The following is a 69,980-nucleotide window of genomic DNA, read 5'->3' on the forward strand; positions in this document are numbered from 1 at the left end:
GTCCATGGACTACAATTCCCATGGGAATTGTAGTCCATGGACATCTGGAGGGCCACAGTTTGACTACCCCTGCTTTAGTGTTCACATATGAGCTTTAGTGCACATGCATATTTCATTGTACATGCACAGGAAAGCTGATACTCAAAATTAAACTTTGCTGGTCTTAAAGATGCCCCTGGACTTAAACTTTGTTCTATCTGCTTAGCTGTCGGTGAACTACAGTTCCAGTTCAGACACCTAACGCTGGAAATGATTAAATCCCAAATAAATGAATGAACAAATCCTAAGTGAATGCAACCAGACAAGTTACCCACAATGCTCTTGTTCCACTGCTTTCAGCAGGTCTCAGCATGCACAGCAAACAGGGGACCTACCTACCAAAACAGGACCTATTTATTTATTATTTACAAGGTGCCCTCTCCACTAGAGCAGACTCAGAGTAGTGAAAGACATATAACGCACAACAAAATTTCAATTGAAAACACTTCTAAAATCATTCTAAAAATTATGCCCATGAACATAAAAACAGAACCCGGGGTAGGGGTGCTGGGGAGGTTGGGGACCGGCAGGGCAATTGCCCACCCGCGCATGCCACGCAAGCGTGGCTGGGCCGCACATGCGCCATGCGCAGCCGAAATTGCACGTGTGTGGCACTTCCGCGCATGCACGCATGCGCGATTTCGGCCGCGCATGAGTGGTGCGCGGCCCTGATTTCCTCTTCCCCCCTCCCGCAGTAAGAAGCTTCCCAAGCCACAAGCTTGCGGCCTGGGAAGTTTTTTACTGCGGGGGGGGGGAGGGAGCCGCGGCCCGGAGCCAAGGCTTTTGCAGCCCGGCACCGGGCCGCGGGTTGGGGACCACTGCAATACAGGAAGGAGGCAAACCAGAAGCGGATATCTTACTGGCCTCAATCACCTACTGGTGGAAGAGCTCTTTTTTGCAAGCTCTGCAGAACTCCTTGAGCTCTGTGTCAAGGGCCTGATGTTTTCTGGGAGCTCAATTCAGCCAGGCAGAAGCCAAGGCCCTGACTATGGTCAAGACCAGCTGAATTTCTCTGGGGCTTGTTTGTATTGGCTGAGCAAAAAGCTCTTCTAGCTCATCTCTTTCCAGTCAAAAGACTGAATGATGCTGTCATATCTTGAACAAACTGCCACTGTCCTGAAAGCAAGCTTGATGTAGTGGTTAGGAGTGCGAACTCCAGACTGGATGTCTGCAACTCGCTCTGCGCAGGTCTACCCTTATCTTTGATCCGGAAACTACAACTGGCGCAGAACGCCGCGGCCAGGATTCTCACTAAGAAATCATGGAGATCTCATATCCGGCTGATACTCCAAGAACTCGGCTGGCTCCCAGTTCAATTCCAGATTAAGCTTAAGTTTTTGGTAATCACCTTTAAGGCCGTATGCAGTCTGGGCCCAGTGTATCTGAGAGACCGTCTCCCTGCCCCCAGAAGAGCGCTAGGCTCTGCCACCTCCAACTGGCTACGGATCCCTGGCTCTAAAGAGGCACGTCAGACCTCAACAAAAGCCAGGGCCTTTTCAGCCCTGGCCCCCACCTAGTGGAATGAGCTTCCCAAAGAGATCAGGGCCCTGTCGGAACTTCCACAATTCCGCAGGGCCTGCAAAAAGGAGCTCTTCCACCAGGCATTTGGTGGGGCCCACTGACCCGTAACATCTACAGGTCCCCCCCGCCCCAGACTGAGAGATCGAACCTGCTGAGGGAGTGTCAAAGTTATTGTTGAAGTGATGTGCCAATTGTTCCTGTTGGTGTGTTGTTATTGTTATACTGTTATATTGATTTTGATAGTATTCTATGTAAATGTTCCAAAATGTTTTATTTAAACCACCCAGATCCGTAGGGAAGGGCGGTATAAAAATCTAAATAAATAAAATAAATAACTTCTAATCTGGTGAGCTGAGCTTGATACTGCACTCCCCTACATGCAGCAAGCTGGATGACCTTGGACTAGTCACAGCACTGATAAAGCTGTTCTGGCCGAGCAGTAATATCAGGGCTCTCTCAGCCTTACCTACCTCACAGGGTGTCTGTTGTGGGGAGAGGAAAGGGAAGGCGAATGTCAACCGCTTTGAGACTCCTTCGGGTAGAAAAAAGCAGCATATAAGAACCAACTCTTCTACTACTACTACATGAAACCCTGGCTAAAATGCAGGCTAAGTCCACTTCCTTCCAGAAGTCGGTTCTGTCATAGGCACATTCATTATTCTTGGAATAACCTCAGCTTCCTTAACTGATTCCCTGAAATCCCTACCAAGTAAGCATAACAAATACTGAATGAAGACTGCATAGGAAGGCTATGACAATCCACCTGTTTCTCACTTGCCTTGGAAACCGCTTGCTGGGGTCTGATTTGACGGCACTTTACACACACACAGAGCATGTGTAAGAAAGACCTTAAATATGGTACTGGAGAACCAACTAAAAATAATCAAACCTTTGATCCTCATTACAATGTTAGTGCTGTGATTCTCTGACGTTGTTGTTTCCCTCATATCTTTTCATTATGTCAACAGATCTATCAGAAGAATGTTACTAGTCTCCATGTACTTCAGAGACAGGACTCCTTCCAGAAAAGTTAAGTTTGCCCCTCGTACACGGAGAATGAATTCATTTTGGCTTTAAAACAAGTCTGTGCACCAGCTTCCATACCATTTTTGTAGATAATCCAGCGCTTCCAAACGAGCACCAATCTCAAATGTGATCCCAGGACGATTAGGAGGCTTCCTGCTCATTTTGAACGTTTCTACTCCTTCCTTCCGTTCGCTTTGAAAAAGAAAACAAAACACGGAAAACTTTTGAGGTGCAGCTCCATTGATCTTTTGTATTATGGAAAAGGCAGGCATGCAAGTGAGTTTTAACAGAAAAACCGAAGACCAAGAAATAGGGGGTCATGAAAGTTCCAATTTTTCCCCCAAATTCTTTTCATTTTTAAGGTGTTCCTGGACTCTTTCGTTCCTACTGCCACAGACGAACAAGTCTACCCCTCTTGATCTATCTGCAGAAGTAACTAGTGAGTCACCAAAGCTCCTCTCCTGCCACTAATTGTGTTAGTCTTCCAGGTATTCCTAGGCTCTTGCTCTTTTCTACTTGAAGAAGTTAGCGGTGACTCACAAAAGTTCATCCCCTGCCACAAATTTTCTCAGTCCTCAAGATATTCCAGGATTCTGGCACTCCCTGAAGAAGTTAGCGGCTCTCCCCACCGCCACAAATTCTGCTAGTCTTTCAGGTGCTCTTTCTGGACTCAGGCTCTTTCCTACTGTGACAGACTCAGACTGCCACCCGTGCATCTCCACCCACTGCCAAGGCCCTTGCTTTCCACTGAATTTATTCCCCCCATACCTCAATGCAGGGGTGGCCAAACTGGCTCTGCAGACGCCCATGGACTACGATTCCCATGAGGCCCTGACAGGATGGTGCTAGCAGGGGCTCATGGGAATTGTAGTCCTTGGGCGTCTGGAGAGCCACAGTTTGGCCAGCCCTGCTTGGAGTCCCTTGGCCCCCAAAGATGGCCTGCCCATTGCTAAGGCGCCCAAAGAGCCGAGGGGGGGGGGGGGGGGAAGAGGGATTGCCCAGCCCCCTCCCAAGCCTTTAAAGCCGCCCCCCCCCCCAGCACAGCGGCCCAGAGGCCTGGAGGGGCGAGGCCTGCCCGCCTCGGCCGGGGTCGCCGGGCTCCGACCTCTCCTTACCCGCGGCCACGACCGGCCCCGCCGCCCAGGGCGGCCTGCCCACCGGCTCGCTCCTCCGGGGCCCGTCAGCACCGCCCGCCCCGCTGGTCCTCCTCTGCCGCCGCCGCCGCCTCTTCCTCAGAGCGCCCCATCGCCGTCTCCTCCCGGCCCCGCCCCTCGCGCCCCAGCGCCCACCCGCGACGTCACTGCCCTGCGACGCACAGCCCGGCGGAAAGGAAGCCGAAGTGGGCGCCGCCATGTTGGTTACCCCGTCACGTGACAGGGGATCACGGGAATGGAAACGACCTTCTCCTGCTCGAATCTCTGGTTCGAAAGGGAGAGGAAGACCATAGAGACTGGCGGCTTACGGTGCGCAGGAACTTCCGGTTCTCTGTGGAGCGTGAGGGGTCAATGCACGGGGGGAAAAAGGCTTGGGCCCGTGGTTTTTTTTCTCTTTTGCACCGTAAAGATCCTGCACGGTGATTCGTAGGTACTTTTGTGCGTGCGAACTCCTGCGTGTAGGTATTACGGCTTTGCCCCGCACATGGCGGCGCTCAAATGTGAACCGGAAGTGCCTTCTCGTATATCTCCAATCTGGATCTGAAGCAGCAGAACAAAAGTTGGCTGCAGGGGCACCTTCAGGACCAAGGAAGTTTTGTTCCAGGGGTGAACTTCGGTGTGCATGCACACTTCCTCGGACTATGACACGGGAGTAGTCAGAGGACAGATCTAAGGAGAGAGTAAATTAGTAAACAGCATCCTGCATATTTGTTAGCTGCCTTCATGATGCTGTTTGCTAAAATCCTGCTAATTTACTCTCTCTTTAGGTCTCTGCTCTGATGATTCCTATTTCATTCTCTGAGGAAGTGTGCATGCACAGGGAAGCTCACACGGTGCCTGGGCCCAGTGTATCTGAGAGACCGCCTCCCTGCCTATACCCCCCAAAGAGCCTTACGTTCCACCATCTCCAACTGGCTGCGGATCCCTGGCCCCAGAGAAGCATGTCGGACCTCAACAAGGACCAGGGCCTTTTCAGGTCTGGCCCCCATTTGGTGGAACAAGCTCCCTGTGGAGATCAGGACCTTGTCTGAACTCACAATTTCGCAGGGCCTGAAATAGGGAGATCCTCCACCAGGGATTTGCTTGAGGACGACAAGCCCCAAAACATCCACTGCCCCTCCCAAAAACCCCTCCCATGACCAAAGAATCCGACCTGCCCAAAACTCTGTCAATGTTCCTGTTTAAATATCCTAGCTGACATGTTATGATTGTTATGTTTGTTGCAATGGTCTATGTAATTACCCCATGATGTTATATGTAAAGCACCCAAAGCCGTATAGAAAGGTGGTATAAAAATCTAAATAAATAAATGACTTGGTTGTTCTTAAAGGTGCTGCTGGACTCGATCTTTGTTCTCTTTCTAGGATAGTTCTGCTGCCAAGGCAGCTAAGGAATAGAAGCAAACCTCTCATTGCAATCCTGAACATGTTGCATCTCAAATTAGGGTTGCCAACTTCAGGCTTGGAAATGCCTGGAGATTTGGAAGTGGAGAAAAATCTTAACCCAAACAAGAGTTCAGGAGCCCAAAAAAGTCAGAGCAATTACTATAGGCCTAATAGGGGTTCACCATAAAGTTTCTAAAACATAATGTTATAAAAAATACTAGTATATATAATAATACAATTTAAATTCAAGACACCCAAAGGCTTTATACTAATATATTACAAAATTCATTGTACATTTCTAGTATGCTGTATTTCTATGTAGGCCAGACCAGGGGTAGTCAACCTGTGGTCCTCCAGATGTTCACGGACTACAATTCCCATGAGCCCCTGCCAGCAGTCGCTGGCAGGGGCTCATGGGAATTGTAGTCCATGAACATCTGGAGGACCACAGGTTGACTACCCCTGGGCCAGAGCATTGATAAAGAAGCAGAAGACCCATCTGCCAAGAGGCAGAGAATCAAGCTGGCAATGACATAAAAAAAAAATTATTTATTTCAGAGCGTCAAAACAAGCACCTGAGTGGATCACTCGCTTTTGGTCCCTTTGTCAGGGACACTAGATGTATAATAAGTGATACACAAGTGAAACTTACCGATATTCCAAATCATTAGATAATTATACTCTTACAACATAAAACCTATGCTGTTATTCCAGTCTATTGCAAATGAAACATGCCCACCTGAACCTTACAGCTAGACATTTACAATTACATATCCACATTCATTTTAAGTATGTAAAGATATTTCCATCCCATTACCTGTATTTGTATCATATCCCTTTACATTCACAAACCAGTAACCTGATGATGTCAACAAAATGTCATATAAATAAAAGTAGTATAGTTTCCAATTTTCAAAAGAATAACAAACTGCCATACCCATATGAAATTAGAAAAACCTCTCAAAAACCTTTCACTTATATACAAATATCCAAATCAGAATAGTGTAAAAGTTTTTTTCTGTGACTCCGGGAGCCTGTGGTCATACCCTACCAAGTGGTCCCCTTGCTGTTCAAGCCTCACTGTGTTAAATGTGGTTCATCAAAGTCCCTGGAAATTCCATCTCCTAGCAGCAGATATCCATTCCCCGGAAAAAATGGCTGCTTTGGTGGGTGGATGCTCCACTGAAGTCCCTCCTTGCCTCAAATCCTGTCCAGTCCCGACTCTACCCCCAAACTCTCCAGGTATTTCCCAGCCCACAGCTGGCAACCCTAAGACTAAAGAGATCAGTTCCCCCGGCGAAAATGAATGCTAGGGAAAGTTATCATAGCATTGTACTCCATTGAGATCCTTCCCTGCCCACTCCCAGCTCCACCCCCCAAAGTCTCCAGGTATTTCACAAACCAGAGCTGGCAACTCTCTCTCTGGAGTCTCAGGCCAAGGTCTTTCAAGTCAGCTACTATCCGGTCCTTTCAATGGGAGATGCCAGAGATTGTGACTTTCGGCATACATCTGCCATGGAGCCACAATCTCTTCCTATACTTTCCGGGACAGGACAGGCACCCATGCGTCCCTTCCTTCCTGGGCTTCCTCGACAGTCAAGCTTCATTCCACCTCCCAAGGAATCCACAGTAATATAAACGGTTGTCCCTTCCTCAAGTTGAGATCTTCCCGACAACTTGAATCTAATTCCTTCCATGACCAGAGAAGGACATCTTTCTGGCTGTGGACTATTTTTCAGGTTGTTCTTTAATGCTGATATCGGATTTTGTTTTTTTAGGTTGTTATATTGTAATTTTTAAATGGTTGCCAGCTGGGAGGGGTGGGTTAGAAATTAGGAGAAATAAATAAATAAAATAATAAATAAGTTGTTAGAGTTCAGAAATGCAAAGGAGGTACAAAGCACTAGCTGCTTAAAGAATACAATATTTTTATTCAGAAAAACAACGGTGTAAGAAAGAGAGGAGAAAGAGAAAGAGTCTTAGCAGTCTAACTGGCTAACTGCTTTACTTTATCAGAAGGCAAATGGGGTGGAAATGTACTCAAAGGAGCCGGAAGTCTCCAACGGAGCCTATCGGGAGTATATATTTTTTTAAAAATCAGGAAATTCCTAAATTAACCATGCTAACTACACATATCCTGCGATGCCCCCTGCAGGATATTCTTCATTCATGCTGTTGAATCATACACACTAAAGATCTTGCATATTCCAACAACTCATTTTATCTTCACAGCAACCCTGCGAGGTAGGTCAAGCACAGAGCATCCATCCCAAGGTCATTCCCAACCCAGTCCTTTAAAACTCACTGAAGTCAATATGCCTCACTGCAGAAGGAGGATTTGAACCCTTGTTTCACCCTAACCACTCCACTGCCTCCCCTAATCTCTTGCCAGGCTGTGGACAGCCCAGTCCGATCGAGGAGAATGCCTCTTTTATGAACATCTTTAATACATCTTAATAAGTTCCAGCTGGTCTCTTCCCTTGTCTAATCTAGCGAGTGCTGGTGATGTGAAGCAACCGGGCAGGAAATACATGACCTCATTCCACGCTTCCGATTGCACTGTCTAGTTTCAAACGAAAACAAGCCAACATTCTCCTTCCCCCGTCCTTTCAAAGACCCCCTCCCACCCGTGTCATTTTGGCAGCGGGAAGCGACGCTAACGGACACCAAACCGCTACAGTCCAGGGTGCTGACTTTTCAATGGATGAAAGGACCGGGTCCTTTGCTAACTGGACAAATGGCTTTTCCAGGTCAGGATGGTTTTCTAATTTTGCCTCGTGTTTTCTTGATTTTGCTATCGGTTGGACGGAGCCAAGGATTCTCCGCTGACGGTTAAGGCTGCAGTTGCTGAGGGGTTGGGACATCAGTCGAGGAAAGTTTCAAACGGCAGCCAGCCGTGTTGGCCTGCAATAGATTTGAATCCAGTAGCACATTAGAGAGCTACAAGGTGTTAGAGGCTGGCTGTATAAGCTTTTGAGAGTCAAGAGCCAGCAGGGTGTCGTGGTTAAGAGCTGCCCATCTTCTCCAGCGCTTAAAGCAGCCCTGACAGCTACATTAGGGGAAGCCATGCCCTCCCTAAGGGGAAATAAAACCAGTGTCAGTGCATCTATTTCTCCATTCTGTGCTTCAAGAGTTTCTCAATTGCTTGGAAAAGATGCCAGGGGAAGCATGGCCTCAGAACAGCCAGGTATTCTGTTCATTCATGCAGTCATTCATGCCGCTGGCCAACAAGTGTGCGAATTGCAGTATACTATATGTTGGTCTTCTCACAAGCAGGGTTACAAGGATCCAGTTATCCAGTGCAGTATTTCAGGGTTCCGATTTAATTTGGGACTAAGGATGGGCACGAAGCTAAAAATTCTGGTTCGTTTCTGGGTTTGGGGTGGTCCCGAAGCAAACAAAGCTGTCCCGAACCAAACCAGCCATGTCAAATTCACCTTTCTCCCCGGCTATGAGAAGGGGGGGATGCCTGTGAAGGGTTAAATGGCAGGCAGCCATTTAACTCATTCATTTGGCTTCTTGAGCAAAACTGAGAAGTGTAATAGCTCACGAACCAATCCGTGCTCATCTGTATTCCGGACCACAGAGATAAGGTTCCACTTCCGTTGAGAAAATGAAATGGGTGGGGATGGAGAAGGGTGAAGTCTTTCCTCTCCTGGCAGTGTGGTCCCCATCCAAATCAGGGCCTCCATTTCTGGGGTGGTTTCCCCACCAATGCTCTGTAGCTTTAGTTCTCCTTATCCAGCACATGGTCAATTGTATCATACAGTTTAATAACGTGTCTGTGAATGGCATCACTGTTCTTTTGTGACCCATGATTCCAGTTGCACGGACACGTTTCTGGATCATGAAGCCTCCTACACATGTTGTTCCACCAACCCCGGTACGAGTTGTGTCTTCGTGAGCCGCCACAGCCCCCGTCTTCTTATGAATGGCTACTACGTTCTCACAGAGGACAGCGTCCTGTCCGATGAAATGGGCAACGTGACACTGAGCCTGTCACAGACAAGTGTCACCTACAAAGAGAAATTAATACGGTGAGTTAAGGTCTGCAGGACAGCCCTTTTCTACAGACCCTCTCTTCGGGAATATAGTGTATAGAATCATAGAACCATAGAGTTGGAAGGGGCCATACAGGCCATCCAGTCCAACCCCCTGCTCAACGCAGGATTACCCCTAAGCATCCTAAAGCATCCAAGAAAAGTGTGTATCCAACCTTTGCTTGAAGACTGCCAGTGAGGGGGAGCTCACCACCTCCTTAGGCAGCCTATTCCACTGCTTAACTAGAATAATAGAATCCTAGAGTTGGAAGGGACCATACAGGCCATCTAGTCCAACCCCCTGCTCAACGCAGGATCAGCCCTACGCATCCTAAGGCATCCAAGAAAAGTGTGTATCCAACTTTTGCTTGAAGACTGCCAGTGAGGGGGAGCTCACCACCTCCTTAGGCAGCCTATTCCACTGCTGAACTAATGTCCCCAAGGGAACATATGTCCCCAAGGGGGAGGCCCTTTTTTTGTGGCGGGGTTCCACTTACAGAGCTTCCTCCTGAGGAAGGTTCCCCTGGAGTCCAGCTTTGTGAGGCAAGCTGAGATGTTCCTTCTTAGTTAAGGTTTTTGTCAAGGGCGGTAGATAGGTAGACCTGCAGTAATGGGTTTAAACCATGTGCAGAATGATACTGGCTACATGTCAGGAAAAAAACTTTTTCACAGAGGAGTTGAGCAGTGGAATCGACTTCCCAAGGAGGTGGGGAGCTCCCCCTCACTGGTGGTCTTCAAGCAGCAGCTGGACAGATCCTGCTCCTGGATGCTTGAGGCTGATCCCACATTGAGCAGGGGGGTGGATTAGATGGCCTGTGTGGCCCCTTCCCACTCTATGGTTCTATTATTCTGCAACAGTTGTCTTACCCAGCAAGACTTCTGAGTGGCCACTGATGATCTAATTAGCTCTGCAAATTTTGTGAAAACATTTCTTTGGTAGCAGCTGCCATCACAGCCAAAGGGATCTTCACTGAGTGACTAAAGGCAAGCTAGGGCAGACGATTTGTGGTTGGCTCCATCTCCCGCAATGGTCGTTCTCCGGCAGTCATTTTGGGGTTGCACCTATGACACACTCGTCAGAATTCCAAAGGTTCACAAAGGTTGGGGACGTCTGTCCTAAAAGTTGAGACATAGACATACAACATCATCTGTGTCTATGGAGAGTCCTTCACAGAATCATTTCCTCAGACATATCCCTGTTACTGTCAAAATCATGTTAGAGGTTTTCCATGCCTTTCCTTCATAGCCCTTCTTATGACACTCTGGTTAGTATCACTGTCTCGCTAGATTGTTATATCTCTGGAATGCAACAGTTGTCTTACTGTGCCAGCCTCTAGATGTGAATGTCCATGCTCTAGCCCCGTTGCCAGGTTTACTATCTCCTTTTGGGTCCTTGAACAGAGTCAATCCATCACCATGTGTTTTCGTGCCTAAAACCATTTTGTGTTGGGAGGGGCTGAGCACCCCAGGTTGATAAGGGGGTCCTTGTTCAATCTTTGCAAGTCTTACCAAAGGACCTAATCATATTTCTTCAGTAAATCTCTTTCTTTCTCAAATGAAGTGTGGTTATTGAGAGGGTTTGGAGTTTCTCACGTTACAAGGTACTGACAATCTAAATTGTGACAGGGGTAAAGAGACTTCATGGGTATAGAAAGGAAAAGAAAATGGATTCTGTGTTATCAATGGAAGACTGTGTTCCCTGAGCAACATTAGCCTTGTTTCTGCTGAGGCCTGAGATCTAAAGAGTATGTGTCCCGAAACATTTGTTCAATATTATTTTATTATTGTCCCTTTTATTTATTTTTTCTTTGAGGAAGAATATTCCGGAAAAGAAAGCGAATCCGCCGATCCCTTGATAGCCTGTTCAGTCTTAGTGCCTCTGATTCATGGATGAACCGCACCGCTTGTAGTGATAGAAATGCACATTTTGTGGATGATTCTTGGCTGGAAAGAGGCAGTGAGATGGGTGCCAGTCATCACGACAACGGTGAGCAATGTTGTTGTCCATGTTCGAATTCATGCCCTTGTCCCATTTCAGTCTAGCATCAGGGTTGGGTTCTGAGAACGGATGGATGATCTTTGTTCAAAGTTGAACCAGGTTGTCATCCATCTTGATATTGTTCGATCTGTCACTGGCCTTTGATACAGTGTTCTGTACCATTTGTATTCACTGCTTAGAATATGCTGCTGTTAGAAGAGAAGCTCTTTCTTGCCCAATTAGACATGAGTTTCCACCAGAGAGACAGAATAAACAGATGGGAATATGCCCACTGGAGTGCTGTAGGGTTCCATTCTGTCATCCATGCTGTTCAATATTTTCAAGAAGCTGTGGAATGAGATAATCGGGACTCTGGAACTTTGGGTGCTGTCAATTTGTAGATGACACCCAATTCGACATTTCACAATTTAAGCCTGCACCTTACTAGCCCCAGTTTCTACCCCTTCCCCCAGGAATTGATAAATGAGAGAAAAATGGCCTCCATATTGTCAACACTCTAGGAATTTGCCCCAGTCTCTATGGTAAAGACCATAGAGATTAGGAGAGGCCACATCACCCAGAAATGATATCACCTAACTCTACCCTCCCTTGACATTGCCTCCCAAATCTCCCAGCACTTTCTGAGGCAGTGTGGAGAACCCTATATAAGCCTCCAGTGAATCCATCTTGATTATTGATCAGTGCTTTGAGACCTCAGTCAAGGGGCTGAGGCAGCTGAAACTGAATCCAAACAGGACAGAGGTTGGGAAAATCTGATGAGTTGGAGGGACTGGATCTATTTGCAACAGATGGAGTAAAGCTGGTATAGACCCACTGGGTTGAAAAGATTATGGTTGCCCTGGTCCCAGCTTTGCTGTTTGAAAAGCTGGTTGGTACAAAGAATGGGGGGAACACTTCAAAATGAAATAGAATTGAATGTGCTGTAGGTGATACAGAATGTTGGGAACCGCTGAGAGTCAGTTAAAGGAGAGCCAGTGTGGTGTAATTGTGAGAGAGTTGGACTAGTTTCTAGGAGACCCAGGTTAAAATTTCCACTCTGCTATGAAAGCTTGCTGGGTGACCTTGGCCCAGTCACAGTACTTTGCAGCATTGCTGTGATGACAGAACATGGCAGAAGAGAATGTAGCAAGCCACTTTGAGTCCCTATGAAAGTCAGGGGTATAAGTGAAATAAATATGCTTCAACTCCCCAAGAGCTTATAAAATTCCAGAGGACGAGGTTTTTTAACATGGTGAGTGATTTCAGATCGTTCCACTCTTCCTGCGACTCCCTTGCAGACCTTGCTATTTCATCTCTTTCACATCCTCACAATGAATTCTAGTTGTCTCTCATGTTTCACAGGCACTACTGGTGTTGCTTTTGGACCGAAGGCCCAACCAGAAGAAAAGCACAGTCCAGCCCCAAATGCAGCCTCTTCCTCAAAAGATACTTCCAAAGAATCCAAAGCACGTGAAGAGTCATCTCCATACACCTGTCTCCTGACGGAAGAGGACTTCCATGAACAATCTTTGGGCTGTTCAAGTGAGTTAAATCTCCTTTATGAGTACAGCACTCTTCCTTTACATGGAGCTTTCCAAAAGGGGGGTGGTGAGCAGGCAGTGTCCCATTCTGTTCAAGGCAACCATGTTTCTCTGGATCCCTGTCATTTCCCCCCACCCCTTTCTCATTTCCCTAACCTTCCTGATTCTTCTTTCCTTTATTTTCCCTTCCTGCCTGCCTTCCTCTTCCTATATTCATTCCAATTTCCCTCTTTCTTTGTTCTCTTTCTTTGTTCTCTTTTCCATTCAAAAAGTTGGGGAGGGGGGAGGAAAGGCGGGCAGCGTGCCAGCTGCTTGTGTGAGGGGGCAGGATGCAACTTAGAAATCCAACTGATTAAAACTCATTCCTCTTCAAAGTATCATTAGACTCCTGCTTATTTCTGTTGCGACATGCTAATACTGCTACCACTCTGGAAACAAATGGATTGGTTGATGACCCAGTTCCCTCCTTGGTTATTAGGTCAATGGTAACACTTCAAGAGTCCTGGATGGTTTGACCTCATTTATATGAATGTCATCCTAATTCCCCATCAGTTCTCACTCCTTAGGTCTTTGACTGTCTTGGGATTTCCCACAGTTCAAACGCAAGGATTCGCACCGCATGACTGCTCTTGCCTCAGATAATCAGCACTGCAATTTTGCAGAGGTGTCATGATGGTGCTGTTGGGAGCGACCAGGAAGAGGATCAATGCGAAATTATTTTGCGGTTCACTTCTTTGGGACAGGTTGTCAATAGGGTTGTCATTCCCCAGGAGGGAACTGAGGAATCCCCTGGAATTATAGCTCATCTCCAGGAGACATTGGGAAGAGGAGGGACTTCAATGGGGCATAACCCCATATAGCCTGCCTTCCCAAGTGGCCATTTTCTCCAGGGGAACTGATCTCTGTTGCCTGGAGATGAGCTGTAATTCCAGGGGATCCCCAGGTCCCACCTGGAGGCTGCCATCCTTAACTATCAGACAATGACAGAACCAGTAAGACCACATCCTGTTAGATCCTTGTAGAAAATTGCCTCACCACTCTCATTCTTTCCCTCCCATCCTGTGGCATTTGGTTCTCTGGTAGAGCCAATTATCCCATTCCTTGCCTTGTCCTTGAAGTTGATATGAGCCCTGTGGGCTGAGAGGGCCCATTTAGTAACATCTGTGAGATGGAAGCAGTTAGACATTCTGCATGTTAACCCAACTTGTCCACTGCTGCTTTCAAGAGAAGGACGAGGAGCAGTGGGTTCAAATGATGGGAAAGGAGGTTCCACTTAAATATTAGAAAGCATTTTCTAATGGTGAGGGCCGTTCATGGATAGAATATGCTGCTGTGGTGGAGTGTCCTTCGTTGGAAGATTTTAGGAGACTGAATAAATGAATACCTGTCAGGAGTGGTTGGTTTTTAAGTTCTTGAGAAGGGGGGGGGCTATACTGGGTGGCCTTTTGTGGTTTCTTCCAGCTCTGTCTGATTCTGATATATTTTTGTTGCTGAGAAACTTGGAGGTTTTACTATTATTTCTTTTATTCTTTTTATTTGTTGTCTTTTTCTGGACTCTTATCTTTCAAAACAAAAAGATCCTTCAGAAAAAGGCACGAGGTATCTTGGATTTGTTCTACACATTTCATTATATCAGGTTACGGCCCACCTTTTCACCCAATCTCTTAATTGGCCTCAATCATTCACCCCCCAGCCCTCATGGCTTTTGTCCCTGAAAGTCACAAGATCTCTTTTGGGTCACCAGGACACCCTCCTCTCTTTTTTTCAACAGCAGGAAATGTAGCTGGCTCTACCACATCATATTACCCTGGGGGGAAATTCTGGGCAGTTTCTGGAAGCTGGCAGCTCAACATTCCTGTGCAAAATTATCAAAAAGATGTGGTACAGGCAGAAGCTGCGCCCATTCCACACAGAAAAACAATAACGTGTGTCTTTTCTCTCTCATTCTGTTTAGAATCATGCACAGTGAGGAAAGGCATCTGCCAGACCCTCATGCTGTCTATGGGATTCATCCTTTCTCTGAGTGCAAGGTAAAGGGAATGTCCCTATAATCAGCCATACTGTGATGCGTAAAGTCCACATAGGGCTTTTCTAAGCAGGTACAGGCCGCTGTTCGAAGAAACTTGTTACGGATTAGGCGCCTTCTAGATTGCATGACCACCTGCATCCCCAGCTCAGCCTGGGCCAAACAAAACACTATAGTTGTTGTTGTTGTTAGGTGCGAAGTCGTGTCCGACCCCATTGTGACCCCATGGACAATGATCCTCCAGGCCTTCCTGTCCTCTACCATTCCCCGGAATTTAAATTTGCACCGACTGCTTCAGTGACTCCATCCAGCCACCTCATTCTCTGTCGTCCCCTTCTTCTTTTGCCCTCGATTGCTCCCAGCATTAGGCTCTTCTCCAGGGAGTCCTTCCTTCTCATGAGGTGGCCAAAGTATTTGAGTTTCATCTTCAGGATCTGGCCTTCTAAGGAGCAGTCAGGGCTGATCTCCTCTAGGACTGACCGGTTTGTTCGCCTTGCAGTCCAAGGGACTCGCAAGAGTCTTCTCCAGCACCAGAGTTCAAAAGCCTCAATTCTTTGACGCTCGGCCTTCCTTATGGTCCAACTTTCGCAGCCATACATTGCAACTGGGAAGACCATAGCCTTGACTAAACGCACTTTTGTTGGCAGGGTGATGTCTCTGCTTTTAGGGATGCTGTCTACATTTGCCATAGCTTTCCTCCCCAGGAGCAAGCGTCTTTTAATTTCTTTGCTGCAGTCCCCATTAGTACTATATAACACTATAGTACAGCAAAACAAAATCAGAGTCCAGTAGCACCTTTAAGACCAACAAAGATTTATTCAAAGTGTGAGCTTTCAAGTGCAAGCACTCTTCCTCAGACTATGAACTGACCAACTGAGGAAGAGTGCTTGCATTTGAATGTTCACACCTTGAATAAATCTTTGTTGGCCTTAAAGGTGCCAGTGGACTCTAATTTTGTTTTGTTGTGCTGCTTCAGACCAACACGGCTTCCCGCTTGAAAACATTATAGTGTTTGTGGTTCTAGCCTGTGGACATCGATGCTGCTTTTGAGCTGACCTCTGCATAATGCCCTGATTTCCTGCTCCCATTTGGGCCTGCAGCTCAGAAGGACCCGGCAATCTTGTCCTGCCCTTTTCCAGTGCTGAAAATTCCCCCGCAGCCATTTCGGGATTTCAAAATGTCCAGGTGGTGGTTATTTTTTAATCCGATTTCTATGCCACACCCGCATGGCCAGGCCGTCTCAGGGCGGTTTACAGCATAACAATAACAATAATAAAGCTGTTAATAGCAGTTTAAAACCCTTAAAATCAGTGGTCCCCAACCTTTTTGAGGCTGGGGACCGGCAGGGCAACTGCCCGGCTGCGCATGCCGCGCATGCATGGCCGCACCCACGCATTGTGCATGCGCGGTCGGGCTGTGCATGCACACATGTGCGGGCCAAAATCGTGCGTGTGCGGCACTTTTGTGCATGTGTGCATGCGCAAAAGTGCCGCGCATGCGCGATTTCGGTTGTGCATGGCGCATGTGCGCATGCGTGGCCCGACCGTGCATGCACAATGCAGGTGCGGCCCTGATTCCCTCTCCCCCCCCCCCCGCAGTAAGAAGCTTCCCGGGCCTCAAGCTTGCAGCCTGGGAAGTTTTTTACTGCAGGGGGGCGGGGAGAGGGAGCCGCGGCCCGGCCCGCGGGTTGGGGACCACTGCTTAAAATGATCCACGACAGTTCCTGTAGGCTCTGCAGCTCTTCTGGGAGCTCATTCCACCAGGTCAGAGCCAGGACCAAGAAGGTCCTGGCCCTGGTTGAGGCCGAATGTACATCTTTTGGGCCAGGGATCACCAGCCTGCTTGCTCTGACGGAGTGGAGTGATCTTTGGGGGATGCCAGGCCCCCCCATGATGGGGATGGGGGCTCACACTCCCAGATCCCCCTTCTCTGCTACAGGTTGGCTGGCTGCAGGGATGCCGGTCTCCTGGGGAGACCTGGGGATCCCCTGGAATTATAGCTCATCTGCAGGCAATCAGTTACAGATCTATAACTGAGGTAACAGTCCGCATTCCATCTTCTTGAGGAATTTTATTTTCAGCTTAAAAAATACAAACGGGGATTGTCGTTGTGGTTTCAGGTTCTTCCTGGGAGGACTGCTTACGACACTGCTGAGCTGCTTGCTGCTCTTCCTTTTAATCCGTAAGCTAAAAGATTCTTCCTACTTGCTCCTGCTCACATGGTTAAGGGGGGACGGTGGCTTACATCCACAAATACAGAGTTGATAGCAGCATCGGCCAAACTGTGGCTGTGCCGATACCCCTGGGCTACAGTGCTGCTGCATGCTGGCAGGGGCTCATGGGAATTGTAGTCCATGGACATTGGGAGAGCCGCCAATTGGCCACCCCTGGCTTATAGGATCAGCTTCAGTCACTGAACTCTTCATACGAGGGAGGAATGTTGTTCTCAGTAAACTGTGTTAGGCAAAGTTGTCAATGGTTAGGTGGAGTTTGTGATATTTGAAGAGTCCTGACAAAACCATAAGTACTATTTGAGAGGGAGAACTGAGTACAGAATACTTGGAGTTCCACCTTTCATTTAAAGTATAGTTCCGTTTAATGTGGACGTTTTTCTTAAAAGAAATCGGAGAGTAGAAATTGACCATTCAAAATAGGCTTTTTCTTTACAGGTAAACTGAGTGCTTAACATGTTCAAGTGCCTAACCTGCCACCTCAATGCAGGTGATACTTTACATATATTTTCAATAAGGTCAGTATGTTTCATTGCCAAAGGACCCTTGACAGGTGTGGTTGGGGGAAAAACCCACCAATAGCTTTTTGGGAATCAAATGATTGGATGACAAACTGATGCTGCAGAATGGCTTGCTGAAGGTCCATGTTGTTTTGTTTTTATTTAATATATATTATGGTCCCCCCCCCCATGGGAACTCAAAGCAGTTCGCAATACAGACAGGAAAATACAACAGAACAAACAGGAAAGGGATTGGAGGCTTCCAATTGTCAAGCAGGTCTTCTCTGTCTGCTAGCTGAGGGGTCACGGCTCAATGGCAGAGCATTTGTAGGTGATGAGAAAGGCCTCTGTGGCTCAGTGGCAGAACATCTGCCTTGCATACAGAAGGTCTCAGGTTCAATCCCTGGCATCTCCAGTTAAAAGAACCAGGCAGCAGGTGGTGTGAAAGACCTCAGTAGCTCAATAATCTTGCATGTAGGAGATCCCTGATTCGATCTCCGGCATAAACATCCAGGCCATAGTGATGAGAAAGACTTCAGTGGTGGAACATCTGTTTTCATGCAGAAGACCTTTGATTTGATCCCCGACATGTCCAATTAAAACGACCAGGCAGGAGGTGATGAGAAAGTCCTCTGTGGGTCAGTGGTGGAACATCTGCCTTGCTAGCAGAAAGTCCCTGGCATCTCCAGTTATAAGGCAGTGGGTAATATGAAAGACCTCAGCTGGACACCCTGGAGGGTCGCTGCCAGCCTGAGTAAGTAACACTGCCTTTGAGGGACTGAGGATCTGATTCAGTATAAGCCAGCTTCATATGTGTGCGAGCCAGTCATCCTGTCACCTGGTGTGTCTCGCCCCACTACAGACAGAGCAGGGAGATTCCATCCAAACAATGAAACTTTTTCATTACAATAAAATGGTGGTTCCAATTCAATAGCTGGAGGACCCAGCCAAGGCACAATGTCATTCGCTTTTACAATACATGGCAAGTAGCTTCACAGACATGCGCACATTACCTTTGGTTATACAGCCTCTACTTGGGGGTTCTTTGCATCAAATGCATCGCCCATCACGATAAAGCTATAACGAAAATCATTCTCGCTGTGCAAAATTGGCCTGCCTGGTACACCTTACCCTGCACATCTGCAAAATCCAGTCTGCAAACTGTGCATTGTTCTTTACAATAGCTACAGTCTTGCCATTAATATAGCTGATGTGGCCTGGAGCATGTCCTGTCTAATACAGAACAATGGTTTTTACTCTTCAGCATGACTGATACCATTCTGCTCTGTGCGCGTGCTTGCTTAAACTGTTTGCAGCCGTCTAAAATGGCTGTAAACGAAAGTAGATCCAAAATGGTCTCACTCTGGTATGTTATGTGTTCATGGGTATGTGTTCTTCCTATCTCTGGGTTGCGACCCTTGGGCTGTAAAGCCAAAGAATGGAACTTATCCGCTCATGCCTTATTGCTTATTTTATCACTTTGTTTTGAAATGTTTCCAACTTGTAATCTATTTTGTAATGGCCTATAGCTACATGCAAATAAACTGTGACTATTAAATCCATTCAGTAAGACACAAGCAGCCAGCTCCAACAACCAAACAACTTTACTAGAACGAGAAACAATGATCACAGATCACCAGAACTGTGGAACTTATTTACACACCTGTGACTCCCACCAAGACGTGTGATTGGTTGTTAATGGAGGCCCATGATTGGACCTTAAGTCTGTTCTAAAGGGAGAAACTGCAACATGCAATCCAACCCTTTGCCTGCTGGTGGCTGTCAGATTTTCTGTGCACAACAAACTGAACTGTTTCCTTCCTGAGCAGTTAGCCTGAGAGCCTCTCTGCAGAGGGTTGTGGTGCATCCTTTGGGAGCTTCTGGAGTTCACCATCATCAGAGGTTGCCAAAATCCAGGGGGGGAGGGGCTGGAAATGCCCTGGAATGACTATGTTCCCTCCCTTCTTCAAACCCAGCCATCCTTGGGCATCACCTCCAGATCTCCAGGGATTCCCAATTTCCAAACTGGCAGTCTTCAAGCAGCAGCTGGACAGATATTTCTCCTGGATGCTTTAGGCTGATGGTACACTGAACAGGGGGTTGGACTAGATGGCCCCTTCCCACTCCATGAGTCTATGAATTGGGAGCCCCACCACCATTCCATGTGAATACGCACCTCAACATCTTTCTCCATGTGGATGTTTTTACAGGAGGACCGATGTTTGGTGTTAAGTCTGCGGATTCAGTGAACACAGACTCCCAGTTCTTCAAAATAGCTCTTTTTATTTAGCAGCTCCAACATCAAACTCCAAACACCGAACAAGGAAAAACAGGCATGCTCAGCCACTTTTATACATTTCAAGCAGCCTGCCAAAGCCCCTGATTGGCTCCAAGCAAGACAATCTGATTGGACCTTAACAGGTCCCCCGGACTGGTTAGTTCACAGGCTGGCAGAAGCCTTCATTTGCATCTCTGCTGTCAAATGTCCACAGACATAACATTTGGCATGCAAGCTCTTTTTCAAGGAATTCCAGTATGCCTTATGTATGTTTCCAGTGCATCAATGGATTCCCCAGTAGCCTGAAAACCAGTGCCCTACTTCGTCAAACAGCAGCACGGCCACCAGGAACCCCTGCAAAATAAACTGCCCGTGGTAGATGAAGATCTCTATAGTTGTATAAGCTAATAAACGAACACACAACACAGTTGTGCTGCTCTGGATTGGAAATTTGCCTCATCCTGAAGGCCTGTCATAGATAAGTTTGCAGCACCCTCCTTTGCACTAAAGATATAAACATTAGCTACGAGGCAATAAAAATATCAAATTCTTAAGTGACTAGAGTGCTGTGTTTTCTCTTGTATGGGTGTCAATGGTTTCTGGAAGATCGGTTGCATATAAAACTGCTCGGTTTTATGGCACGGGGGGGAGAGCTGTGGGGTGGGCGATGGGAGACGCAGGTTCAAGCCCCTTGGACAGTGTGCTGGGCAACCTTCGGCCAGTCAATCTCATCCTCGCCAACCTCACAGGGTTGTTGTTCTGGGAATAAAATGGAGATTGGGAAAAAAAACGGGAACGGCTGCAGAGAAATAATTTTTCTGAGAAATTTTGTCCTAACTAGACGGAGCTGCAGTCCAGTGAATACGCCTCAAGCCTCTAGATGGTAGTAGATTGCAACAGTCATATGAGCCCACTAAAATCAGAGTCCAGTAGCATCTTTAAGACCAACAAAGATTTAATCAAAGTGTGAGCTTTCGACGCCTTGATTAAATCTTTGTTGGTCTTAAAGGTGCCACCGGACTCTGATTTTATTGTGCTACTTCAGATCAACACGGCTACTCATTTGAATCTATCCATATGAGCCCACTGTTATCCTCATTGTGCCCATTGCATTTAAATTAAGCATTCCTGTTATCTCCTTTACCCCACCCCGTTCCCATTCATCCCATGGCCTGGCTTCTTAAAGTTTAGTTTCCTGGTATAAGGTGACTTAAAACATTCTGTGATATTCATTGATTTCCCTCTCACCTTTCATAAGAACATAAGAGGAGCCTTGTTGGATCAGGCCAATGGCCCATCCAATCCAGCTCTCTGTGTCACACAGTGGCCCAAACCCAGGTGCCACATTTTGGGATGGACTCTGATTTTTGGGTGCAGCCTGAGACTTTGGGGGTCCACCTTGGAGATTTTTTGGCTGCAGCCTGAGAGTTGGGTGTTAAACCTTGGAGATTTTTTGGGTGGAGCCTGAGATTTTGGGGGTCCACCTTGGAGATTTTGGGGCGGAAACGAGATTTTGGGGGTGGCGCCGGAAGAGGAAGGGGCTCTGCGGGGCAGGGGCTCCCGTTTTCTCTGTCACTTGGAGATCAGCTCTAATTTCTTAACCTCTCCAGCCCCGACCCGGGAGTTGGCAACCCGTACGTGACAGCCCCCCCTCGTGTTCAATATAAGCCTTTCCTTCTCTCCCTCCGGCCACGGCTCCTCTCAGTGTCGTCACTTCCGGTGCCGGCCCCGGCGGCTTCCCTCCGCACCAGGCGTCCAGGGCAGTAGAGATGGGCTGGCCAGAGCGGCGGCTCCCGCGGGGAGAGGCGGCCCCTCCGGTTGCCATGGCCACGGGCGAGGCGTCGGTTCCTGGCGGCCATGGTGCGCAGTGAGTGGCTCCGCTTGCTCTTGGCTCCCCCGGACCCCCGCGCCCGAGCAGGGGCGGCCAAGCGGCGGCGCTGCAGACGGGAATCCCACTCCAGGGACGTCTGGAGGGTCGCCGCTTGGCCACCGCTGCGGTAGAGCATGTGCAGAGTGCATTCCCAAAGTCAGGGTGCAGAGAGCATGTGCAGAGTGCATTCCCAAAGTCAGGGTGCAGAGAGTATGTGCAGAGTGCATTCCTAAAGTCAGGGTGCAGAGAGCATGTGCAGAGTGCATTCCCAAAGTCAGGGAGCAGAGGGCATGTGCAGAGTGCATTCCCAAAGTCAGGGAGCAGAGGGCATGTGCAGAGTGCATTCCCAAAGTCAGGGTGCAGAGGTCATATGTATGTAGAGTGCATTCCCAAAGTCATGTGGTATGAGTATGTGCATACATATGTATGTAGAGTGCATTCCCAAAGTCATGTGGTATGAGTATGTGCAGAGTGCATTCCTAAAGTCAGGGTGCAGACAGCATGTGCAGAGTGCATTCCCAAAGTCAGGGTGCACAGAGCGTGTGCAGAGTGCGTTTTCAAACTAGGGAACAGAAAGCATGTGCAGTGCATTCCCAAAGGTAGCCCAGAGGATATGTTGAGCGCACCTGAAACCAGGGAGCAGAGAGCATGTGCAGAGTGCACTCTCAAAGCCAGGAAGCCAAGAGCATATGCAGAGTGCATTCCCAAAGCTAGGGAGCTGACAGCATGTGCAGAGCCAGCCCAGAGAATGTGTTGAGTGCGTTCACAAAACCAGGGAGCAGAGAGCATACACAGAGTGCAATCCCAAAGCAACCCTAAGCACATGCAGAGTGTATTCCCAAAGACAAGGAGCAGAGATCATATGTAGAGTGCATTTCCCACAATAGTGGGCATAAACAGTTTTGTGAAGCTTTCTTTTCCTGCTGAGGCCAGGTTTACATTTCCTGTTTTTCATCTTTATTTATTACACGTATTGCCATTTCTCCCCCTCATCTGAGGAAAGGAGGGGGGGGGGGAAGCTGAATAAACCAAACACACATGTCACTGGAGAGAGCTTTTGTAATCCACAGATGTAATTTTGACATTTCCAAATGCCGTTGCTTTCCAAGACCCGCAAATTATGTAGCCCCGTGCAAACCTTCAAAGAAACATCAGCCATCCCAACTGTTTGGATGTTTATTAAGGCTTGAACAGGTTGCCATCTGTGGGCTTAATATATGTATTTGGCACAGGCGATGGTGGCTGTCACGCAAGGCGGATCGTGGAATGGCTTCAGCTTTTGCAAATGAGGCCTTGTAGTTAATGCAGATTGGTCCAACATGCAGGCGAGGTTCAGCCCTAACAGCCAACCGTGTGGATTCTTATGCTCTTGTCCTCTTTCTCATGGCCGGATAATGGAACACTTTATAAGATCTGTAGCTTGTGCATGTGCATGAACTACAAACTGTCATTTGCATTTCACGCCAATATGCTTAAATACTTTCTGACATGTATCTGTTTTAGCCCTGATGTTTTTATGGCTTTACTAGCAATAAAGCCCATTGCACACAGAAATACAAAGGGCTCCAAAAATACGGTTGCTAGTAAGGGCCACCCAGAGGCCACTGGCCAGGCGGGACACACCCATGGCACTCTGGCCCCACCTCAGCCTGCAGTGGGGGATTTTTCCACCAATAGAGAATGGGGAGTCTACGTTTGTCAGCGGTTGTTGGGCAGATCTCTCAGATTTCAGGACATGCTGGGTAACTGGTAAGCCGTCCTTGATTACAAGTTCCCTTTTATGTAGTAGTAGGATAGGATGATGATGATGGTGATTTTTTAAAAAAATGATATATTTTCCACCTTTCTAACAGTGTCTCATGGCGGATCTCGCCGTATAGTCAACAGAGTGGGGCGTACAGTAACCAAGGCATTAGGATTCTAAAAGTCTGGATGGATCACTAGAAAGAACAAAGCATTAAATAAGTATTAACACGTTAAGCGGCACAGATGTGACATCATAGGATCTTATTTTATTTATTTATTTTATTTGTTGTTGTTATGTGCGAAGTCGTGTCCGACCCATCGCGACCCCATGGACAATGATCCTCCAGGCCTTCCTGTCCTCTACCATTCCCCGGAGTCCATTTAAGTTTGCACCTACTGCTTCAGTGACTTATTTTATTTTATTTTATTTATTTATACTTATATACCGCTCTCCCCGAAGGGTCAGGGCAGTTTACAGGAAACAGGAAAAAGGTACAGGTAACATATGGAACAACAGGTGATAACAGCAATAACGTTATAACAACAATAGCCTTAATATGATAATAACCATCACATTAGAGAATGATGGAACTGCAAAACAACCTCAGCTCAACTCTTGCTGGGACCCAGTGGGTTAGGCAGATTAGTAGCAGTCGTAGTAGGATGGTGGGGGGGGGGGCTATAAACCAGCTATATAGACCACAGTCCCAATCATTTCCCACAGGCTTAAAATGCTGGTGACCCCTGTAATGTTCTGTGCTTTACTGGGGAAATGAATGCAGCCTGAATTTCTGGTCTGTTGTGCTATTTTGCAGTCACAGAACAGCTTATCAGACAGCGAGCGGAACACAACAACTCTGAAATCTTTTCTTTGGAGGAAATTTCCTTACACCAACAGGATCTGGAGAAACTAGAACATCTAGACAAATGGTGCCGAGATTTAAAAATTCTCTATCTGCAGAACAACTTGATTCCCAAAATTGGTAAGTGTGTTGGTTTATGAACTTTTATTTACAGTCATTCAAGGAGGGGAAGTGACCTATTTGGGGAGGAAGAAGAGCTGAAATAGGGTAAAATTCAGGCCCAGTGTTCAGCTATGTCTGTCGCTTGATCAGAATGGGTAGCAAGAACCTAGTAGCACCTTAAAAATCAACATTTTTGTCAGTTAAAGCTCTCTTCGTTAGATACAGCTAGAATCTGTCCTTCTGTCTTGGATAACGGAGTGATTTCAGATGCCAAATGACAATAGCAGGTGAATGCCCATAGCTCTCTTGATTGGATTAGGTATGATAGGCAGAGGCATGGAGAAATCAGCATTGGTAATGAGAAAGGAAACCTAGGTCTTGATTCAGTCCAGGAGGATGCATTAGTTTGTGCTACATTATCATTTGCAATCCAGCTGTCTCTCTCTTTCCAATCTCCCTTTGAAGTTCCTTTGCAAGACTCACAAAAGCTCATCGGCTACAAATTGAGTTAGTCTTTCAGGTGCTACAGGACTCTTGCTTCTTTATCTAGTGCTGTTTTTAACCCAAGTACCCAGGTAAGAATTCTCTGGTTTGCTTTGCAAATGGTAACTTTACATTCTGTGAATGCTCAGGGGCTCAGCTCAAACTTCCTTCTCGAGCAGCCTGGTTAAGAATGGAGCACTAGTTTCACGACTGAAGAAAGAGGTCATAAAACATCAGCAGGGTAAATGCAATGCAAGAAGACAGAACTGGCAGGATGCTGGCCAGGTCATGTTTTCTCACAAGGGAACATGTGGGAAGAAGAAGCTCTCCCTTTAAAAAAAGTGGAAGCCATCCTTAGAGTACCAGCGCTTTAGAGCGGAGGCATACCAGAAGGAGAAAATGATAGATCAGATACCAATAGGCCCTGTATAGCAGGGGTAGTCAACCTGTGGTCCTCCAGATGTCCATGGACTACAATGCCCATGAGCCCCTGCCAGCAAATGCTGGCAGGGGCTCATGGGAATTGCAGTCCATGGACATCTGGCGGACCACAGGTTGACTACCCCTGCTGTATAGAAAGCCTGAATCCAGTAAGTGTTGGAGTGAGTGTATAGATGTAATCTCCTTGAATGTGATGCCTCCCTTTGCCTTAACCTGGTAAGCTGCCCTCTGGCCCTTCTCCTCTCACACATTGTCCTCTCCCTCTCTTCACATGGCCTTCCACAGAGACACCTATCTCTGCAGGTCTCTCCGGCACAGACATTGCCCTCATACTCCCCCACCCATGATGCCAGACAAGCTGACCACTCGCAGTAAGGAAAGTCCCCTATAGATTCGGCTTCTCGCTTTCCTTTCAACTGCGACCTGAACGTGAACAGGATCTACTAGAACAGGTGTCAGTTTACTCTTTTTGCAGTATGGGAGATGCATTGACTGCATTCAGGATCACGCTTCTACAGCTCTGCCATATTAGTCAGCTGTCTGAATAGTGCCTGTCTCCTTAATGTCATAAAGCTAAGTTTCGGACCTAGAGGAAGAAGAATGCATGTGTTTCGGTTTGATTTTCTCTAAGCTCAGATCCTGCAGTGCCCGTATAGTGCATGTGTGCTATTTTTCTTAAGATGAACATTTCTGTTTTTGATATTGGACTCGTTTGGCCTCTGCAGCCACAGAAGACCCCTCGTGGCTCGGCTCACGTTCCCTCAAATATAATAGAAAAGCAGCAAGTAACTGTCTAATGGAGAACCTCTCTAACAAGTGTGATTTCAATTTTTTTTCCCTGTCCCTCCTGAATTGAGGATAGGGTGCTGAAGCTGAATAGAGGTTGACTGCAGACCACCAGATAGAAATTCTACTAATGGTCAGGTGATGGCGGCGGAGAGTAAACATTTTGTGTAAACGTAAGAAGAGCCTAAGGCAGCCGTCTGACAGCTTTGCCCATAAGGCTGGGAGTTCAATCCCAGCAGCCGGCTCAAGGTTGACTCAGCCTTCCATCCTTCCGAGGTCGGTAAAATGAGTACCCAGCTTGCTGGGGGGTAAACGGTAATGACTGGGGAAGGCACTGGCAAACCACTCCGTATTGAGTCTGCCAAGAAAACGCTAGAGGGCGTCACCCCAAGGGTCAGACATGACTCGGTGCTTGCACAGGGGATACCTTTACCTTTACCTTTTAAGAAGAGCCCTGCTGGATCAGATCAGTGCTCCCTCTAGTCCAGCCTCCTGTCTCACACAGGGGCCAACCAGTCCCTCTGGAGGGCCAACAACAGGGCAAGAGCGACCATGGCCTTCCCCTGATGTAGCCTGCTATCTCTGGGATTCAGAGGTTGACTGTCTCTGAATGTGGAGGTTCCCTTTAATCTCCATAGGTAATATATGGATCAATGGGAAGTAGTGAGTTTCTCCTTATGGTCCAGCAGTTTGAGACCAGGGCAGGCTGAGTAAATGCCTCATTCTCCGTGGTAAAAATGAAGGCCAGAGAGGCGGTTTGACCACAGTGTTGTTTACCTCTATGCTCTGAAAGACTTCTGTGTCCCATTTCCTCTATGGAACGAGGCAGTGCTCCCACTCCTACAGCTAGCTGGCAACCCAAATTCGGTCCATTTCTTCATGCAGCGTTTGCTTTGGATAATCCCCACTTAGTGGCAGTGGATTCAGTTGCTAATCCTAGTGCTGCATGACAGCGTGGGCTGATCTATCGGATTCCTGAAAGGAATAAGCCGTTTTCCCACTGAGCTTTTGGCTTTTTTCATATTGTGGTGTTTTCCTTCCTCCAGCATAGCCAACTTAAAAAAAAAAAAAATCAGAAGCTATAATTTCTTTAAATGAAGTTGTCCCAGCCTAGGCTGTTGCCTGTACCGTGAAAGGAAGGGAAAGCAAACCAAAACCACTTCAGTATTCCTGCCTGGGTTCCAAGGCCTTTACCACTGCTTCCTGGTAGACGTTCATCTCCCCCCCCCCTCTCATTTGTCAGTCTGTTCTTTATAACCGTATAGCAGGGGTCCTCAACATGGATGTCCCATGGCATCCAGCAGTCCCTTTTCTGGCCCTACCAAGTGTTTTTAGAAGAAGAAGAAGAAGAAGAAGAGGAAGAGGAAGAGGAAGAGGAAGAGGAAGAGGAAGAGGAAGAGGAAGAGTTGGTTCTTATATGCCGCTTTTCTCTACCCGAAGGAGTCCCAAAGCAGCTTACAGTCGCCTTCCCTTTCCTCTCCCCACAACAGACACCCTATGGGATGGGTGAGGCTGAGAGAGCCCTGAGATTACTGAATAAGAAGAAGAGTTGGTTCTTAGATGCCGCTTTCTCTACCCGAAGGAGTCTCAAAGCGGCTTACAGTCACCTTCCCTTTCCTCTCCCCACAACAGACACCCTGTGAGGGAGGTGAGGCTGAGAAAGCCCTGATATTACTGAAGAAGAAGAAGAAAAGTTGGTTCTGATATGCAGCTTTTCTCTACTTGAAGGAGTCTCAAAGTGACTTACAGTCATCTTCCCTTTCCTCTCCCCTGTGAGGGAGGTGAGGCTGAGAGAGCCCTGATATTCCTGCTCCGTCAGAACAGCTTTATCATTGCTGTGGCGAGCCCAAGGTTTCATGTGGGGGAGCTGGTTTCATGTGGGGGAGCGGGGAATCAAACCCGGCTTGCCAGAATAGAAGTCCACACTCCTAACCACCCTGGCTCTTTAGAAAGTTGGTTGCACCAGGCAGGGCTTGTGCCTGACAAGACTTCTGACCCGCATGCCCACGGACAAAACTAGGTCTTCTTACACTTTCTCCCTCGTGCCTTTTTTTGTTGTTTTGCTTATGTATTGCCAGAGACATTCATAGAACCTACAATTTGCCTACCCCACCCTCCACCCGCAGTACCTGGTCACATGACAGTGAGGTCTAGTCAGTCCCAATGGCTGATTAGTAAAGGTGTGTTTTTGTTCTGTTCCAGAAAATGTCGGCAAGCTGAAGAAGCTGGAGTATTTAAATTTGGCTTTGAACAATATTGAAAAAGTTGAAAATTTGGAAGGTGAGCCCTTTTTCGCTTTAAAAATGTTTCCTCAGCCAGGGCTTCATGAAACCCTGGGGTTTCTCGATGGCCCTGGAAGGGCTTCCTGAATGGGTGGGAGTTAATTTTTTAATATATTTTTAAAATTAAATTTGTTACACATGGGTGATATGATGATATATGGTCATGTCGACTCCCCCCCACCCAATGGCCAATGAGTTTAGTATTGTTTGGGTGAGAGACCTATGACATCTTTGATTCTACACTTTCTTTGTTTTTTCCATTGTGGATCCTACTGAATTCAGATCGATTAGAACTTGGGTCTTCCTCTATCCCCCCCATTGAAACAGAAATTGTTCTGCACTCGATTGGGAAAGCTGAGAGCGGGGAGGGGGAGCTAAGCACAGCAAGAGCCTCTTTCTTTTCTTGAATGGGGGTGGGGGGTGGGGGAGAGGATTGGAGATAACAGAGAGAAGAGAGAAGTTAGGGCTTCTGGAGCGCAGTCACTTTAAGGGAAGCCTTGCAACCGGGAACCAGGAAGTCTTTGAACTGACGCCCTGGCCAATCAGGGAAGATTGCTGTGCTATGTCAGCGTTGGAGGTACGAAGCAGGAAGTTAATGTGCAAAAAGCAGAGATCTGTACATTTACTGATGCTGATTTTTCCAATATCGAGGGTTATATCCACTCCTGTATATCGCAAGGGAAAGGTAGGGTCACTCCGGATCAATAATGGATGTTACAGAGAGAAAATTTAAGGGGCCCTAATCAAAGTGGAAATCGAATTCAGTGTAGACGGCAGAGATTTATTCAAACTGGGAATGGGTAAAAAGCCCCGTGCAGACTATACCCAGGATGATGGCCCTGGAAGGGTTTCCCGAATGGATGAGAGATAATTTTTTAAATATATATTTTTTAAATTTGTTAAACATATATTGGGTAATATGACTATCTATGATCATGTTGACCCCCCTCCTATGGCCAATGATGGGTCTGGAGGGGGTGGGAAGGGGCGAGGTCCCAGGTGGGCATGTACACTGCTCTGTTTGCCAATCATATTCTTCATGATTGTGTCACTTCTGGGGTTTCTCGAAGCCTGAAGAATGTTTCAGGGGTTTCTCGACAGTAAAAAAGTGGAGAAAGGCTGCTCTAAAGACTGGAGAGAAATCCCTGGTCACCAAAGAGAAGAGAGGTGTGTTTCTATACCTCACTTTTCACTACTCGAAGGAGTCCCAAAAATCCCTTCCCAAAACCCCTCCCCACAGCAGGCACCCTGTGAGGCAGGTGAGGCTGAGAGAGCTCTAAGAAAAATGCTCTTGCAAGAACAGCTCTGAGAGAACTGTGACTAGCCCCTGGTCACCCGGCTGGCTGCATGTAGAGGAGTGGGGAATCAAACCTGGATTAAATCCAGATGGGAGTCCATGGCTCTTTAACCACTCCACCACACTAGCTCTCAAGCATCCTCCTTAGTCATAAATTCCGCATGAGGAAACCATAGGAGCTCACCTGTGGCCATTAGCAAGCCATCTGCTTAGGAAAGAGCCGTCACTTAGCTGCCTTAATAACACTGTGACCATCTGAATGGGCTCCCCAGCTGGACTCCTGCTTCTACCATTCCATGCCTGGTTGACACTAGCATACCATCTGTTTGGTCTCCAGGCGCACTGGGGGAAGACTGGATGGAGCGTTTTCACTTCTTAGTTTAAAAACGTTTAGACTGATGAATTTTAAAGCTCTTGAAATTTTAGTTCTGTGGGTTTTTAATCCCATAACTGTCATAATTTAAATCTAATAATAATAAATCTAATAATAATAATAATAATAATATTTAATCATCATAAGCTTCCCTGAGACCATTTGGAGAGGATCATGTGGGCTCAAGACGAACCACCAGCTGTGCTTCCAGAGGTTTCCAGGCCTGCATCGTTGGCATCTTCGATGAAAAAGCTCTGATCTAGGAAGGCTTGGGCCCATTCTGCACACAAAGGATAATGCACTTTCAGTGTGCTTTGGCAGCTGGATTTCCCTGTGCAGAACAGGAAAATCTACTTCTAAAGTGCATTGAAAGTGCATTATCTGTTGTGCACAGAATAGGCCCTGGAAGGAGAACCCTGTAGCTATCAGAGGACAGGGTCTGGTGGACCAGTGGCAGGCATCAATGCATTGGAGCACATTCAGTTTTAGCTAATGATATAGGTTGCGATCTTAGCAATGGAAGCCAATAAGAGAATGCGGGAAAATCCTGGCAATTCTGGGGAACATAGCCAACATGCAGCACGAGATGATATTGTCATAATTAGTGTAGTTTCTTTCTTTAATGGAAGCTGATATGCCCGTGACGATACTTGATGGGTTACAAGTGGACCCAAATGAGCATTTGGCTTAATCAGAATTTTTTTAAAGTGACATTTACTCTGGTTAATACGTGTTTGACATTATCGCTCTTCTTTCCGGAGAGTCGCGTTTTTGAAAATTGGTTCCGCTTTTCCCTGCTTGGGGCAACTGTATTGGCGTCACAGTTTCCTCCTCTGGGAGTTAGATCACAAAACCGATTCATTTGGATCACACAAAACCCAAGAATTTGATCCTGTGGGAGACCTTTGGCGATGGAGGATGGCTTTCTTGCCTCCCCCTCCCACTGTTGCACCAAATGTTCACCCAGTGTTTCTTCTGTGGGACCGGACACTCCCCAGAAATTGGGGTGGGGGCAGAGGTCTGTAAGGATGGTGGTGAAAGAAGAAGAAGAAGAAGAAGAAGAAGAAGAAGAAGAAGAAGAAGAAGGGTTGGTTCTTATATGCCACTTTTCCCTACCAGAAGGAGGCTCAAAGCGGCTTACAGTCGCCTTCCCATTCCTCTCCCCACAACAGACACCCTGTGGGGTGGGTGAGGCTGAGAGAGCCCTGATATCACTACTCGGTCAGAACAGTTTTATCAGTGCCGTGGGGAGCCCAAGGTCATCCAGCTGGCTGCATGTGGGGGAGCGCAGAATCGAACCCGGCATGCCAGATTAGAAGTCCACACTCCTAACCACTACACCAAACTGGCTCTCTTGGGCGGCAACAAGTCACAGCCAACTCACAGTGACTCCCTACCACCCCCAAAGGTTTTCAAGGCAAAAGACATTGAGAGGGTTGGACTAGATGACCCTGTAGATCCTTCCCAGCTCTCAGCTAAAGTTTGGTATTTGTTGAGTTATAGGGTCGCAGTTGTTTTCCATTTGCGAGGCTAAAAAAACAGGATAATTGAGCACAATCCCAGGACAGCTCCCCTCCTTTGATTTCATTGGGAAAGTTAAGCACCTGCTTTAACTTGTCCCTGTGGAAATGAAGGAGAAACATTTAACCTCAGGTGGGTGAAATCTAATGTTCCTTTAGGGAGCAAAATGAAGCAGAATTTGTGCACTAGTTATCAATCTGTTTTATCTTCCCCCAGTACACTCAAGGCAGCATATTGATTTCCCCTCCCTCTGCCTTCACAACCGTTCTGTGACTCAATGAGTGAATGGCAAAAGGTTGTCCAGCGAGGTGAACAGGGATTCGAACCTGGGTCTTCCAGGACTGGTCCCATATTACAGAAGCTACGCCATCTGTTGGGGTCAACCCAGGTTGCACGTGTAGAAGTTATTTCCTGTTCCAGCTTTTAATCACTTGGGCCGGATTCAAACCATCAGTAGCCTAATTTTAGACTAATGGCTGTAGGCCATATGTGCCCAATATCAAAGCTAGCTACCCAAAATAGTCTGTATAACTCATTAATCACTCTAATGCCTTTCCAGTGACGTCTTTTATGAAACGGCTCCTGTTTTATGACAAACGTGAAGCTGGAGACCAGTCAATTGACATAATTCTTTCAAGGTCCAGTGGATCCAATAGCTGATATTTTTGTGTGTGAAACAGACAATTTAGCTAGAACTTGTGCCCTGGGAATAAGTGCGGGGGTCCCCAATACGGCGCCCCCTCCAAGTGCCCACCGAGTATTTTTAGAAAGCAAGCAGGACCAACTGGGAGCTTTGCCCAGCCATGATTTTGATTGGTTGCTGGAGATCTGATTGGCGGTGCTGATTAAAAAGCAAACAAGGCCTGAAATATTGAAGAGTTACTGTTATGCATAACTCCCTGTCAGTTTGTGGCCGGCATCACCGCATCCAAGAGCCTCTTGTGGCACAGAGTGGTAAGGCAGCAGACATGCAGTCTGAAAGCTCTGCCCATTAGGCTGGGAGTTCGATCCCAGCAGCCGGCTCAAGGTTGACTCAGCCTTCCATCCTTCCGAGGTCGGTAAAATGAGTACCCAGCTTGCTGGGGGGTAAACGGTAATGACAGGGGAAGGCACTGGCAAACCACCCCGTATTGAGTCTGCCATGAAAACGCTAGAGGGCGTCACCCCAAGGCTCAAACATCACCCGGTGCTTGCCCAGGGGTTACCTTTACCTCACCGCATTCATGTGAGTCATTTCAGAAAACGTTTTTGTACATGCGTCCATTACCCTGTGCCAGATTTCCGATTGTGACCACAAGCTCGAAATGGTTTGGCTGCCCCGGGGTAAGGGGCTATGCTTAATAAATAAAACATCCATTTAGAGGGTAAAAAAAACCCTTGCGTTTTCCAAACAGGCTGTGAAGACCTACAGAAGCTTGATCTGACAGCTAATTTCATAGGTGACTTGTCCGGCATTGAGTCCCTGAAGAAGAACATACACCTCAAAGAGCTCTTCCTCGTAGGGAACCCCTGTACTGATTTTGAAGGCTATAGACAGTTTGTGGTTGCGACTCTTCATCAGCTACAGGTATGTGATGCTGATACATATTCATTAAAAAGATTCTGACCCTGCCATTCTGGCATATCTCCTTTGAACCCATTTACATACCTGTCAACAGTACAATAAGAACCTCTTGTGGCGCAAAGTGGTAAGGCAGCAGACATACTGTCTGAAGCTGTCTGTCCATGAGGCTGGGAGTTCAATCCCAGCAGCCGGCTCAAGGTTGACTCAGCCTTCCATCCTTCCGAGGTCAGTAAAATGAGTACCCAGCTTGCTGGGGGGTAAACGGTAATGACTGGGGAAGGCACTGGCAAACCACCCCGTATTGAGTCTTCCATGAAAACGCTAGAGGGCGTCACCCCAAGGGTCAGACATGACCCAGTGCTTGCACAGGGGATACCTTTACTTTTACCTTTACAACAGTACAATAAATCAGCAGTATTTATTTGATTTTAATAGCTTTTACCTGATTTATACCTTGCCTTTCTGCCCTCATTTTTTATTTATTTCATTTACATTATTTATTCTCCCCCTTTCTCCCTGAGACTCAGGGCACTTCCGCGTTCGTATTCTCAAACCGCCCTGAGCCATAGGGGAGGGCGGTATATAAATAGAATAAATAAAAGTTTTGTCATTTGTGTTTTGTCGTTTTCATCCCCTGTCCATGCACTCCCTCTAGTGGTCACTTCGATATTAAGTCTCTACATCTGCAGCATATTTCCCTGTCATTTTAAAAGGGAGAGAAATACACTAGACATGCAACAATGAAGTGTCCGCTAAAGGGAGTAAAAACAGATGCGGACATTTAAAAAAAAATGAAAGACTAGGGACGCACGAGCAATAAAAAGAAGCATGGAAGAGTCCTTGAGGCTAGGGTTACCAGATGTCTTCTTTTTAGAGGTAATGTCTTCTTCTTTTTTTCGTCTGTCCTATTTTGGGCTGTTTTTATAGAAAAATTGATGAGAACGTCCTCTTTTCGGGCTGGGAAGCTTTTTGCACTACAGTCCAGTCCCGAACTCCCCTGCTGGCTGCCAGATTTAGCAACCCTCATGCTCCTACCATGGGCTGAGGGTACTTGCCAGTTCTTTCCCATGCTCTTCGGTCCTGATGGGCAGCTGATGAAAGACGAAGACTCTTTCAGATGTTTGTTATCTGTGGGTTGGCCCGGGGACCGCAAAACCTCCAAGAAGCACAAAACAATCATTCTGACAATCATTTAAAAAAAACCAAAACAAGCACAGCCATCAGCACAGCCCCCCCCCCCCCCCCAAGCAGATCAGTTAGCAGTACAGGAAACGCAGACGTGACATAACTCCAGGAAATCAGTCGTAAGGAAAGAGGGAGGGAATAGCCAGCAGACAAAATTCATTCCCCAAATGCCATCAGGAAAAGAACCGTTCTTAGCACATCCGCCAAAAGGTCAAGAGGATCGTAGCGCTTGCAAGATAACGGGGAGCATCCTTCCTCGGTGCCAAGGGCCAGAATTAGTTAATCCAATATTAATGTTAATGCAAAATATAGATTGGTCCTTTTAGCATGTAATGAAATTCATGCTAAAAGTTTTGCCGGGCGCATTGGACAGAAGCATTTATCAGGCCGATTCCCTGCTCCTCAGACTGACAAATGGCTGGTAATTTTTTCCCCCTCCCAGAGCAAATTTAGCTGCCTTGCAGGCAGGTCCACCCAATTTAGCTCGCGTATCTTTTAGGCTCCAGCCTATATTTAGATTCAGATTTTTAAAAATGCCATTTGGCTTAAATGGAGCTAAAAACAGCCTGAAGTAGCCATTAGCTGGTATAGCTCAGAGTATTTTCTATGAGCTATGTTTGGTCCGGAGATAGATCTTCCCAAAGGTCAGTCCACCCTATAACCATTCTGGGACTGCCAAGTCTGAATCCCAAACTCAAGCAGCCACACGGCTCTGATCCAGGGTTGCCAACTGAGGCTTGGGAAAGAACTGGAGGTTTTGAGGGAGGCGACTGGGAAGGGAGGGGTTTGGGCAGGAGTGTGATCACAGTGAGTGATGCCGTAGAATCCACTTTCAAAAGCAGCCTTGTTCTCCAGGGGAACCGATCTCTGTCGGCTGGAGATCTAATTTGGGGAGCTCACCAGCCCCTACCTGAACCTTGGCAGCTCCACGTATAGAAGGGTCAGTGGTTACGAGAAGTTCTGATACTGAGATATATATATATATATATAGCCTTTTTGGTCCTGGCCCGAACCTGGTGGAATGAGCTCCTGGGAGAGCTGCGGGCCCTGCGGGAACTTCCGGTGTTCCGCAGGGCCTGCAAAACAAGAGTTCTTCCGACCAGCTCTATGGTTGAGGCTGGGGTCAGCAAGGAAGATCGATGCCCCCCCCTGGTAGTCATCTTGACCTCCTTCCTCACCCCTCCAGTAGAGATGGGTGGATGGCGTTTTCTGCCATGTTTATGTCTTTTAATGGGAGGTTTTAATGTCTTTTTATTGTACACTGTAACCCGCCACGAGATGGCTTTGGAAGTGGCGGGAAATAAATAAATATAATAGCAACAACCGCAACAATAATAATGGACAGATTTCTTGACAACGTGTAGCATTTTTTAAAAAAAACGTTTCCCCTCCTTTTCAAGTTTTTGGATGCTAAAGAAATCAGGCGTTCGGAGAGGATACAGGCTTTGCAGAATTATGCCGAGGTCAAAAAACGAATCAACGAGCAAGAAGAGGCCTACCTTCTTAAGAGGACCCGGGAAAAGGAAGAGGCAGAAAGGCAGGCCCGGGACAAACGGGAGAAGAAAAAGAAAGACCGGACGTCTGGCTTCGATGGCCGGCGGTATGCCCATACGCCCCACACTCATGCGCATGCTTGAACACGTGAAACCGCCTTCTGCCCTTTCAGACCCTCCGCAGCCATTTGCTCCCTCAGCAGCCAGTGCTGTGGCGCTGGGGGGGGGGCAGTGCCGGTGGTGGCATACAACCTAGCACCTGCACGGCATACAACCTCTGCACCAGCATGCGTGTGCCAACTGGTGTGCCGGTGCCACCCCTCCCTCCTGCGCCGTGGAGCTGGCTGATTCGGATGCGGACGGCTGCTTGGGCGGCCGAAGCGCCCAACCCTACTCAGCACTGTGAGGGACTGACAGTATTTCTTGTCGAGCCAAAGGCCGTTGCAATCCATCACAGAGATCATAAAACATAAGTCAAGCCAGATCTAAGAGTGCTGATAGAAAAACATTTCACCATTCTGTTACCCGAGAGGTAGCCCATAATGGAAGGGTGCCTCACACAGAGATATCTTCATGCACAGAAGCCCATGACTGGACTCTGAGCAGGTTGGTACACACAGAAACCAGCCTGGCAGAGACTGACTATGGAGTCAGTAGGGTCCCTTAGGAAACCTAGGAAGCCAGGCTTTGGGCTTCACTAGATTTCTTACATTTCCTCCTTGCCCAACTGACTGAGCTAAATGTGCACGTTATCTAAATCCCCCCCCCCCCCAGCCAAAGACCATTAGACTATCTACAGGAAGGTAATATCCCTTCAAGGTACTAACTGCAACTTCTTTTGTCTCTCTTGTCCAGTGTAATTTCTGTCTAGCACCATCTCTTATCCCCAAATGTCTTCCCCCAGTCCTTCCTGATAAAACAAAGACAAGGCCATTAGCCACACATTACACCTAGCCAAGGTACTCGATGAGATTACTCCACACCTCCCACTCTAGTGACCTCACAGTTCAAACCCACCTATCAGGTACTCATAATATCAGAGACCAATCATCAATCACGGACCTCCCAGTGGGCAGTTTCTGGGGCTGGCCTGGGAATTTCAAACACTATATCAAGCCTTGCGCACACCCTGTGTGTGTGTGTGTTGTGTTATCCACACCCGGCATCCTGTCCACCCCTGATGTCGTCAACCCTGTGTCTGGGCTGCTTGGATCCAAGAAAGGTGCAGTATCTTGAACTTGTCCCCCTGTAGAACTTAGTGTATGTATGGTTTTGCTTATGTGTGTGTTTTGAATGTAACCCTGATATTTTCCCCAAATAAATCCCCTGAGTGTAAGTTTTTGTCTTCTTCATTTAAAAAGGGTTTCTTCCAGGGAAAGGACCCCGTAAAAATTGGTAGTAAAGATCCTGTGTTACCCAGCCTCTTGCTATCCCCAGCAATTTGGGTAACACTTCTGTCTCAGCTTTTGTCTATCTTTTCCCAACTGGAAGGCAGGCAGTGATATTCCTAAGTGAAATTTATTTATTTATTTTTAGATTTATATACCACCGCTCTCAATATTGTCTCACGGCGGTTTACAATAAAAAAATACAATACAGACCTCTAAAAACCCCTTAATATATTAAAAGATGGCAATATTATCAGAGCTGGTCCCTGGCAGAGCTAGTCCATGCAGTCGTGCTTCTAGCTCACTGCCACACGCTGGCCAGCTTTGCATTTGGCTGTAGCTGCGAACAAGACCCCTGGGCCCAGAGGAAAAGGGGGTGGCTGAAGCTCATGGTCCCAGTGAGCTGTTTGGGGTTTTCCCCTCCTGTCCAAGCATCTTGAATGGTAGAGCATCTGCTTGGCACATAGAAGGTCCCAGGTTCTGGGTCAGTGATGCTCTGTATCCTTGGTCAGCAATGGGACAGCTTCTTGAGTTCTGGCCCCATTGGTGGACCTCCCGATGGCCCCTGGGCTTTGGCCCCTTTGTGGCACAGACTGTTGGACTGGATGGGCCATTGGCCTGATCCAACATGGCTTCTCTTATGTCCTCTGTATTCCTGGTGTTTGCGGGGGTGGGGTGGGGTGGGGGAACAGTGGGGAAGCTTCTGGAGTTCTGGGCCCCCTGGTGAACCTCCTTACAGCACCCACATTTTTGGTCACTGTGGGACACAGAATGTTGGACTGGATGGGCCATTGGACTGATCCGACATGACTTCTTTTCTATTCCTGTTTTCTCCTCTTCAGTGTAAAGGACCAAGCAGTAGGTGACCCCGAGACTGAATAGGCAATACTGACATTAATGGGCCAAGGGTCTGAGTCAGTACGAGGCCGTTTCCTGCATGTTCATTCCTAGTATTTTTTAAAAACTAAAATGTTCCATTTTCGTGGCTGTGTGGCAACTGTAATCAGCCTCTGATTGCGGGGATGTCTTTTGTGCCTTGTTGTCCAGCATCTACTCCCTCGAAGAAGGAGAAAACCGTCTAAAGGGCGAAGGAGAAAACCGCTCCTGCAGTGTGGTGACAGAGGAAGAGGATGACGAAGAAGAAAAAGCTTTCTGGGAGGAGCCCGTGCCCCACACGCCAGAGGCGAGGCTAGAAGCTCACCGCTTCCTTGAAGAAAGAAAGAACACTAAAGGGAACAGGTTATTGGTCTTTCTCACTCCCTGTTTCCCCTACTGATGATCAACGATTTTCTGTGTTACCAGATTTGCATTGATTTTCATCCCAGCCGCGCGACTCAGTGTTGTCTCTAAATAGCTGCTTGGGGTTTTCCCCTCCTGCCCAAGCAACATTCGATACGCCTTAGAGCGCGCGTGATGTTCACAAATCTGTAGGTACGGCACCTTTGTTCCGGCTGACTCTGCACTCCCTACGATGGAACACAAGGTGAGGCGTGGGCAGAGAGGACAGGTGGAGAAGGGACCGGAAGCGATAAAGGTCAAGGGGTGATCAGATGGCCAGGAGTAGCAATAAATTGAGTCCCTGCTCTTCTCCGCATCGCTGAGATGAGCTTCTGTGGCTGGCGGCTTAAGTTCCTTGGAGAGCATATTCTTACTGAAGGAGACACAGGAAAGGTCAGCCATCCCTTCCCTGTGCTGTGTGAATCAAAATACACAATAGGTCTGACCCAAGTTGGATGAGAGGTGCCAGATCCGGCTTGTTGGTTGGGGGAGTTGACCTTCAAAGCGTTCAGTTGCCCAATTCAGCTCAGGAGTGCTGCAGGAGCAGGAGGGCTTCAAGCTCCTCTCCTAGAATCATAGAGTTGGAAGGGACCTCCTGGGTCATCTAGTCCAACCCCCTGCACTGTGCAGGATAGTCACGACCCTCATCCACTGTCACCTGCCACCCCTTTGTGCCTTCACAGAATCAGCCTCTCTGTCAGATGGCTCTCCAGCCTCTGTTTAAAAATCTCCAAAGCTGGAGAACCCACCACCTCCCGAGGAAGCCTGTTCCACTGAGAAACTACTCTCACTGTCAGGAACTCCTTCCAGAGGTTTAGACGGAATTTCCTTTCTATTAATTTCATCCCATTGGCTCTTGTCCGTCCCTCCGGGGCAAGAGAGAACAAATCTGCTCCATCCTCTTTTAAATACTTGAAGATGGTGATCAGATCCCCTCTCAGTCGTCTCCTCTCCAGGCTAAACAGACAAAGCCCCCCCATGCCATTTCACATTTGGAAACAACTATGGCAGGGCTATTTGCCCACTCCTCAGGCTGAGCTTGTCCCTCGGGATGTGATTATTCAGATACGTGGTTAATATAGCAGAGTTTGCCCTGACCGAAGCGTGATACTGAGTGTAGTAAAATCAGTTTCCCTAGATGACTGTTGCAAGAACAACTACAAAAGGCAAACTGACATGTATCCAGGTAGATTCAATTCACATTCAGGTGGTGGTCAACAGGAGAGAGAGAAGCCTTATCTAAAGAAGCTGCTTTTCTTTACTAGAAGGAGTCTCAAAGTGGCTTCCAATCGCCTTCCCTTTCCTCTCCCCACAACAAACACCCTATGAGGTAGGTGGGGCTGAGAGAGCCCTGATATCACTGTTTGGTCAGAACAGCACTGTCAGAGCTGTGAGGAGCCCAAGATCACCCAGCTGGCTGCATGTGAAGGAGCAGGAAATTAAACCTGGCTCACCAGATTAGAAGCTGCCGCTCTTAACCATGACACCACCGGCTGTCTCAAGACTGTCCCTATCACCAGTGACCAGCTGGTCTGGCAACACGTGTGAGGGAATATGAAGGAGTCTTCTCTACAGGAGAGACCCGCAGAGATATGTGTCTCCAGGGAAGGCCATGGGAAGAGAGGGAAACGACAAAGTGTGTGAGAGAGGAGGGGTCAGAGGGCAGCTCCCAGGATAAGACCAAGAGAGGCATCCCCTTCAAGGATCTAACACCTGTACACAGGGTGATACAGCGCCCCCTCCTCCTATTCACCTGTGAAATGGCTTTCTGGAAAGCTCCTGAGCCCATAACCTGAGCATTCTTTGAGCATGGGATGGAAGTTCTCTGTTGGGATTGGGATTTGTTAGCCAGGACCTGAGCTCTCAGGAGCCATACATAGTTTTTAACTTTTCTGGCGTTTCTGATTTCAAGTGACACACTTCCTAGTATGAAAGTGAGGAAGGGGTGCTTTTAATGTATTTTAATCAAAAGCTAGATCGTGTCCTACAGGCTTCCTCTTGTCCTTTCTTTCTTGCCTCTTGGAAGGAATTGGAGTGCAAAATCAAAAACTGCTGTCCCTTCCTCCCCCTCCCCCCCTTTTTTTTTTTGACAGAGATCAGGACAAGGAAGAGAAGCCACCGAGGCCTTTGATCACAGCAGAAGGAAGAGTTCTCAACGCGAATGCTCCCCAGTGCGTAAGGAGAAGCCGTCCTCTTGGAGACCGAGCTCTGTTTTAATGAAAGGCTCAGCGAGCCAATGAGGGAGTACAATAATTCAGTAGTCAGAACAGAAGAAGAAGAAGACGAGTTGGTTCTTCTTTGCTGCTTTTCTCTACCCAAAGGAGTCTCAAAGTGGCTTACAATCTCCTTCCCTTTCCTCTCCCCACCACAGACACCCTGTGGGGTGGGTGAGGCTGAGAGAGCCCTGATATTCCTGCTCGGTCAGAACAGTTTTATCAGTGCTGTGGCGAGCCCAAGGTCACCCTGCTGGCTGCATGTGGGGGAGTGCAGAATCGAACCCGGCATGCCAGATTAGAAGTCCGCACTCAACCACTATACCAAACAGCTTTGCCGGATTCTCAAAAGAGTATTTTTTTTTCCATTTAAGGTTTGCTGTGCCCAGGCTTGATAGCCTGCTCCAAAGCTGGAGAATGAGTGTGATCAAGCACCAGGGATGGCCAAACTGTGGCGCTCCAGATGCCCATGAACTACAATCCCCACGAGCCCCTGCCAGTATGGTGCTGGCAGAGGCTCATGGGAATTATGGTCCATGGACATCTGGAGAGCCACAGTTTAGCCACCCCTGAAGTAGATTCTTCAACGGTTAAAAACGAGCAAGAATCCAGTAGCATCCTAAATAACAAACATTTTGGCAGGATGTAAGCTTTTATGAGTCACTGCTTACTTCTTCAGTTTACTTTAAGGAGCTCCTGGACACTTGCTCTTTTCTACTGCTACAGACGGAGTAAAATGGCGGCCTACCTTAATCTATTTCCAATGGTTAAGAAAGCTATCTTGGTTTCTGCTGTCCCCAACTCTATGTGCCAGCTAATATCTTTGTGCCCTAAGCCAGGGGTAGTCAACCTGTGGTCCTCCAGATGTCCATGGACTTCAGTTCCCATGAGCCCCTGCCAGCATTTGCTGGCAGGGGCTCATGGGAATTGTAGTCCATTGACATCTGGAGGACCACAGGTTGACTACTCCTGCCCTAAGCTACGATTTTCCAGGTTTTGCATGTTTGTTATTGACCAGTTCTCCAGATGGCAGAATTAAGATATGATCGTATGTGAGCTGCCTTTTTTATAGGGAAGGGGTTACAAGCAGACGACTAAAATAATTAAGGGGATGGAACACCTTCCCTATGAAGAAAGGTTAAGGAAGTCTTTAGCTTGGAGAAATTATGATTGAGGGGTGACATGACAGAGGTTGACAAAATTGTGCATGGGATAGAAGAGGTAGAAAGAAGGACTTTTCCCAAGAACTCTTCAGCACTCAATGACATTCATGAGCAGGAGGCTTATAACAGGTAAAAGTCAGTACTTCTTCGAATTCCTACTCAGGCCACAGAAACACACGTTCTCTTAGCCTGAGCTACCCCACAGGGTTGTTGCAAGGATAATACTGAGAAGGGGAGAACAATGTCAGCTGCTTTCTGCCCCCGTTGGTGAGAAAATAACTAAATAGGGAATTGCAGAGCTGGTATCTTGACATAATTTTTCCTTTCTCGTAGGAGTGATCTCCTGCTTTGCAGATGTCATGTCTCTCTGTCTTTCCCTGTTGATTCATTCATTTTACTTTGACCAGACGAGTTACTTTAAAAGGCTTCACCAGCGGTCATCCCCGTTTTAGTGTCACGTTAGAGGGCAATGCCGTCTTTGCCTTGTGCCCGAGAGCTACAAGGGGAAGGCAGAGCAGTGGCAGAAAAACAAATCCCGATGTTTGACAACACTGCCTTGCAAGGAACTTGCAGCTGTATCGATGTCTCAGCTCCCTTGTAACAATGTGTTGACAGCTGCACAAAAATGAGTGTCGTTTTCTCGTTCAGGGGAAGACAGACAGGCAGCACCTTGAAAAGGTTGCATCGGCAGGTTGGAACGGTGGCCCTCAGAGTTGAAAATGCAGGGGGGAGGTACCTTCAAAGCTCCTCAGACTTACTGCGTGGTCTACTTTTCTCTTTGTGTAGTGGATTAATGCAGCAACCTTGTTGGGTGATTAATTTCACTGAAACAAGAGGAAGAGGAAGCTACTGTGGCTACATGATCTTTTCTCAGATATCAAGTTCCTAGTCCTTTTAGTGCAGTTGCAGATACTGTGGTTTTTTGGTGAAAGATACTTTTCCTTTGTAAAGTGATACCTGTTAGATCTTTTTGTCTCTGATTTGTTATCCCTCTCCCACAATTTCTTTCTTTCTTTCTTTCTTTCTTTCTTTCTTTCTTTCTTTCTTTCTTTCTTTCTTTCTTTCTTTCTTTCTTTCTTTCTTTCTTTCTCTCTTTCTCTCTTTCTCTCTCTCTCTCTCTCTCTCTCTCTCTCTCTCTCTCTCTCTGGCTGCTTGCTTCATGGGCAAGGCTTAAAAAGGCCTAAGTTAAGAGTAAACTAAGTATTCTCAACATATCTTGTCTTGTATATACACGAGACAGATTTATAGAACATTCAGTCAAGAGAAGAATGTGTGTTCAATTTTTTTTCCCCTGGCATGCTTTGGGCCTCCATTGAGGAAGAAGGCAGGGTGGAAGTGAAGAAAAGAAAAGAAATAAAAGAGAGGGAATTTGAACACACTAATTAAAAAAAAATCAAAGTGAGGAAGGTTTGCCTTTTCTAGTTGGATTGGCTTGTGCCATTTATGCTGTCTGTCCTTCAGAGATGGCAGCTGCTTTCATAAAAAAAACCCTATTTATATAATCACCATGGAGCAGAAATAGCATTGCCAGCTTTGGGCTGGGAAATACCTGGAGATTTTTTGAGGGTGGGGGTGGAGCCTGGGGAAATGTGATTTTGGGAAGAGGAGGAACTTCCCCGCTCCAACACATGCAGCCAGCTGGGTGATCGTGGGCTTGCCAGAGCCCCAATAGTGCTGATCTCACCTCAAGGAACTCTCATCCCCGCTTCCCCCACAGGGTGTCTGTTGTGGGGAGAGGAAAGGGAAGGTGAATGTCAGCCGCTTTGAGACTCCTTTGGGTAGAGAAAAGCAGCATATAAGAACCAACTCTTCTTCTTCTTCTCCTTCTAAAACAGGTCTCTTGTTTCCAGGCTGAAATCATGTATATGAGGACCCCTGGCTTAGAGAAGTGAAACCGAACAGGCAGTGTAGGTTGAAACAAGACCCAAACACTGAGGAGACTGATCTTTCGAATGAATAATACATTATAACACTCTCTGAAAAAATGTCACATATTGATTTTAAAAAACAACACAATGCTATTCTATTCCACATAAATAACAGGTACGACATCATTTCTTCATTAGTTTTGCTGCCAGTAGATGTCTCTCTCCCAGCATGAGCTGCCTTTAAGAAAATAATAAATTTGAGTTTGGTGCACAAGGCTTCCTTCCCGGTTGAACTTCACCCCCCCCCCCTACAAACTGCAAAACAGTTTATGTATTTCTACAGGTATTCTTCAGTCCATCGTTGATCTTCTGTGCAGGCAACCACGAGGACTGCGCATGAGTAGCCCTGCCACCAGAGAGGTCTTTACCGACAAGAATCTCCAGGAGGCACTGCGCATCAGAGCCAGAAACTTGTTCCTTCCCAGGCACTTCATGCTCCCTTGCAGCAGTACCCTGCTTTTAACTACACAAAGGAGTCTCAAAACAGCTTACAATTGTCTTCCCTCCTTCCCCCCACAACTGACACCCTATGAGTTAGGTGGTGCTGAGGAACTGTGACTGATCCAAAGTCATCCAGCTGGTTTTGTGCAGGCACACATGCCTTTCCTTCTGCCCCACTGAATGCTCTGACTTTGGTAGTGCTAGTGGTACTGAGGGCGGGGATGCTGGTGTGTGGGAGCACATGGTTGCGTGGTGGGAACAGATTCTGACTCTGGCACGCAGCACCCCCTGGAAGCTCTTAGCTGTGAAGACCTCTCTGACAGCAGGCCCACTCATGTGTGCCTGCACAGAAGATACTCGATGAACAATAGATACAGGTAAGTGCCACTTTGTTCTACATCAGGAGAACAATGCATGTCTTGTTAACAAAGCCATGCCTGATGTCTTCTAAAACCTTTAGCAGTCAAAGAACTTCATCCCAGCCTTCTAAAAGTGCGTGTGTTTTCTTTCTGTCTCTAGGCTTCCTTTCTCCTTGAAAGATGACGAAGAAAACAACCAGTTCATTTTGGATCTTGCTGTTTACAGGTAAGAATAATGGGGGTAGGGTTGCCAGGTCCCTCTTGGCCACCGGCAGGGGTTGCGGTGCAGGGTAGGGTTGCCAATTCCAGGTTGGAAAACTCGAGATTTGGGGATGGAGCCTGGAGAAGACAGGAATCTCAACGGGGTATGATGCCATAGACTCCATCCTCCAAAGTGTGTGTATTCTCTGCAATCTGGAGTTCAGGCTGGTATTCTTAGATTTCTACGGTTTTTAAATATTTTAAAATATTTGCACATCTACAGTGCCTGCTTTGTTGGGTACTGCCTAATGCAGCCTTTCTCAAATTTTTTAACATTGAGAACCCCCTGAAACACTCTTCAGGCTTTGAGAAACTCCAGAAGTGCTGAATGTGATGGGGAAGCATAGCTGTGTACATACCTACTCAGAGCCCTTCCCCTTTACATCCCCTCCAGGTCCATTGTTGGCCATGAGGAAGGGGGTGCAGGTTGACATGACCATATATGGTCCTATCACCTGATAGATGTTGAACAAATTTAAAAAATATATTAAAATATATTAAAATTGAATTCACTCCCACCCATTCAGGAAACCCTTCCAGGGCCATCAAGAAACCCCAGTGGTTCTCAAAACCCTGGTCAAGAAAGCCTGGCCTAATGTTAACAGGTACCAACCAACTGGTTTATAGATCCACAAAGGGGGCTGAAGGAACAGTCAGGGTTAAATTGGTCTGACAGCACAGCTGAACATAGCTATCTAAATCCCTCTCATTGCAGGCAGCTAAACTGAGATGCAATTGCAGCTCTGATTTCATTTCATTCAGTTTTCATGAAGACTTAGGTTTGGTTTCCTCTACACTGTTTCTTTGGTGCCTGCGGGCACCTTGGGAATTCTGCCATAAAATGCTGGGTGCAGCCACAAAATGGCTGCTGGAAGAGGTGGAGCCAGTAACAAGATGGCTGCCGCCAAGCAGTTTCCCTTCAATCGCACATAGAAGATCCTTGTTGCTATGGTGACAGCTGTTGAAGAAAGGATTTTTTTAAAAAAAGTCTGCACAGCCAATCAAACCTCCAATGGCTGACCAGCTCCCTTCTTTTCTTAAATGTTCAGAATAGAGAAAGGGAGAAAAGCAAGGTATTAACAAAGTAGAAATAAATCATAAGAGAATTCAAAGCCCAAGAGCACCCTCTGTTCCATAGAGCTTGGGGGAGATCAGGAGGCCAGAGAAAAAGAGAGAAACAAAACTGTTGTTAGGATTGCTAGACCTCCAGGTGGGACACCAAGCAAAAGAATCATAGAGTTGGAAGGGGCCTCCAGGGTCATCTAGTCCAACCTGCAGCAGAATGCAGGAAATTTACAACTACCTGCCCATCTACAATTGGCTCAGTTCCGGGCCCAGACTATGTCACATCCCAACCCAGAGCTAGCAACCCTGTTCTGAATTTGCCTAGAGATGTAAGGCCTTGCAGGATGTAGAACTAGGGTGTCAAACATACGGCCCACAGACTGGAATCAGCCCATCCAGTGCTTGTATCTGACCCATGAACAGAGACTGGGCAATATGTATCCCAAAAATCTCTTGGATTGAGCATCCACCACTTGCTCAGGATCCCCAGCCCCACAGAGACCAGACTGGCCTCAACCATAGTCAGGGCTTTTTTGGGTCTGGCCTCTGCCTAGTGAAATCAAGGTCCTGTTCAGGGCCCATAAGACAGAGCTGTTCCACTAGGCCCATGGCTGAGGCCTAGTATTCTAGCTGGCCCGTATTCTTGGTCCTGTCAATTTCCAACCGAGAAATAAACTTTCTTACGTGTCCCACCTTTCTTTTACATGAAGGATGCATCATCCGGCACAGCAGGTTTTATAATTTTAGAGAAACTGTTTATGAGCTAAATTTAATTATTTGTGTATTTAAATTTTTTGGTAACCTTTTTAAATGTCCGCATTTTGGTACGTTGTGACCCTCAACCTTTTGGAGAAGCACGGGGTAGAAGTATCATTCATTCATTCATTCATTCATTCATTCATATACTGCCTTCCCCGAAGCCTGAAGGCGGTTTACGTAACGATACAGAAAACTTAGATTAACAATAATAAAGTGATAACAACAAGCAACATAGAACAGTAGAAAAATATGGAAAACATTAACATATACTGATAGCCCAGTGGGTTGGGCAGAATTGCAGAGAACTGTCCTGACTGTATCTCATCATGTTAGTAAATACCTATGCGAAGCAGAATGCTATGGATCCAACTAGTTTATGGAGACAACGCTATGCTTCTTAGTATAAACATGACCTACCCCTTCACCCTTTCTCCCCACCCATTAAGAGCCACTCAACTAAACAGACTTGTTTATTCTGAAGACATCTAGACACCTCTCTGCTTGATGTTGACGTCCAGCCCTCCTACATCCGGGTGATGGTCAAGGGCAAGGTCAGTACCGCTCTACCGTAATACGTAAGTTCAGTTTTTAGTCATTTTCAGTGTGCTAATTTTGGTGCCTTGACTCACCATACTGACGGAGCGATGGGACTTGAGGAAAGGGAAATGACATCATAAATGAAGGTGACAGGGCGGTTAGTGGGGAGCTGGGATGGGGCAAAGAGTGCTGAAGACATATATGAGAGGTAGAGAGGGAGAACCAGTTCGGAGGGAGAACACAAAGGCATCTTGGGGTCATGCCATTTTGGAATGCCAGCTAAGGAGAGAAGGCTAGAATTATTTATTTGAATCAATAATGCTTCTCATGTTGAGAGCGTCTTGCCCAGGGGTCCCCAACCTTTCTGAGACTGCGGGCATATTTGGAATTCTGAAAGAGCATGGTAGTCACAATCACAAAATGGCTGCCACAAGAGGCGGGGCCACACACACCAAGGAAGCCCCAGGGCAGCTGAAAAAGAGGGCAATTCAGGATTATACCAGGAAAGAGAAGTGAGAGAGAGTAAAACAAACCAGTCAGTCCTTTAAAAAAACTTAGGTGCCATGAAAGGGGTTGGCCAGGCCTTGGGCTGGTAGTCCGCTATCGATATAACTATCTGTTTTTCCTATTTGTCTGTCTGCCTGCCCATCATCCATCCATCATTTACCACCCGAGGCATGAGATGATGGAAGTCCATTGAGAGGGGAAGGGGAGGTTAGTTTTCACTGCCCTGGAAGGATAAGGTTTATGCTGTTTTATTGGGGGATTTTATTGTGGGTTTTTTCTATTATGTAACCCGCCACGAGCCAGCTAGCCTGGAGGTGTCAAGCTATAAATTAAATAATAATTATTATTACAATTGTCTATATCTGTCTATCCATTTTAGAGCCTGAAGCGGCGCGTAGGAGGCCAGCACCGTGGCGTTGAGAGGAGGGGAGGCTGCGGCGGTGTGACAGAGCTCTGTGCCTGCATGTGGCCACTGGCTGGCACACTGCTGCCCCTCCTCTCCTGCCACAGTGCTGGCCGCCTCGGGCCTGGGTAACCACCGAGGCAGCCGAAATGCACAACCATAATTCCATTTCTACCTGTCTGTCCATCTGTCGGTCTGAGATGGAGTTTTCATCTAGCTAGACTTTGGGACTAACGCTCCCCAAATGCCATCCGTGAAGTGCAGACCATAGATTGCCCTACTCTTGAATACTGTGTGTGTGTGTGTATACAAAATTACAATTGAAAGTTGCCTTTGACTGACAGTCCAAAAAGGCCCCAAAATAGAGTCAAGTGTACTTCTGGGCCATTTTCCTTCCTGCCGAACCCCATTTTAATTCAGGTAAGCTTTTCTGCGTGACAAAATTAGCCCTAAGAGCTATAATTTACAGGGAACAGAGAGCTGAAGGTATATACCTTTTCTGGAGGGGAAAAAAAGAGGAATCTTCCATTTCCCTCGTTTTCAGTTGCAAAAACGCAGTGGTGCTATTAAGCTGAGCCCAAGATGAGAAACTCCATTTGTAATCATGCTACTAAATGCAGATTAAAATTACTTTAATCTTCAAGGGAGTAGCATAATTATTCCCATTTAGTTGCTAATATAACTTAAGCACGATGTCATAACCTTCTTTAGAAATGTCACATCCACCCCACCCCCCCAGCGGCAAAGCTGATGTCATACCCGCATGTCTCTGTCTGTCTATATATACACGCACGCATCATACTTAATACCTTAAATGGAAAATGTTTAAGATGCAAATCGCCCATTGGGACTGCGGTGGTAATACGTACCGCAAGAGAAGGTTTAACTCAATAAATCTTCTCAGATCAAAGACATGTTAACTGTGTATTTTCTAACTAGGTCACATGTGTGTTATTCTGCCATTTTAATATTCCATCTCCCCATAAATCCACCCAAATAAGTCTGGTAAAATATGAGGTTTTGAAATGAATCTTAAATCAAGTGGTTTATTTCTTTGGCACTCTCTCTCTCTCTCTCTCTCTCTCTCTCTCTCTCTCTCTCTCTCTCTCTCTCTCTCTCTCTCTCTTTTGTTTTTTTAGCCTTTTCAGCTTGTCCTCCCTGCAGAAGTGAAGCCAGACAGCAGCTCTGCCAGAAGATCTCAGACAACTGGACATTTGGTTGTCAGCCTGCCAAAGGTAAGAGAAGTGTTCCCCACAGGTGTTAAAACAGAGGGCAGTTCCCCAGGGGCCAGTCAGAGGGCGGGCCCTCCCCCTGAGGGCCAATCAGAGGCCCCACAGTGGTTACTGATGGTGCACCAGCTTACCTGAGTGGTCTTCAAGGGGTAGGCCCTCCCTCCCGAGGGCTGTTCAGAGGGCCAGCACGTCCTGACAAGTACCCTACACATTTTATTTTGTGTGTGTGTGGGTATAAAACCTGTTAAATATTTATCAGGTGAGATGAAGAAGAAGAGTTGGTTCTTAGATGCCACTTTTCTCTCCTTAAAGGAGTCTCAAAGCGGCTTACATTCTCCTTCCCTTTCCTCTCCCCACAACAGACACCCTGTGGGGGAAGCGGGGATGAGAGTTCCTTGAGGTGAGATCAGCCCTATTGGGACTCTGGCAAGCCCAAGATCACCCAGCTGGCTGCATGTGTTGGAGCGGGGAATCAAACCTGGCTCGCCAGATTAAAAGCCGCCTCTCTTAACCATTACACTAAGCTGGCTCTGTACTGCCTGTTGTGGGGAGAGGAAAGAGAAGGAAATTGTAAGCTCCTTTGAGTCTCCTTCAGGTAGTGAAAAGCAGGGTATAAAAACCAACTCTTCTTCTGTTTTCCTTTTCCCCCAGTAAATATATTATAACCTGTATTTTAATACATATGTATGTTGGGGGGTAAACGGTCATGACTGGGGAAGGCACTGGCAAACCACCCCATATTGAGTCTGCCATGAAAATGCTGGAGGGCGTCACCCCAAGGGTCAGACATGACCCGGTGCTTGCATAGGGGATACCTTTACCTTTAATACTTTTAACTTTTAATGACAGTATTACAAGGGATGGCATGGATTTTGTTAAAAGTGGCAATCCGAGTTTATATTAGAATTTTTTTTAAAAATTACCATTAGGTATTCCTTTTATTTGGACAGCTTTGGTATTAGGGAAGGTAGAATGCTTTTGTTTTCTCTAAATTTGTTTTTGTGCTAGGATCTTATTAGAAATGAAAGAATGTAACGAAATGTCATTAAGGGATAAGAATAATGGATATAAACAAAGAACATAGCCAACAGTGTTATAACACAAGTTTTATTATATGCTGTGTGGTTCCTGTTTTATTTCTAAATAAAATTATACACACACACACACATATGTAGAACCTGAAGAAGTGGGCAGTGACTCAGTGATCAGGACAAATGGACTCACAATTTTAGCTGCATCAGAAGAAGTGAGCTGAGCGGTGACTCGGCACATTCGTCCCCTGCTGCAAAAATTGTTTGGCTTTCGGGTTCTATGGGACTCTCGCTCTTTGCTACTTGAAGAAGTGGCCACCGACTCACAGGAACTCATTCCTTGCAATACATTTTATTAGTCTTTAAATTGCTCTTCTGCTCTACAGCTGTGGTTCTCAACCTTTCTAATGCCGCGACCCTTTAATACAGTTCCTCTTGTGGTGGTGACCCCCAACCATAAAATTATTCAAGGGTTCTTTTGCAGAAATTAAACCGAAACTGACCAGTGGTGTGAAGATCCATTGTTCGTGATTGTATATAAATTGGCTTTTTTCCAGGGTTTCTCAGTTCAGTTCTGCCTCTTGTCCCACCATGCCGATCTCGCTTTTTTCCACTGCTCCAGACAGACGAACACTCTATCTTGATCTACCCCACAAGGCTGTTGTGTGGGTGGTGTCTCCCCCCCCCCCGGCCAAGCTGCTTGCCCTGCCGCGACCCCTGTGAAAGGGTCGTTTGACCCCCAAAGTGGTCCTGGCCCCCAGGTTGAGAACCGCTGCTCTACGGCAAGTTGAGGGTTGTAACCAGGGGCTCCTAGTCGGACTCCAGCGAGCACACGCCACAGGCTGTCCTGCTAAAGATGCAACATTACAACGAAACCAATCTCGCTCTGTTTTTTTTCCCCAGGCGAAAGACACAATTGTGGCTCCCCCCAAAAAAACCACTTCAAAGGAGCTCTCTGGTATCAATCAATCGCAGGCACATCTTAAAAGGTAATTTTGGAGATCCTCTCCCCCCCCCCCCACACACACATTGTTTTATATGGGATGGAAAAGGGTTATTCATCTGCCGGTATATCGGCACACAATGGGCAGGTAATTGTCGACAGTAACAAAAAAAGGGGGAAGGTATTGATTTGTATGAAGTAAGCTCTGCAGGCAGGCTGTTGGCCTAATAGCCTGTCCAGGGCTGCATATAGACTTATCTGCTTCAATGGTGGAGCCAAGAAAGCTCTTACAACCATGGGGAAGTTGTATTCCTTTGAGGGACACCGAGCCCCCCTCGATATTACGGAAAAAAAACTCAGGTCCTTCCGGAAGAACAGCTTCTTCAGATCCTCTGCTCTGCTCCAGCACTAGGACAACATAGGTCGGTTTGGAGTCCCTTCTTGTCTTGAGCCAGTGTGACGTGGTGGATCAGAGAGGTGGCTTCCATAGTGTTTGCCTGTTTTATGTAAACCGCCCTGAGCCTCAAGGGAGGGTGGTATATAAATATAATAAATAAACAGTCTGATGAGCTGGGTTTGATTCCCCGCTCCTCCACATGAAGTCAGCTGGGTGACCTTGGGCTTACCACACAGAGCAGTAAAATCAGGGCACTCTCGGCCCCACCTCCCTCACAGGGTGTCTGTTGTGGAGAGACGAAGGGAAGGGGATTATAAGCCGCTTTGAAACTCCTTCGGGTAGAGTAAAGTGACATATAAGAACCAGTTCTTCTGCAGTAATATCAGGGCTCCCTCAGCCCCACCTACCTCGCAGGGTGACTGTTGCGCGCAGAGGAAAGGGAAGGAGATTGTAAGCCGCCTGGAGACTCCTTCGGGTAGAGAAAAGCGTCATATAAGAACCAAGTCTTATTATTATTTTCTGTTGGTAAGGGAAGACTTTCCATACCTGTTGCTGCCTCTTCCTGGTTTCACAGGTGCTGAGCATCACAGTCTTTCCTGTAAATTTCATGCATGGCAAATGATTGGGAATTTGAGCTAGATGGGGGCCTCCTTCCCATGTCTCCCCTCCCATGAGCTTCCTTGGCAAGCCATGGTTGTTTCAGTCACCTTCTCCCCTCCTCCCACATTTGTAATGGTGTCCAGCAGCTTTAAAATGGGTTAGATAGTTTCATGGAGAGCTCAAGGGCTACTGGCCATGGTGATTCACGGGAACGTCTCCCTTCAGAGCCACTAAACCTCTGAATCTCAGAGTTAGGAGGCAACATCAGGGAAGGAACTTTATGCCCTGTTGTTGGCCCTCCAGAGGAATTGGCTGGCCACTGTGTGAAATGGGATGCTGGACTAGATGGACCCCTAGTCTGATCCAGCAGTGTTCTTCTTATGTTATTAGGAAGGCCTTGACCTCTATGCTCTGTTGCTGAGTGTGCAGAGGAACATGTTGGCCCCTGTGTGTGACAGGAGGCTGCACTAGATGGACCACTGGTCTGATCCATCAGGGCTCTTCCTACATTGTAATAATCAGATGCCGGTCTTTGAGCAGCTAGAGCAGATGGCTGTGATTACTAAGAGTCAGCAGGGCCTTCTCAAGAACAAGTCATGTCAGACTAATTTTATCTCTTTTTGAGAAAGTGACTACACTGCTGGATCAGGGGAATGCTGTGGACATAGTATATCTCAATTTTAGTAGTTTTTCATAAGGTTCCACGTGATATTCTTGTTGACAAACTGGTAAATGTGGTATGGATCCTATTACTGTTAGATGGATCAATAACTGGTTGACAGATCACACCCAAAAGGTGCTTGTTAATGGTACATCATCCTCTTGGAAAGGAGCGGTGAGTGGAGTACCCCAAGGATCTATCCTGGGCCCTGTGTTGTTCAACATATTTATAAATGATTTGGATGAAGAAATAGAGGGGGTTCTTATTAAATCTGCATATGATACTAAACTGGGAGAGGTAGCAAACACACCAAAAGGATACAACTCTATGATTCTATGACTAAATGGACTTTTGGTCTGATCCAGTAGAGCTTTTCTATGTTCTTATCAGGGGAAGGCCTCGGCTTCTATGCCTTGTTGTTGGTTTTCCATAGGAACTGGTTGACCCCTGTGTGAGCCAGGATGCTGGACTAGATGGAGCACTCTTCTTATGTTCTTACATTCTCAACACAAAGACTATCCAACGAGGTGAAAAACCAATTCCATTTCGCTGAGTTTCAAGTTGCAGAGAATCTAACATTTCCTTTGTCACTCAAGTCTTTGAGCTACACTTAAAAGTGATAGATGCTTCCCGCTTTGGGATTACTGGAGAGTCGTTAGGGCTTGAACAAGGAGAGAAGTTGGCAGTAGCCCTGTAGCTCCCTCCCTTCCCCAGCTATTGGTATTCAGTGGCCTACTCACGGAGCCTCCTGTCTGCACGCTCAAGTGAAGCAAGCTGGAAACGGTCCAGGTGATTTCATCAGGGCGATGCCGAAGACAGCTCCTTCTCGGACTTGTTTCGTGATGGAGTCCCTGTCGCACTTGACGCAAGCAGCTCAGACTGTTAATGTGCTTTGCACATAAGCTCTAGGATAGCGATCCCCAACCTGTGGGCCGCGGACCATGTGTGGTCCTTCGACTAATTGGAGGTGGGCCCCGAAGGACGCCTTCTCTCCCCCCCCCCGGCCCTTTACTTCATCCCCCCCAGCCCTTTACAACACACTTCATGGTTGTGGTGTGTCTGTATCTTATTTTGAAGGGATGTTTAAACATTACCATAGCGATCAGAGAGCGCTAGGGCAGTGGTTGAGAGTAGAGGAGTAAACTACCCCCCCCCCCACCGGGCCTCAGTAAAAGGCGTTGAGTGGTCCCTGGTGAGTGGTCCCCAGCGTTGAGTGGTCCCCGGTGATAAAAAGGTTGGGGACCACTGCTCTAGGACACAGACGAGGCATGGGCTTTTAGGCATAATGTGCCGTATCACAAGGCCTTCAGAACCACCAGAAACAATTGTCCTGGGCAAGACTGCGTGGATGCAGCTTGCATTAAAGAGAGCTTGGCCTATTTTGCACACAACGGATAATGCACTTTTAATGCACTTTAGAAGTAGATATTCCTGTTCCGTACAGGAAAGTCCAGCTGCCAAAGCACATTGAAAGTGCATTATCCTATGTGTACGGAATGGGCCCTTGCTTCCCAGCAAGGACGTAACTGATGATGACTTCCAATTCAGGAAGACTCCCTTGCCGTATGCCCTCCAGCTTCCTTACCAAAAAAGGTCAAGCCCTGTGGCCTGTATCAGTCAAGCAGTTACATTATTTCCATTCATTTAAGGAATCCACGCCTGGCCTTTCCGCTCTGCCAATTCGGTGCTTGACATCATTTATGCGGGATAGTTAAACAGGGATAAATGTTTTAATGACGGCTGCCAAAGCTGACAAATGTCCTTGTCTTTTAGCTCGTTTGAGAGTGGGAACGGGGTCCCCCCCTGCCCCCCACATTAGGTTCTATGATGAATTGAGTGACTTTGAAAACCCACCTCCGAAGCAACTATAATCATGTGATTTGAAGTCACGGCACTTATTCTATTCCTTTTCTTTCTTTTTTCTTTTGCAAATTAGCCAGGACGATAAGGGTTTATTGCCGCTCCGGGATGACCATTTTTAGTGCATTGGCCGAAAGATTAAATCCCCATCAGTGTCATTAAAGGGTTTAATCACAGGGAAGATCTAGTTGCCCGGCCCATGAACAGCTGAAGAATGTCAGAGTGTTTTTCTCTTATCAGGAAAAGCTTTTCAGTCCCGCACAGTATCTACCTGGCTCTATAAAAACCTAATTCCATATATCTATGAACTGTCTTGGACCGTCTCACTCGCCAGCTCTGAAGGAGCTATAAAGACGGCTACGGTATTTTCACATCCTCCAGAAAGCAGAATGTGGTACACTCGTAGGTCGATGTAGACTGGTTTCTTGAAAAATCCCAAAATGGCATGACATGCGCATCACACAGCATCCTAATCCTGCTGTAGGTTGTATCGGTCAGGCCGCACCTGGAGTCCTCTGTGCCATTCTGCAGGCCTCACTTCAGCAAGGATGTAGATGAAATTGAAGAAATGTTGGTTTTTATACCCCACGATTGATTGCCCAAAGGAGTCTCAGAGCGGTTTACAATCGCGTTCCCTTCCTCTCCCCACAACAGATACCCTGTGAGGTGGGTGAGGCTGAGAGAGCGCTGATATCACTTCACGGTCCGAACAGCTTTCTCAGTGCTATAGTGAGCCCAAGGTCACCCAGTTGGCTGCTTGTGGGGGAGCGGGGAATCAAACCGCAAGCAGCCAACTGGATGACCAGAGAGCCCTGATATTACTGAAGAAGAAGAGTTGGTTCTTATATGCTGCTTTTCTCTACTCGAAGGAGTCTCAAAGTGGCTTATAGTTGCCTTCCCTTTCCTCTCCCCACAACAGACACCCTGTGAGGTGGGTAAGGCTGAGAGAGCCCTGATAATACTGAAGAAGAAGAAGAGTTGGTTCTTATATGCCGCTTTTCTCTACCCAGAGGAATCTCAAAGCGGCTTATAGTCACCTTCCCTTACCTCTCCCCAGGTATTCCAGAAGGTAAGTCCAGATATAATAGCTGATTTCCCCCAGTCTAATCTAGTGTGTGTGTGGGAGGGGGGTCAAGGTAGATCTTCACAAGGATTTGTCTTTATATCTCTCCAACACCTCACAAAAAACATTTAACAACGCTGACATCAATATAACCCGCCGTGAATTATACCCTTCCCTTCAAATAGCAGCAAATGGCTGTTTGTTTGTTTGCTAACAAAAGGCGTGTTTTTATCTTGGCTTTGCAGAGACTGGAAATAATTGAGGTATTATATTGAAAAATACGCGAAGAGGTGGGAAGAGGTGGTGGAGCAAAATCTGCCACAAAAATGGTCATATAAGAAAGCGTGCTGCTTTAGCATCTACCACACCTGGTTGTTGGGGGGTTTTTTTGGTGCACAGGAAATTGCTGTTTGGAAATTATTTGCCGTAAGCTAAAAACACACACACAACAATCTGCAGACCTTCCAGGGATTAAAAAAAAAAAATCTAAGCAGAGGTTTTTGCACTGCCTCTGCTTCTCTCTCGCTTTTGTGATTTAACACCTACGCACACCACTGTGACGAGGTCAGCAGGTTTAGGGGAGAAAAATCAGAGGAGAGCCACAGAGCTCATACGGCCTCGGAAAGACTTTTGACACCTGAGTAACGACACCCAGAACCAGGAAGGGGTACGCTCAAGGCCAGGGGTAGTCAAACTGCGGCCCTCCAGATGTCTGTGGACTACAATTCCCAGGAGCCCCCTGCCAGCGAATGCTGGCAGGGGCTCCTGGGAATTGTAGTCCACAGACATCTGGAGGGCCGCAGTTTGACTACCCCTGCTCAAGGCCATGCGAGGCCATCCGCAGAAAGCCTGGGGGTGGGGTGGGAACATCCCCTGGCAGGATTGTTTCAACATAATCATTTAAAATATATAATTGTTTCATAGAATCGTGGAGTTAGAAGGGACCTCCAGGGTCATCTAGTCCTGCCCCCTGCACTATGCAGGACACTCACAACTTACCTGCCCACCCACAGTGACCCGGATTGCATCCCCCAGATGATGTTCCTATTCCCCCCCAAAAAAAACCCAGAATCCCTGGCCACTTTGGCTTGAAAGAAATCGCCTCCTGATCCTGACATGGTGATTGGCATTTCCCTGGGTGTGCGCAGAAGGGAGACAAGAGCCAAATATTGTGCAAATGTTTTTGTGTAAAGAATCCTGCCAGGAGGCGCAGTGACACCAGATACCGAAAGAAGGGGGAATGCGCACGAAAGCTAAAATCTTGAATAAAACTGTGTTGGTCTTAAAGGTTGCCCCTAGACTCGAACTTTGTTCTTGTTCATTTGTCATTACAGAAGTGCACCAACGGAGAAGCTAGAGGTGGATCCCACTAAGTACTCATTTCCTGACGTTACGAGCATTGTCCAAAACAAAGAGCTGAGTGGACAAGGCCCTCTTAGACTTCAGCGGCCGAAAGCCGTGGACACCAGAAGCACACCAGAAGTCTTTGAGGATGACCCAGAGGTCCCACCTTTGATGTAAATCGTTTACTTGAGCTCCAGTAGGCTGTTAACCTGCTCTAAGAATCTATTTTTGTGTGTCTGTGACCTGATTTCCACGTTCAGTTGCATAAATAAACCAGAAATGCTTTCTTGCAATTGTCTTTGGTGATCGTTGAAAATCCTTATGATGGACATTCACTTATAACAAGCAGAACAATAGCACAAAATCTTTGTTGGATTTCCATAGTTCCTCCTTTCTTGGGAATTCCTATGTCAAATCTAAGTAGAGCATAATAAAATCAATAGCACCTTTAAGACCAACAAAGATTTATTCAAGGCGTGAGCTTTCAAGTGCAAGCACTCTTCCTCAGACTAGAGCATGAATACTTTCCAGGGTCTTTCAAGCAATCCTTTCTTGTACTGTCTGTGCTGGCTTGGCTGGAGGCATCAGGTTGCAGCAGGATTAGCTGTCTTGTCAAAGCTGAGCCAGTCAGGAGGAGGCAGAGACAGAGGAAGCCAGGTGAGAAGGTGGGAGAGCAGGCAGGGCAATCCAAGAATCAGTGTCTAAAGGACCGGTCCAAGATAAGATGTTCGAAGGAAGTCCAGCAAAGCAGGAAGTCCAGCAAGACAGGAGTCAGGAAGGGTGAGTGGCAGGAAGCAGTTCCCATGGTTGCGTCCATGTCTGTCTGCTGTCCTAGCAGCCCTTCTGTAGTTCTCCATGCAGACATTAGCTCTCATCCTGACTCATCCATCTCAAGCAGGCGGCGTCGGGCCAGTAACCGTGCACTGTGCTTTTTAGTCCGCAGTTCACTCCAAAGATGCTGCCTGAGACGTTCTGCAGATGTCTCTGGTGTGCCAACAGCCTGAGTTCCTTCAGCTTGTCCCTGGCTGGGTGCACTATCTGCATTTGCGTGCATGTGCACAAGCCTGAGGTGCCTCTGCAAGAACTTCCAGCTGATAGTGTTTAGCAACTTGCCCCTTTGTCTTATCCCAGGTCGAGCTCTTGCCACTCAGTTCTCCACCTGAGGAGCCCCCACTGGCCTGAGGCGGGCCCATGGCATTGTGTCAGAGACCAGACCAGACATGGAGGCCTATGAGCGAATCTTCCTATGTCTTGTCCGAACCAAAGAAGCAGTGGGTGGGGGAGAGGGGGAAACGTGCCTGCGGTGGAACTGGAGATGCATCTGGTTTTTGAGCGTCAGTGATGGGGGAAACGATCTGATGTGGAACCAATTGCAGCTGTCATATCATAGAATCATAGAGTTAGAAGGGGCCATACAGGCCATCTAGTCCAGCCCCCTGTTCAACGCAGGATCAGCCCACAGAGTTCACTGCTCAAAGGTGCACGGTACAAAGTGTGATTTGGCCCTCAAACAATAAACCAGGGGTAGTCAACCTGTGGTCCTCCAGATATCCATGGACTACAATTCCCATGAGCCCCTACCAGCGTTTGCTGGCAGGGGCTCATGGGAATTATAGTCCATGAACATGTGGAGGACCACAGGTTGACTACCCCTGCAATAAACCAGGAGCTTTTATGGAGGGTGCGTGTCTCAGTAAGCGGCTAAACATTGCAGTGAAAAACGGATATAAAACCCAACTCTTCTTAGATTTAAAATGCTGCCAATAGCCTGGAGAATTTAAACAGGGAGGCGAGGGGGGAAAGGTTACAAAATTTGGGCGTTCTGTCACTTCTTTCTCTGAAGTGTGGAGCTCAGATTAACATAAATTACATTCACACGAGAGTCTGCTTTTTTTTTTTATGAGGAAAGGATAGAAATAAATCCAGATCAACAAAAACTCCCTATAAATTGGCAGGATCTTAAAGAGGCGGCTGTCTGTGCAGCCTGTCTTCTTGTAGCCGGTGAGAATAAAGGTCAGGGAGAAATGATGGATGGTGTTTTCCAGCCACCCCCCCCCCCCCAGCAGGGAGCGTTTCTACAATCCCTCCCCTCAATTTATTACAGACAGTTTAGCACAGGGGTAGTCAAACTGCGGCCCTCCAGATGTCCGTGGACTACAATTCCCAGGGGCTCCTGGGAATTGTAGTCCACGGACATCTGGAGGGCCGCAGTTTGACTACCCCTAGCAGGTGACTGAATACCCCCCACCCTCAGCTTACCCTTGAAAGAGTAACACAGAAATATGACATGCTGTTTTTTGAAAGTTTTCTCCCCCCCTACCCCAATCTGGGATCCAGACGTGATCTTCATTCTAAAGAGCCATTCCAACCCCAAGATGACTTCACCTCCTAAAAATAGCCCCAGTGGTTGAGCTGCCATGGGGTTTGATTAACGAAGCGAACGAGAACAAATTAGCCAAAGATGGATCACTAATTTATTTAATAGCGTTCCGCCCTGCCTTTCTAGACAGAAAAGCACGGGGGCAATGTTTGCTTAATTATTGGATAACATGACCATATATGGTCATTATTTAGGACCATATATGGTCATATCAATCCATCCACCCCGCCCAAAATGGTCCATGATGGGCCTGGAGGGGGGGGGGAAGGGGAGGGGTCCCAGATGGATTTGTCCACCGCCATGCTTCCCAACCATGTGCTGCACAATTGCATAACTTCTGGGCTATCTCAAAGCCTGCCCTAATGACCATTCATTATTATTATTGTTGTCATTATTATTGTTGTCTTGCTTCTCGACGAAGGCCACTCAGTCTGGCTAACCCTCTCAATGTATTCCACTCAGATCCTTCCCTGGTGCTATTTCAGACTCCCCAGCGGGGAGGGAGAGAAGTGTTTGCCGTCACTTTATTTTTAATTAAGAAGACCTACATTTCGGGAGCGCGCCTTCTCAGAGCTGCCTGCACGGCTGCCAAATCAGTTATGGGGATAACCTAATCCAGGGGTAGTCAAACTGTGGCCCTCCAGATGTCCATGGACTACAATTCCCAGGAGCCCCTGCCAGCAAATGCTGGCAGGGGGCTCCTGGGAATTGTAGTCCATTGACATCTGGAGGGCCACAGTTTGACTACCCCTGACCTAATCCTTCGACTGGGACCCTCTTGGCTGTTCGAGGGGGGTGTGCAGCTGGAGGGCATCAGAAGGAAGTGCAGAGAAGGCAAGAGAGAGGCAGTGCTATTCTCTTTGAGGGCCACCTTTCCTCCCAGTGGCCACAGTGGTGCATCGTACACGAGGAGCACACCGATCCCTAATGCAGGTGGCGATTTATGCAACCTCTCCTTTTGCAGCCGAAGGAGAGATTGCATTAGGATGGCGCCTGTGTAGGGATTGGGGCTTCCCTTTTAGTACAACTGATGAGGAAATGTTTTCTCAGCTGCCTTTAAAATGCAATTCTGTAGTAAATCGAGCAAGACAGGAACGAATCCAGACTTGGTGCTGCCTACCGTTTCCCCTCGTAGGCGAGGATTTTTATGGGGCTTTTAGAGGCTTTACAAATGATAGCGGTCAGTAAACCAAGAGCAAACCATGCACAGGTTGATGCTGGCCCAGTAAAAGAAGCAGGAAGCAAGGTGTATGTTGATCATTCACCACAAGACTTTGCATGTGCCATTTCCTAATAAAAGACTCCCGGCATCCAGTGTCTGAGCTGCAGAAACCTTGCAGGTTATTAATCACCTCGCCAGGGATGAAAATGTATAGTTTGTTATGCAAATGGCCTTTCTTATCCTGGCTCTTTGTTTCTCGTATGCTTTGGATTTTAAGATTGGCTTCAGGGAAGAGAACCTAAGCCAAAAGGTAAGAAGGTTCTTCTCTGCCTAGGGAGACCATCTGGCTCTTCGGTTTCTGGTCATTCCTGGCAAAAAGCAGGGGTGGGGGAATTACTGGGAACAGCAGGGAGACCCATTTGATGTACAGCGAGGTGCCCATATCACTGCCCAAGTGACTCAGAAGTGACCTCATCTTATCCGGGATGTCAGGGCGATGTTCTGGCATGTGGGCAGAAACTCTATGGTAAATTTGGCTTCTACCATAGAGTTTTTGCCCAATACCTGAACATTGCCCCCAAAGTCCCAGATGTGATGACGTCACTTCCTGATCACGTGAGCAGTGACGTTGACACATTGCTGCATATCAGATGATCTCCCTCAACTCCCTGCTGGACAGCTGATCAGCAGTGGGGAGGCGGGGCCTGGCAGTGGGAAACCCCTGCCTCCACTGGGGGTGGGTTTTCTGGCAACCCAAACTTTCTCTGAGGTAATATTTGCTGCTACTTTGACATAGGGTAGGAGTGTCATAGCCCAGAAGCTCAGAGGAGCCAGCTGAGCTGTAGGTAGAATTTCCAGGAATTCCGAGAGCTGTAGGTACCATGGAGTTTCCGGAAATTCCTAGGGCTACCCATTGTCCCTTCTGGGATGCACCCCTATCACACAACCCTTATGTCTCCACCCCCCAGAAGACAGACAGAGCATGAAGGAATCCTGCCGGGGAATTTCTTGTTGTAACCTGGGAAAAAGTTTACCCGAACACCTTGTTTGTTCACGGTCCAGACTCATTCCCCAGCGTCTACCATCAAATATCTCCAAATATTCATTTGTTTCGTTTGTTTCGGGATTTATTTAGGGATTTCTATACCTCCCCTCTCAGTGGTACTCTCTCGGGGCAGCTTACACGATATAAAATTCAATAAATCCATACAATTAACAAACATTAGAACAGCTGGAAACAATTTAAAACCACAATTACTGTCACATCAGCAGACTAACAATCTGTAGCCAGTGAGATGTTAAGTTGGAGGCAGCAGGGGGGAGGAAGAGGGCAGAAGGGGTGGGTGGGAGGCCCGAAATTTGGATCTAATGTTATTTGTTATCCTGCCACCCTCAACCACAGGCCCAGCAGAAGACCTCCATCTTGCAGGCCCTGCGGAACTCAAAAGTGTCCCCACAAGTCCCTGATCTCCCTCCAGAGCTCATTCCACCAGGCAGCAGTCAGGGGCCAAGAAGACCCCAGCTCTGATTGAGGCCAGCCGGATTTCCTTAGGGCCAGGGATCCTAAGCTGGTTGGCGTTGCCCCTGGGGAACGCATTCAGAGTTCCCAACCTGAGCTCAGCAGATTTCTCCTACTGGACATATGCAAAAATGAGGCCTCTTTCCTAGGTAATAACCCAAATTCAGCCCACTCTGGTGACTGTTTCCAAGTGGGTTGTGCCAGCATGTGTGAAAGCGCCTCTTGCTTCTTTCAGAGATTTGCAAACCATAATCGTATCCCCCTCTCTCCCTCCCGCCCCCCCCTCGAGTTAATCTTATCTTTGGCAGACGCAACATAATACGCTCGGGCACATTGGAACACCTGTTCGAATCTTTCAGTCTCTTAATTTCTTGATTCCTGTGCGCAGCTCACATGGCCCTGCAATGAAAAGTAGCTTTATGTCTGAAATCTGCTTAATTTGAACGTTGGCTTAAACAAAGCGGGGGGGGGGGGAGGAAGCAGCCACAAATTCTCCTCTCCGTTCGGTGTGTGACGACTGAAGGAAATGGCAGGAAAGCTATTTCTTTTTCTTTCTTTCTTTTTTTGTGCCCAGGGTCTCTGCCAAGCATCTAAATGCCATCTCGAGAAATTAATAGGCTTATGGTTTAGCATATGGATCCCTTCGGTTAGTTACTAATGGGGGGGGGAGGAGAAGGAACAATTATTCTTGAATGCTTACAAATATTCGCTCCCAAACGTCAAGAGAGGTGTGCTGATGACAAGATGTCATAGTCCCATTGTATACGGCACTGGTCAGACCACACCTGGAGTACTGTGTGCAGTTCTGGAGGCCTCACTTCAAGAAGGACGTCGATAAAATTGAAAGGGTACAGAGGAGAGCGACGAAGATGATCTGGGGCCAAGGGACCAAGCCCTATGAAGATAGGTTGAGGGACTTGGGAATATTCAGCCTGGAGAAAAGGAGGTTGAGAGGGCACATGATAGCCCTCTTTAAGTATTTGAAAGGTTGTCACTTGGAGGAGGGCAGGATGCTGTTTCTGCTGGCTGCAGAGGGGAGGACACGCAGTAATGGGTTTAAACTTCAAGTACAACGATATAGGCTAGATATCAGGAAAAAATGTTCACAGTCAGAGTAGTTCAGCAGTGGAATAGGCTGCCTAAGGAGGTGGTGAGCTCCCCCTCACTGGCAGTCTTCAAGCAAAGGTTGGATACACACTTTTCTTGGATGCTTCAGGATGCTTAGGGCTGATCCTGCGTTGAGCATGCGGTTGGACTAGATGGCCTGAATGGCCCCTTCCAACTCTATGATTCTATGATTCTATGATTCTATGATTCTATGATTCTATGATTCTATGGCCTTTGCTTCCCTCAGTGGTAAATAGCCCAACATCTGCAGGATTTAGTCCAATGCATTGAATTGTTCTCTCGAGCCCAGTGACGCCCAATGTGGCACTGTATGGGTGTACATCAATGTGTTTCCAACATCCCACTTGTTCTTCCAGTTTTGGTGTTCCTCCACCTCTCTGGAGGTACCTCAGAAAATCTCAGGAGATGTCATCTTTGGGTCTATATACATCACGCTTTCTCAAGCAGGGTTTTGTGAAGCCCTTGGGTTTCTTGATAGCCCTGGAAGGGTTTCCTGCATGGGTGGGAGTTAATTTCTAATATATTTTTAAAAAATTGTTAAACATTTATTGGGTGATATGACCAAATATGGTCAAGTCAATATGCTCCCTCCTAAAATGGCCAATGATGGGCTTGGAGGGGTTAAGAAGAAACCCTTGGAGTTTCTTGACAGCCCTGGAAGAGTTTCCCGAATGAATGGGAGGTGATTTTTAATATATTTTTAAAACTTGTTGAGCATTTCTTGGGTGAGATGACCATATATGGTCATGTAGACCCACCCCTTCCCAAAGATGGCCAATGATGGGCCTAGAGGTAGCGGGAAGGGTAGGACTCCCAGGTGGGCGTGTCCACAGCTCTGCTTCCCAACCATATTCTACATGATGGTGCCACTTCCGGGGTTTCTCAAAGCCTGAAGATTGTTTTGTGGGTTCCTCAACAGAAAAAAAAAGGTGAGAAAGGCTGGTCTACATGAAGAACCAGTTCAGTAGGGTGTCCAATCTCCAGAGGGTGGCCTGAGGTCTCCTAGAATTCCAACTGATCTCCAGATGATGTCAGATGTCTATCCAGCCTCTGTTTAAAAATCTCCAAAGATGGAGAACCCACCACCTCCCGAGGAAGCCTGTTCCACTGAGAAACTTCTGTGTCAGGAACTCCTTCTGAATCATCAAATCATAGAATCATAGAGTTGGAAGGTACCTCCTGGGTCATCTAGTCCAACCCCCTGCACTATGCAGGACACTCACATCCCCATCGCTCATCCACTGTAACCTGCCATCTCCAGGAGTTTCTCAACCTGCATCTGTCAACTCCCATCCCCTGCCTGTATCGGAGGAGTGGGGGGGGGGACTTGAACCCCTGAACAACCCTTGAGTTGCTTCCATGGATCAGCTGCTAATTGCCTAGGCTTTGTGCTGGTGGAGGGATTTTCTGTGCCAGGCGGAGGAAGAGCGAGAAAGCTGCTTTCCTGCCGGAGACATCCCTCCCGCCTCCCACGCTGTTTTCCCTCTTGCCGTTCTGAGCCTTGCGCACCAGAAGTGGATGAGAGCGGCAGAGAAACCCCCTCCGGAGCAGCCTCCGCCACCACTGCCTCTGCTAATTTAAGCAGCCAGACCTGTTTTATTGCAGGTCCCTGGAAGGGCTGAGCAATCCTGTGCAGTCCGTTCCTTTCCTAATGCAAAGATGGACAAACGGCACCTCCATTGCAATCCCGGGTCCCTCCAGCTCCTGCCTCTTGCAGCCTTCCAGGCCGAAACAGCCAGAATCGGAGCAGAGCTCTTCAGACAGGCTGCAATCTCACCCTCCCCATTCCACGTTCTGGCTGGGGGCAAACAGGCTGGCCTCTGGGTCCCATGGAGGAAGGGTAGTCAACCTGTGGTCCTCCAGATGTTCATGGACTACAATTCCCATGAGCATTCGCTGGCAGGGGCTCATGGGAATTGTAGTCCATGAATATCTGGAGGACCTCAGGTTGACTACCCCTGCTGTGGAGGATTAACCAGGACCCCCTGCCCAGGGGACGGGGGGAGCAGTTATCTGCTCCAGGTTGGGAAACTCCCGGTGCTGTGAGGAGAGCAACAGAAGTCATTTTGGTTCCCCACAGTCTAAATAAATAAATAAATGTTGCTTCGCGTTAATGAACTGGGTGGATGTCCCCCCCCCTGTCTCAGTGGAAACCAGCATGTAATGGTTAGGGCTTGGACAGCTAGACTTGGGCTTAAAATGGCTCCAGAGAATTGGTAGAGATCCCTGCAGTCAAATCTGTATATAAAAGAAGACCAAGCAAAGGGACCCCAGCCGATATGTTATCCCATCCAAAGAAAATCTGCATCTAATATGTTGTCGATATCACCTTAAGAGGTCTCAAAGTCTCTTCCAGTCGCCTTCCGTTTTTTTCCCCACAACAGATGCCCTGTGTGGGAGGTGGGACAGAGAGAGCTCTTAGAGAACTGTGACTGGTCCAAGGTCACCCAGCTGACTGCATGTGGAGGAGCAGTGGGGGGATGCAAGCTGGTTCTCTGGATCAGAGGCCACGGCTCTCTTAACCGTGGCACCACGCTAGTCCGGAGATGAGCAGTGATTCTGCAGGATGTCCAGCTCCCTCCTTCTTCATACCATGGAAATACTGCTTGGAAGGTTGAAGGGTTGGAATAAGAGAGACCCTGGTTCGAATCCCCAGTGCCCCACAGAGCTTACTGAGGGACATCAGCAGGGGCTCATGGGAATTGTACTCTATGGACATCTGGAGAGCCACACATTTCACACTTTGGCACGAGGACAGTTCAAGATTGGTTCCTGAGACCTTGGACAGCTCCCAGCCTATCAGTTCTTCCTTAAAGGGATTTCAAGCATTTAGCTTTGTTCAAAAGTTACAGACTTGGGGTGAAGAGTGGATAAGGCTACAGAAATCTCAATGTAGACTGCTGTCATCAGATCTTGGAAGCTAAGTAGGGTCAGCATTTGGATGGGAGACCACCAAGGACGGCTCTGCAGAGGAAGGCAAGAACAACCCCCCTCTGCTTCTTGTTTGCCTTGAGAGCCCCTTGCTGGGGTCATCATAAGTTGGAAGCTAAGTAGGGTTGGTAAGTAGGGACGGTAAGGGAGACCATCAAGGAAAGCTCTGCAGAGGAAGGCCATGGCCAACCATCTCTGCTTTTCACTTGCCTTATATACAAAACCAGCATGTCTCTTCTTTGCCTTCTTCATCCCCATGAGGCCTGCTGGGTGACCATGAGCCAGTCACAGTTCTCTCAGAACTCTCTTGGCCCCACCTGCCTCACAAGGTGCCTGTTGTGGGGAAAGGAAGGGAAGGCGATTGTGAGCTGCTTTAAGGCTCCCCGAGGAAGAGAAAATTGGGGTATAAAAGCCAACTCTTCTTCTCTTTCTTCTTCTTCCAAGCTTAACCCAGAGGACACATTCACCTTGGGATCTGATTACCCAAATTCCAGATGCCCAGCTCTGTCACACGACACCCATCAAACACGGTGGACGTGCAGACACCGCAATCAAATCTTCAGTGCCAATATTTTATATTTGCTTGCCTATTCAGCAGACATTAATTGAGTATCCCTGCAAATATTTGACGGTGAGATTACAGGGGAGAATTATGAAAACAGTGTGGAGGACGTGCTATTGCTTTCTTCCACCGTGCCTGCCGGAGTGATGTTTGCGCTCCATCCCTTGCTCTATATTTTCCTTTTGGATTGTGGTGGATTTCTTTCCAAACATGTTTGTTTTGCATGCCTTCCTCTGGCTCGGCCTCCAGTCAATAGACTCGTGCTTGCTCAAAGGGCCAAAAATACATCTTGCTGAGCTCCAGATTTAACCATTTCTGTTCGAAACTAAGTCGGGTTGAAAGCTCCGCCCGGCTGGGGAAGCGCATTAACACCTCCCTCAAGATCTGGAGTGCTGGAGACGACAAGGTGGGCGGGTGGAGAAGGTGTGAAAACGCATCGAGATACTAGCAGCAGTTCTGTGCCGAAAGTCACAGGAAGAGACGAGGGGAGAAGGGTGTTCACTGTGTTGTGACAAAGATTGCTCTCTGAACATCTTGTGTTGCTGAGTTCTCTGGCTATAGTGACTGCTAAGCCCTGGTCGGAAACTTAGCAGGGTCAGGCCTGGTTAGTATTGGGACAGGAGATCACCAAGGAAGTCATAGAATCATGGAATCATAAAGCTGGAAGGGACCTCCAGGGTCATCTAGTCCAACCCCCTGCAAAGCCAGCTTGGTGTACTGGTGAGCTTGGTTTTCTGTGCTCCCCTGCCTGCAGCCATCTGGGTGACCTTGAGCTTGCCACAGCACTGATAGTTGTTTTGACCGAGCAGGAATATCAGGGCTCTCTCAGCCTCACCTCCCTCACAGGGTGTCTGTTGTGGGGAGAGGAAAGGGAAGCTGACTGTAAGCCACTTTGAGACTCCTTCAGGTGAAGAAAAGTGGCATATAAGAACCAACTCTTCTTCTTCAGTAATATCAGGGTTCTCTCAGCCTCCCCTCTCTCACAGGGTGTGGGGAGAGGAAGGGAAAGATGTTTGTATACAACTTTGGAATTCTTCCAGGTAGTGAAAAGTGGGGTATAAAGCCCAGTTCTTCTTCTTCTTCTTCTTCTTCTTCTTCTTCTTCTTCTTCTTCTTCTTCTTCTTCTTCTTCTTCTTCTTCTTCTTCTTCTTCTTCTTCTTCTTCTTCTTCTTCTTCTTCTTCTTCTTCTTCTTCTTCTTCTTCTTCTTCTTCTTCTTCTTCTTCTTCTTCTTCTATGCAGGAACTCTCAACTACCTGCCCACCCACGGTGACCGCAATTTCATGCCCAAGTGATGCCTCCCACCCAAAATCTCCAGAACCCAGCCTGGCCTGGAGGAAATTCACCTCCCATCCCACAGCAGCAATCAGCAATTCCCTGGATTTGCAAGGAAGGGCCACAAGAGACCAACACTGGCACATCTCTTCCTGCCCACCCACACCATCTGCTTAAGTTCATAAAACCAGCAGGGTAGCTATGCAGAGGCAAGCAAAGGGAAAACCACTTCTGCTTGTCTCTTGCCTTGAGGACATCATGAGGAGTCATCAAATGTCAGGGGTGGCTAAACTGTAGCTCTCCAGCTGTCCATGGACTACAGTTCCCACGAGCCCCTGCCAGTGCTGGTAATTGTAATCCATGTCCATCTGGAGAGCTGCAGTTTGGCCACCCCTGCATTACAAAGTCCCCATACGTCAGTAGCAACTCAATGAAGAAGAAGAGTTGGTATTTATACCCTGCTTTTCACTATCTAAAGGAGTCTCAAAGGGGCCCACAATCACCTTCCCTTCCTCTCCCCACAACAGGCACCCTGTGAGGTAGGGGAGGCTGAGAGAGCTCTGCCAGGACCGCTCTGTGAGAACAGCACTATGAGCCCCAGGTCCTGCAGCTGGCTGCAGGTGGAGGTGCAGGGAATCAAACCTGGCCTGCTCTATCACCACCTGATGCCATCTGTTTTTTTCCTGTCCCGTTGAACTTTCTGAGGGTACCTCTCCCGCGTGCATCAATTCTGGAGGAGGAGGTGGACAGGTAGTCTTGCCCTGAGAGATGTGGAACATTATTGCAAAGATAATGAATCTGCTTCTCAAAGTGTGATGCATATGCATAAGCCCTCCCCTGCCCCCCCCCCGCCCGACTCCCACCTCCATCTAAATCTTCATCTAAATTCTGCACTGGGACTAGAGATCAACTCATTGACATGCGTGTCCTTCTCCCAAGACAATTTCCGTCCACACTGATCAACCACACAAGCCACCCTCCCACTGTTTTTGCTGTCTGTTACCGTCTTTTTGCTGTTTCACTACACAAAGGGGAAAGGTATCCTTTGAGAGATTTGCCAAAGGGCACAGAAGCATTTTTCCTGTTCATCCAAGGCTTAAGCCTGGTCGCAGCTGTACAACAAAATCCTTTAAGTTAACCTCGTAACTGACAGCATTGTGGATTGACCCATACATGGCCTGAGGAAAAAACCCTTTCAGACATTATAAACGCCCCTACAGGCTGCCAGCCACTCACTACCCCAATCCTCCTGATATATATCATGGCCATGTTGTTCGACATGTTGTTTTTTTACTACCAGAGGGAATCTCAAAGTGGCTTACAGTCGCCTTCCCTTCCTCTCCCCACAACAGACACCCTTTGAGGGAGGTGAGGCTGAGAGAGCCCTGATATTACTGAAGAAGAAGAAGAATTGGTTCTTATATGCCACTTTTCTCTACCCGAAGGAGTCTCAAAGTGGCTTTCATTTGCCTTCCCTTCCTCTCCCCACAACAGACACCCTGTGAGGGAGGTGAGGCTGAGAGAGCCCTGATATTACTGAAGAAGAAGAAGAGTTGGTTCTTATATGCCACTTTTCTCTACCCGAAGGAGTCTCAAAGTGGCTTTCATTTGCCTTCCCTTCCTCTCCCCACAACAGATTCTAAGTGCCTTTGAGACTCCTACGGGTTGTAAAAACTGGGGTACAAAAAAACAGACCTTCTTCCTCTTACCTAAACCCCTGTGCTTCTTGAGGGATAAATAGACCTGCTAAAGACTTGTTTTCTGAAAGCTGCCCAAACCCTAAAGCTGCTCCACAGCTTGAATATATACACATCTCTGCCCAGGCACTTAGATCAGTGGTCCCCAACCTTTTTATCACCAGGGACCAC

The 69,980-nt window shown here is 47.4% G+C and overlaps 3 protein-coding genes across 9 annotated transcripts in view; 2 read left to right on the top strand and 1 right to left on the bottom strand.

Moving 5' to 3' along the window:
- PHF20L1 (PHD finger protein 20 like 1) overlaps window positions 1–3,843 on the bottom strand; it is a 59,475-nt gene extending 55,632 nt beyond the window's left edge. For all 3 annotated transcript variants that reach the window (XM_077351467.1, XM_077351466.1, XM_077351464.1), the window contains exons 1-2: window positions 3,702–3,843; window positions 2,665–2,778 (exon numbers count right to left, since the gene is read on the bottom strand). In XM_077351467.1, the coding sequence (XP_077207582.1) occupies window positions 2,665–2,747 (83 nt within the window). In that variant the 5' untranslated portion in view covers window positions 2,748–2,778; window positions 3,702–3,843. The remainder of the gene's footprint in view (window positions 1–2,664; window positions 2,779–3,701) is intronic.
- A 3,517-nt stretch (window positions 3,844–7,360) lies between these two features.
- Window positions 7,361–20,243, top strand: TMEM71 (transmembrane protein 71). 2 transcript variants are annotated; one of them, XM_077351468.1, is made up of 8 exons: window positions 7,361–7,875; window positions 8,950–9,162; window positions 10,983–11,152; window positions 12,506–12,685; window positions 14,639–14,714; window positions 16,830–16,891; window positions 17,379–17,458; window positions 19,008–20,243. In XM_077351468.1, the coding sequence occupies exons 1-7, from the start codon at window positions 7,826–7,828 to the stop codon at window positions 17,393–17,395; spliced, it is 768 nt and encodes a 255-aa protein (XP_077207583.1). In that variant the 5' UTR covers window positions 7,361–7,825; the 3' UTR covers window positions 17,396–17,458; window positions 19,008–20,243. The 2 variants fall into 2 exon arrangements, with proteins under 2 accessions (XP_077207583.1, XP_077207584.1); XM_077351469.1 differs by having other exon boundaries at window positions 19,651–20,243.
- A 1,210-nt stretch (window positions 20,244–21,453) lies between these two features.
- On the top strand, window positions 21,454–57,450 carry DNAAF11 (dynein axonemal assembly factor 11). Of its 4 annotated transcripts, XR_013233972.1 has the most exons (13): window positions 23,178–23,337; window positions 24,150–24,317; window positions 28,212–28,289; window positions 32,877–33,049; window positions 35,632–35,831; window positions 38,160–38,351; window positions 40,484–40,561; window positions 44,655–44,720; window positions 47,061–47,130; window positions 49,166–49,261; window positions 51,193–51,278; window positions 55,670–55,819; window positions 57,148–57,282. XR_013233972.1 is itself a non-coding variant. In XM_077351472.1 (12 exons), exons 1-12 carry the CDS (start codon window positions 21,576–21,578, stop codon window positions 57,332–57,334), a joined length of 1,404 nt encoding a protein of 467 aa, XP_077207587.1. In that variant the 5' UTR covers window positions 21,454–21,575; the 3' UTR covers window positions 57,335–57,450. The 4 variants fall into 4 exon arrangements, 3 of the variants coding, with proteins under 3 accessions (XP_077207587.1, XP_077207586.1, XP_077207585.1); XM_077351472.1 differs by lacking the exons at window positions 23,178–23,337; window positions 55,670–55,819 and adding an exon at window positions 21,454–21,585 and having other exon boundaries at window positions 57,148–57,450; XM_077351471.1 differs by lacking the exons at window positions 23,178–23,337; window positions 55,670–55,819 and adding an exon at window positions 21,481–21,578 and having other exon boundaries at window positions 57,148–57,450.
- The last annotated feature ends 12,530 nt before the right edge of the window (window positions 57,451–69,980 follow it).

The sequence above is a fragment of the Paroedura picta genome, chromosome 9 (assembly GCF_049243985.1).
Source record: "Paroedura picta isolate Pp20150507F chromosome 9, Ppicta_v3.0, whole genome shotgun sequence".
NCBI classification, from domain to species: Eukaryota; Metazoa; Chordata; class Lepidosauria; order Squamata; family Gekkonidae; genus Paroedura; species Paroedura picta.

What these genes read in the sequence shown, in the direction of transcription:
- DNAAF11 (XM_077351470.1), top strand. Translation starts at nt 23,214, where the DNA reads ATGGCACTCTGGCCCCACCTCAGCCTGCAGTGGGGGATTTTTCCACCA. An exon ending in CAACTTGATTCCCAAAATTG is followed by an intron (nt 24,318 to 28,211) that starts GTAAGTGTGTTG and finishes GTTCTGTTCCAG; the next exon opens with AAAATGTCGGCAAGCTGAAG. An exon ending in CGACTCTTCATCAGCTACAG is followed by an intron (nt 33,050 to 35,631) that starts GTATGTGATGCT and finishes CTCCTTTTCAAG; the next exon opens with TTTTTGGATGCTAAAGAAAT.
- TMEM71 (XM_077351468.1), top strand. Translation starts at nt 7,826, where the DNA reads ATGGATGAAAGGACCGGGTCCTTTGCTAACTGGACAAATGGCTTTTCC. An exon ending in TGGACAAATGGCTTTTCCAG is followed by an intron (nt 7,876 to 8,949) that starts GTCAGGATGGTT and finishes CCATGATTCCAG; the next exon opens with TTGCACGGACACGTTTCTGG. An exon ending in ACAATCTTTGGGCTGTTCAA is followed by an intron (nt 12,686 to 14,638) that starts GTGAGTTAAATC and finishes CATTCTGTTTAG; the next exon opens with AATCATGCACAGTGAGGAAA.